Genomic DNA, 71,911 nt, shown 5'->3' with positions numbered 1-71,911 from the left:
ACGAATTGAGAAAACTACGATCAACTGAGTGTCTTACCGGTACGGACGAGTACGTCTGTTACGTGCGAGCCCTACGGATAGATTCCGTTCGGTCGTAGACGCCTTTGTCGCTCTGACGAGGTTCGAGAGGCCACCGTCGCCGTCACCCGGCGACCCTGTCCAAGCTTGGAGCTCGGTGCCTCCTTCAAGTCGGAGCCTGCACGTATGACACGTAGGGCATTCAACGCATCGTAGTTACATCGACCCGTTAGGGTTTTGATCCGTCCGATGATGACACTGCCGTAGTCCGATACCATCATCATTTATTAGTACCGAGCCATCATACTCGGTGTCGACCGGACGACATCCTAGATGACGTCCGACATCACTTAGACAACCATTAGTTGGAGGGAGAAGCAATACCTAAAGATCTTAGACAACCATTGGTTGGAGGGAGAAGCAATACCCAAAGATCTTAGACAACCGTTGGTTGGGGGGAGAAGCAATACCCAAAGAGCTTACACAACCATTTGTTGTACTCGCCTTAGACCTTGCACTGTTCCAAAAAGTGCTTCAGGCTCTTCAATTATATTGCTAATGATGAAAGGCTGGAAGCGGAGGTAGTAGAGTCACTTGTGTATGGTGAGTATGATGATCATTAGTTCATCCTCGAGCCAACATTTTTATGAGGATCTTGAACTATCCATGTACATGGAGGAGCATGAGGAGAAACTAAATGATCACTACCCGGTCCCCAAGGACCAAGATGATCAAATTATGGATGCGGTTGATGAGTCTATGCGCCAATCTACATTCCTTACTTTTGCAGATCATGACACTAAAAATCTCACTTCTACTCTTGATTCTTATGAAGAAAGTGAGGAACAAGAATATCAAGTGGATAAAAAAGAAGATGGTGATGAAGGGGATTATGCATTATGCATACTCAGCCACTTGACTATGAAGAGCATAATGTACTTGAATACCCTTCACTAGAAGAAGTTGAGCTGAAATATGTGAATCATGTTGCATATCATTTTAGGAAGTTGACTTGGGAGTCTATTCATGGATATTTATAGTGGACACATGCCGCTTAGTTCCTCACATTTAGTCAATGTACTTTTCATGGGGTTAAAGACCTTGACAAAGTCAACTTTGAAATATAAATATATTCACATGGGGATAGAATTTCTTTATATGAAATTCTATGAAGTCTGGCTGAAGACTCTAAATTCAGTGCTTAATGGGAGACAACCCAGTCTTATCATTGAATTTGATTTTCCTAGTTAGGTTTTATTATTTTCTTAGATATAGCTGATTGCATTCTAATAAGTGAATGAAGAGTTGCAGGAAGATACGTACACAATGGGGATGCAATGATCGACTTCAAATATTGGTTTGGTATCACCACTAGATACTTAATTACTCATATATATGAGTATCCAATAAATAGTCGAAAGCGAAGTCAATCATAACTAAATATTCATTTCACTCTAGCACTATGCATCATAGCCCATCATGTCTTATGCAAAAAATTTATGCATGATCACAACGCATATAAGAACATATCTCACAAGATTGAGAATGCTTTAGTAAATTGTGAAGGGAGCAGCCTAAGTGATGAAGGTTAAGGTGGAATAGGGGTCGAGTTTAAGGAGTTAGGGTTTAGATATTTCCCTAGGGTGAGTTAAGATACCTAGTTTTCTATTCAGACATCTCGTGATCCTAGACCATTATTTCCCCTTTCTCTACTCCTCACCTAATTTGTTCATGACATCTTAAGCTCTCGTCACGGAAACGTTCCATGAAAATCTTTTTAGCAAGGTGTAGAATTGATGTCAGTCCTCAAGCGCTCCTACTATTCACAGAGTGAAGCTCCTTGAATTATTGGGGGATACAAAACCTCATCGTGGGAATAAATAAGGCAACACATGGGTTGGATAAAGGATGCAGTCATTGCAAATAAGGCAGAGCCATAAATCCGAAATAAGGCACAACAGCCACTTGAATAAGGCAAATACCATAGTGTACACCAAGTGCACATATTTCAAAAAAAAATCCTGCCACCCATGTGTTATAGCCACTGTATCTATAGCTATTAAATAGAGGACTGACACCACGCCCCATCCTCAGTAGTGGACGGTGGATAGTGACTTGAGTTTGAGATGAAGTGAACTTACTCTCTTTACTTGTACAATATATTTACTTATAAGTAAACGGAATAATGAGATGTCTGTTTAGGATCAAGGAGTGAATGGAAGTATATACTTCGTGATGGGGGACCATCTCACTAGCTGAACCACATGATGCCAACAACCTCACTGTGCAGCCCAAGCCGACGCCCATGACCCCGACTTCAAGTACTCACGGTCGTGACCGTTGATTTATTTTCTTGTATTTTCATGTATTTTGATTTTTGAACTATCAGATGGACCATTGTGTTCGGGCCTCATCCGTTGTTTTTCATTTTATTTGTTTTGATGTACATTTTAGGGAAAATCACGTCACAAGATGGTTTTCCCCTATTTTTGGCCCCACTTGGGCATTTCCCTCCCCTACATAAAGGGACGGCATGCCCAAGGAAGCCTTGGAGTTTAATTGAAAATTGAAAAAGTCTTCTTCAATTGGGCTCCCGCCTTCTCTCTTTGGGAGTTTATCTTTACTGTTTTCTTGATAGAAACCGTGGGAGCTTTGTCCACATGTCACCAGATTCAACACGTGGAGATCACTCCATGGAAGAACCACTCATCGCTGACCTCTTCTCCCCTTACCGTCGTTGTTGCCACGTCTTCTTGGAGCAATTTCAAGAAAGTCACCTCGCCCCGACCGCCAGACTGCAAGAAGTATGCTCTCTGCTTCCACCCTGCACGCCCGCGCTGCGCTTCCATCCTGAGCAGCTGTTGTCCGCCTCATTTCCCCAAGAATAACTTTCTTGTGTGGATGACCTTCCAAGAACGCCGTTCTTGGACATTTCTTGGAGCTTCTTGGAGTTTTCTTGGATCTTCTTGGAGCAGATTCAAGAAGAAGCCCTCTCTTGGAGCTTTCTTGGATAATCTTGGAGTAGATTCAAGATAAAGGCCCTCTCTTGAAGCTTTCTTGGACTTTTCTTGGAGTTTCTTGGAGTAGATTCAAGAAAAGGCCTCCTCTTGGAGCTCTCTTGGAGCAGATTCAAGAAAAGGCCCTATCTTGGAGTTTTCTTGGAGCAGATTCAAGAAAAGGCCTTATCTTGGAGCTTTCTTGGAGCTTCTTTGAGCATATTCAAAAAAGTGCCATCTCTTGGAGCTTTCTTGGAGCTTCTTGGAGCTTTCTTGGAGATTATTGGAGCAGATTCAAGAAAACACACTCTCTTTGATTTTCTTGGAGCTTTATTGGGCTTCTTGGAGAAGATTCAAGAAAATGCCCTCTTCAAAAACACACGGCCTATAACAAGCAAGCCAGTCTCTTGCTCGCCATCATCCTGGTCCATTTCGGGCAATCGCCTCTCCGCCTCGCCGCCAAGAACACTTTGGTTCAGCAACCCAGCCAGGTTATATCGTTTCCCCACTTTAAATTTGTGGTATTATTACTTCTTTCAGTGTCATCTTCCGCTATGTGCTCCTCTGCCTAGTATTAACATTGAAACATAGGACTAGCCACCTGCTTGTCGAGAGGTAGGGATTTCTTGAGGTAACGATTGAGTTCACAATCAACGGAGGTTGTGGACGCCGTTGGACATCACGTGTCCCTCACCACTTAGTATGTCTAGTTGGTCATTCTGGGTCAATGGGAGTCTAACCATGACTAGTTCACTCTCGATCCTTGAATTGATCATCACCTTAGTCAGCAATTGTTGCACATTTCTCATTAAACTTCACCGTACTATGCGTTCATCTTGCTAGTTACATATTATCTCGCCCTCTCATTGTGTTGTAACACGAGCTGTCCAATCCCTGCACTCATCGTGTTACATCACTTAGGGGAATTTCTAAATTTCTTGATGCAGGACACTAGAGGGATGGATGTTGACGACTAAAGGAGACGGGATTGATGAAAATGATATGGGTGCAGGAATTGGTGGAGGGTAGGGAGGATAAAACAGACCACAAACCCACACGATCGATTTCGAAAACTTAAATCCGATGAAATAATGGTGGTGCAGCCCCGTACCTCGTCAAGGGCGGGAGTACTGTCTTCAACCACCGCTATGATGCTGACGCACCAAATCCAATACCTTCGAATTCACGTTCGCGGGAAAACTCACGAGAAGAACTAATCCACTAATTTGTTGAAATTCCAAGAAATCCAAAACAGATCCGACGGCGGTCGAAGAATTGCCGTGGAATAATGGACGAAGAACACAAGACACCAAAGGGTTCAGGCGTACTCGGCACTGGAGTGCGTGATGAGGCTGCGGGAAATTCTGGTCGTAATTTTGCTTGGCGTTCCGGGCGTTGCGCGGCCCACTGGACGAGATAGCTAGGCGTTCTGGGCGTTGAGCGGCCCTGGCAATGACTTGATCGGGCTAACCCGGGCTGCTTGGTGACCAGGATGCTTGGGCGTGGCATATGAGCTGTGATGTCGTTGTGGAAGATTCAGGTGTAGGCGATTTCCCCCGCGCGCGGAGCGCTCGTAGGGTGTGCGGAGCAGACGGAGCGCGCGCGGAGCACGCGGAGCGTGCGTAGGGTGTGCGGAGCACACAGAGCGTGCGTGGCTCGAAGCTTTGGACGGCGTCGACGATGTCCGGTGTCGGTGGCACGGGCGTGCACGAGCGCCGGTAGGCGTTGGCGTGCGCTGGCGCCGGCGAGCGCGGGCGTGCACGAGCACCCGTCAGGCGGTGGCGTGCGCTGGCACCGTCGGGTGCTGGCGTGCGCCGGCTGCTTGCGCGGGCGTAGCCCTGGCGTGGGCAGCCAGTTGGCTGCCTGTGCAGGCATAACCCTAGCGTAGCGGCCGGCTGGCTGCCTGCATGAGCGGCCAATGCGCGGGCGGCCAGGGATGGCAGCCTGCACTGGCGGTCTTAGCGGGGCGGCTTGGGCGGCGATCTACGGGGCTCTGAGGGTGGCCTGCGCGCGCGACCGGAACGGCGGCTTGCACCGGCGAGGAGGGCAACGAAGGGGATGAAGGCGAGGATCGGCGGCAGTGGCAACGACGATCCGTCAAGAAGGGGATGGGGCTAGGGCAAGTCCTTCAAGAAGAGAAAACTCAATTCTTGAATATAACTTTGCCAACTGTTTCTTACAACATTGGCCTTCATATAGGCGTTGGAGGAAATAGAAAATATGGGAAATGACGTAAAAATAAAACGTGGGAGACGTGTAATCATGTCACATCAAAGGGCAGTTATGCATTTGTCATTGACGACGTGTCATGACGCGGGATGCCTCGAGAGGTGGTGGTGGCACGTCCAAAGTCTGGCGGTTAGTCGGTTGATGTTGATGACGAGTCTGCATGCCCGGCATGTTGGATGACGTTGGTGGCTCGTCCGGTGTCGATGCGTTGACGTCGTCGCCACCATGTCTAGCCTCAGAGACACTAGACTCCATTTCCACACATCTTAGACTCACTTTTGGTGAAGTTACTTCCAGAGTGCTATCTTGCATCTGATAAAACATGAATGATCTTGTTCATCCCTACGTATACCATTGCTAAGGGTCTAGGTAAGGGGCTGTTTGACGAGTCATCAATCATGCTTGTAAACCGACATTTATTAAGGGTTTATGAAGTTATATAATGAAATGAACATGCATCTTTATGCTAAATTCCATTTTTATGCAATTTTTCATCCATTATGTAAAATGTCATATTTTAATGGGTTTTTGTATCTATTAAAAAATAGTATAAAATTTGTTGATTAAGTAGAAAGGAAATAAACAAATAAAAATTAATAAAATAAAATAGAATAATAATAATAATATAGATATAGTAAATAAAAAATGGACTCCTAAGAGCCGCCAAGGCACAGCCATAGCAGGCGCTCCATAGGCGCCACCCGCAGCCACAGCCAGGGCCGCAGCCGCAGGCGGCATACCCGAAGTGCAAGCACAGCCGAGGCCGGCTCCTCAAAGCGACCCAAAGGTAATACTCAGATAGCGCTCAAGGTAAGAAGGAGTTTATTTCGATTCACTATATACTGAATAACGGAATTCATATACTATTCTTATTTTTCAAAACCGACAATATGGGATTGGTAACATATCGATTTTCAAAAGCTATCAGATTGGGCCAAGGATGGGCCAGAGTATGATCACGGCCCATCGGGCCACGATCTTTAGAAAAATAGTATAAAATCAGACTAGGCTTCGAGCCAACCCAGCCTGAAGCCGGTATTGGTTTGGGCTTTCATTAAAACAGCAATATAATCTTGACCGTCGATCTTCTCTTTGAAGATTAAACGGTCAAGATCAGTTAATCTTTTTCTTTTCTTTATTTCCAGGCAGCAACTCAGAGTGGAGCTCCATCGTGGACAAATCAGAAATAACCAAGCAGACACTCAGAGCTGATGTAGTGCCGCTAACAAAGCACGATCCACAGTAAATAAAGAGGGTCCATGGCTACAACTTAATCGTAGCCGTTGATCCCTCTCAAATAGGAACAGACGGTCGAGAATAATCTCGACCGAATTCCTCTTCTTGCCACCGTCGTCTCTCTTGCCGGCAACGTCAATCCGGCGACGAGAAGGCGGATTTCCACCAATTCGTCGCCGGAGACGGCGCCGGAGTTATCCCATACCGGTATTGAAGGTCAGTGGACCATTCCTGACCTATAAAATGGCTGTAAGTCACCGGAAAACTGTTTTTTACCCGCGGAACTCAAACGCTTCTTTTGAAATAAAATTACGGGGGAAGATCCTCCTACTTTTTTCATTTTCTTCTAATTCTCTCGGTTGACGGCAGTGACAGAACCGCGACCTGAAGGGAGAACGTGAAGAAAGTGATAGAAGAAGAGAGAATTAAGAAAATTTACCTAGAGGGAATACTTTGACCGGGAACGGAGTCTGAAGCCAATGACGACTCCAAGATAGCTAGGAATTCCCGATCCTCCATCTTCTTCTCGTCTCTCTTGGGTCTCTCGGTCAAGGGCCATGACAGAGCCATGACTTGAAGGGAGATTGACGAGGGAGAAGAGCGAAAGACGGAAACATTCAAGAGAAGCTTACCAGAAGGATGATGTGGCCGGAGCAAGGTCAGGAGCCGACGGCGACCTCCATCCACCGTTAAATCTGGTAAGTAATTTGATTTTACTTTAGTTTTAATTCATGATTCATTTAGTATAACGAAAGGATTGAGGAATCATCCTCAAGCCATTTATCAAAATTGAAGTAATTCGATCTCGAGATAAAGAACAAAAAAACTCTTTAAAGCATTTCCACAAACACCTTTCGTGCAAACTTTTAAACAATTTTTTTTAAAAACCATTTTAAATACTATTAACCAAATTAAAAATACCTAAAAACATACAATAAAATTTAGGAAAATATACTTCCTAATCTATATACTTACTCTAATAAAATATCTTAAAAAATTGCTCTTGTTCTTTATAAAAAATCATAGAAGTCCAAAAATCCTCTTCTATTCATTTTAACAAACACTTTGACTGCAATATTTTAACCTCAAATTTTGCCTACCAAATGACCTCTAACAATTTTATAACAATTTCTTAAAATCACAAATATATCTCTACTATCTATGTATGAAATTTGAGGTGTAAATAAAATCTTTAGGGAGGACTTCCTTTATAAATTTCTATTAAATTCTTCCTTATCCTCTCTTAGAGATTACAACAAACACCTAGTGGTGCTTGTTAATCCTCCTACTCATTAGCTGAATTCTACCTTTAAGTGCCAATCCCTGTGGAGACGACCTTACTGACAACTATACATTCCTGAGTAAGTTTACAAGTTATAAAAAATTTATTTGATCGAAGCGAAAATAACGACAACGACAAAATTACACCCATTTTCACCTTTGTCAGGTACAGACCAGATTAGACACTAGCTGGAGAGTATGCATAGATGATCAAAAATTAAATCTAGTAACTAAGAAAGATCACTACCCCCTACCATTCATTGATCAAATCTCAGAAAAACTCGCCAGACAAAAGTATTTTTGTTTTCTTGATGGTTATTCAGGGTACAATCAGATTAGTATTCATAGGGATAATCAAGAAAAAACAACCTTCACATGTCCTGTAGGTATCTTCGCTTTTCAGTGCATGCCCTTCGGACTCTGTAATGTCCCTACTACTTTCCACAGATGCATGAATGCCTTATTTTCAGACTTAGTAGGTAATGGACTGGAGATTTTTATGGATGTTTTTTCTGTCTTTAATTCCACTTTCAAAGATTGCTTGAAAAAATTGACTAAAATTCTTAAAATCTGTATAAAAAATAATATTGTACTATGTTGGGAAAAATCACATTATATGGTGCAGGAAGGAATAGTCTGGGGGCATCGGATGAGCAAGCATGGGCTGGAGGTAGACAAGGCCAAAATCAAAGTGATCAAGCATCTACCTCTTCCCAGCAGCTTAAAGAAAATTGGAGGATTCCTCGGCCACGTGGGCTTCCACAGAAGATTCATAAAGGACTTTGCAAAAATTTCTAAACCCGTAACCAATCTCCAATCAAAAGACATTGATTGTATTTTTGTGGATGAAGCGATTAGAGCCTTTAATGTCATTAAGGGTGCACTTGTGCAAGCTCCTATTTTGCAGGCACCGAACTGGAGCTCTCCCTTCGATCTTATGTGCGATGCGTCCGACAGTGCAGTAGGAGAGTGTGTGTGTGTGTGTGTGCGAGAGAACGAGAACGAGAGATAGAGAAGACAGTGTGCGAGAGAGGGAGAACGGGAGAGAGAGAGCGTGTGAGAGAGCGAGAACGGGAGATAGAGAAGAGAGTGTGCGAGAGAGGGAGAACGGGAGGGAGAGAGTCAGCAAGAGAGTGAGAATGGGAGATAGAGAAGAGAGCGTGCGAGAGAGGGAGAACGTGAGAGAGAGAGCATGCGAGAGCGAGAATGGGATATAGAGAAGAAGAGCATGGTAAAATCTTACAGTCATGTCCTTCCTCTTCGTATGGGGGTCATTATTCATCAAGGATCACAACATTTAAGATACTCCAATGTGGATTTTATTGGCCGACAGTGTTTAAAGACTCACATAATTTTTATTTGAAGTGCCTTACGTGTCAAGGAGCCTGTAATTTAGATAAGAAACATAGCATGCCCTCAAACCAATCTTAGAGGTAGAGATTTTTTATCTATGGGGAATTGACTTTATGGGACCCTTCCCTAATTCTGACGGATATGAGTATATTCTGATGGCTGTAGATTGTGTGTCTTGTTGGGTGGAAGCCATACCTAGGAGAACAAATGATGTAAAAGTGGTTCTTAAATTTATAGAACAACATATATTTTTGAGGTTTGGCGGTCCTAGAGCCATTATGAGCGATGGGGGATTTCATTTCAATAATCATGTATTTAAGACCTTATTAAAACGCTATGGAGTCCAACATAGAGTGACTACCCCCTACCACCCACAGGCTAATGGGAAAATAGAAAACTGTAATAGAGAAATTAAGAAAATTCTTCAAAAAATTTGTAAGCTTGATGGGAGAGACTATTCCAGAAAAATCTATGACGCTTTGCGCGCAAATGGAACAGCATATAAAAATCCTCTAGGATGTCACCCTACAGATTAGTTTTTGGGAAAGCATGCCACCTCCCTGTCGAGATAGAGCATCAAGCTTATTGGGCCATTAGGAACCTGAACCTAGCGATGGATGAAGCGGGAAGAAAGAGCCTTCTTGATTTGAAGGAGCTAAATGAAATAAGAAATGAGGCTTATGAGAACTCTAAAATCTATAAATCCAAGATGAAGGCCTTTTATGACAAAAACCTATGGAGAAGAGAGTTCCACATAAACCAAAAAGTTTGGCTCTACAACTCCAGACTTGAACTTTTTATGGGGAAATTTAAGTCTAGGTGGGATGGTCCATTTATCATTCTGGAAATTTTTGATTGTGGTGCTGTGATAATTATTAATCCCAAGACAGGACAGAAGCTGAAAGTGAACGGGCAAAGGTTGAAGCCCTATGTGGATGATGACTCACTCTCTCCAACGGGCTCACTTAACCTTAAGGAGATGGGGAGTAAAGGGCGTGATCCCACCGACTTCACCTCTTAAACCTTCAGTTGTGTTGTTTTTTTAATTCTTTCTGTGTACTACTTTTATCATTTTTATACTTCTTATTGTTTTGTCTTCTCGTCTATCTTCAGGAACTGGGCCGTTAATCCTTAACATTGATAAAGCTACTACAAGTGGGAGAAATTCCATGATGACACCCCCAAGAGGCGCATCGTTGTGGACATGACTTTAACGCCTAACTCAAGGTATGTTTTAATTACTCTCCATGCATCGAGGACTATGCATTAGTAGGTGGGGGGGTCAAAACCATTTAAATATGCCATATTTTGATATTTTTAAACCTATATTACATTCTAAAAAAAACAAAGGGGAATACATGCTCTGAAATGAAATCCATGTTTACTACCCAACTTTAGATATGCGTTTCACTGTCAAGCTGTGGAGCGAGGATGTATGGGTCATTATTCGCGGAAATTGAGGGCATCCAAGGTGAAGGAAACAATGATTTCAAGGTGAGAAGAGGTCCAACTGTTGGGGTAGGTACCTCGAACACGCGTAGGTGGGATCGAGTAACTATCTGTATGAAATGGAGAGTGATGATCGAAGTAGTTTAGGATTTCCTTCTCCTACCTACCGCTAGCCGATCCTGCTTGATGTAAGAGTCAACCTTCATTAAATCTCCCCTGGCTGAGTGAGACATTCATGGCATAGAATCATCACCACTTCTTAGTCCACTTTCATTTTGTTCCCTGTTCATCGCCGTACACCTTCTTGTATGAAGGTTCTATGCTCGAAATTCTTCATCAACCATCTGATTCCACATCTATCTCACAATCCGCTTACACTTCGTATCGCGCCACCACCTTGGATCAATTTACCCACATCTATCTTCCATATCCATAACTTTCCGATTAAGGACACTCGTGTCATCCACCACATCTATCACATTCTACTCCATCTCACCTATCTTTATGTGTGTTTTTTATGTCCCTTTCTCCTGCCCCAGTTCAAAAAAAAGAGGAAGAAGGAATCTGTGGGTAAACACTTCAACCTCTACGCTAATCTTTTCTCATCCTATCATGGATTTTCTACATTAGTCATATTCTCTTTTATGCACCACACTAGTCCTCGTCTTTCATAATTCAAAGTTTTAAGTTTTCTCTTTTTGTAAAAAAACAGAAGAAGAAGAAAAGTAAAGAGAGAGAGAGGATCATCTATGTCCTTGGGGAGGGTGAAAAATGAGGCGAAGCACACAATAGTTACTCGTGCGTCATGTTTCCTTCACTTGTTTTCACAACCACTAAGGGGTTTAAATTATCATCGAGGCTCAAAGTTTTTCTTCTTCCATTATCTCCCGCTCTCTTTTTCTCATTTATCTTCAGTGGTAATGTTGATTGAACTGTTCTCCACGTTTCCAGAAAAAAGAAAAAAAAAGGGGAAAAAGAAACAGGAAGTATTCATATTTTTATTGATTCTAAGGAGTGTTGTTCTTTGTAGTGCACTTCTCCATCTTCTCCCTCTATCATCACACCATCATTATCTTTCTACATTTTCATCAGTACCATTTGTGCAATATCTTCAAATCAGATTGCACACTATCTGTTTCCTTTCATGCTTCTACCATGTATTCGAGATGATCTGCTCCCTAATTGGAGTTTATCCTTGTTCCATACATCAATCACTCATTCTCCCATTTAGTGCACTAAGTTCTATGCCACATCTTTTTCACATCACTCGTCCAGGGGAGAGTAGTAAAGGGCGATTCAAGCACCAAGTGGCCACCAAAGAGAGAGAAGCACTGAAAAGGAGCCACACCTTTTGGGAGTGGGTGAGGAATACATCCACAGATTTGAAGTGAGAATTTTCACATCCATAGCATTAGACCCCTCCTTGCTCGTTGTTCTGAGCAATGCCACCACACCTTGGGAGATTTGACCTAAAGATGAGTTGACTTCATCTGACATGGTGCACTCAAGATTTGAAAAGCTTACGCATGCCTATCTTCAAGGAGAGACGGTGAAAACATCTATCTAAGTGAACATACGGGGTGATGCCAAGGGACTAACATTAAGTAAAGTGGGGGGTGTTTGATAAGCATGAATTTGTCATTGCATACATGCATTAAAATTGCTGATTTTGGATGATAAATTATGATGGAAGCATCCAATTATGCGTTGATTAACATGAAACACCAAACTTATGGAATGAAGTGTTCTAATCCAGAAGTACATCATTTTATACATATTAATCGGGTGATTTTGGTAAACTAACCCCATTTGACTTCTCTGAAGTCAAATGGCTCATTCTCACTCTTTCAATGAGAAGTTGGTTGCAAAGGATAAGGAAATTGCCGCGGTACGGGCGCAGGAACGATGCCGACAAAGAACCGGATGCACCTCGTACTTCAGAGTACAACCAATTAGGGTGCTTGGTATCCAAGATATATCCCAAATCAGTGTGGATCATCCACACTGATTTAAAAAGTTAGCTAGTCTATTATTTCTCGACAAGGAATTGACTTGGGGAAAAGCCATGTCTATTCCATGTCTAGGTTCAAGTTGGCTAAAAATGAAGCATGAATGACTGCAAAATGTTCTACGATTGAGGGTGTAGAGAGATAAGAATGTGGGTTAAAATGATACAACAACTCTAGTATAATGGGTGAAATTCAATCACCTGATCAAATACCTAGAGAGTGTTGTGCTGAAGACTTGGGGACCATTCAATCGCGATCGGACAGTCCACCTACAGACCGATTAGCAAGGGAAGAAGGGATACAGGCGCGCCACTTAGAGTGCGACCCGTTTTCCATTCTCGATGGATCAAGAGGTCCATCGATCAATGGCTGAATTAACCCTACTAGGCATCTTAAGTATCGATTGGCGTTTCTCTTTTGTGTTGCCTTTGTTTTTCTCTTCTAATCAGTAGGCGACCAGAAGGTGGAGGAGATTCTAGGCCCGCCCTCTCCATTGATAGATGCGTTGGGAGCATTGTGGAAGCGAGAGCAGCAGAGGATTGCAATCGGAGCAAACAAAGCATCACCCAGCCTAGGATTGGCAGTAAACGGTGTTTGTGTTGAGGTTTGGATTGGAATCTGTCTGCTGAATTTCATTCCATGAGAATACAGGATCTTTAGTGCAGATCCATTAAGTAGTAGACTTGTTCTCTTCTGTGTTTTACTCACTTGATTCGTAGCCAATTACGTACTGTCATCTTCACTTGTGCAACCTATCAACATTCTTTCTCCTTTGAATTTTCATTAAATCTGAAGATAACTACTAGATAAATATACTTGCTTCATCTAACATCATTCGTCACCTTTCTGTTCTCTACCTCTCCCATCTTCCTTCTCTCTCAGCAACCGTGCGGTCTAATAGCTAGTACTAATCTCCCTCCAATATCTCACTCTATTAACCAAACCTTTCTAAACATCTATAACATTACATAATACATCTGATTGTACATTAAAATAATCTCGTACCCTATCCTCATCCATTATGTGTTCAAGTTTTCCTTCTCCCTAATAATTATTCTTATAAAACTCTTCTCATTCCTTCTCACTATATTCTTCTATATTAATTAATCCTTTAGGATCACACTCTAATAGTTATATCTACATCGATATTTTATGAATTGAAATCATCTAATCTCATGACCGAGGCTCCCTGAGGACCGACCCTTGCTTATTAGCTATACTAAGTAAGGTTTATAAAATTATTGCTTGACACTCAAAACACAACAACGTCCGAATTAAAAGACGTAAAAATCAAGTTCAACATTGTTCCAAAAGATATAACAGAGTGTGTATTTACTCACTCATGAAACCTGTTCATCAGAAATTAATATGTACATATAGTCCCTCATCCATTTGACACACCTAGGATCACTTAGGATATGATTAACTGTCAAACCCTAATCAGTCATCTGAGTTAGATTTGATGCGTCTAGAAATCATTGGAGAATTCTTCTATGATTTTTCACTATTTTGGCCAAGGGCTGCACTTGAGATGTCTCATCTTATACCGAGGGGATATAATCTCATCTTGCTCACTCGATCGTCTTCATGAACTTCTTGCTACACCCAACTAAGATTGTTTAGAATCTCATGTTTAGGAATTCGTAGGTCCTAGTCAAAGTACATTTATCCATCTACAAGATATCTTTGGTGTCTCAGGTCAAAGGACCATTTACACTACCTTGGTGTGAATCAACATGATTAGCAGTTTAATATAATACCATTCAGGAATTAGTGCACATCAATTCAGTGAACTCTTTCCACGAAAGAGTACCCACTGTTTATTCTTAATGTTTCTACATTAATGGCTAGAAGACCGGCCATACTAATCATATGAGTGACGTTAGATAGTAATATTCTATTTGTTTACTTTGATATCCTTCTCATGTATCCTGGAAATAGGAATATTTATAATACATTATTAATGACTAGTGATCTCTGTACTATGACATCATCATAATTCCCTAAGTCTGATAATAACCATCACACATGCACTATTTTTTATTATTACATTGTATTTAGTAACATGGAATTGAATATGGAATGTGTGATTGGCTTGCCAGCCACATATATTTACATCACATCTTTAGGTATGACTGTAGATCAAGATATCATTGAAGAACACCAAAATAAACTTATAAAGCACGGATTGGAAGACAAGATTCATTTATATCTGGAAGGTTGTTAGTGTGCTGGAAAACCCAAACATTATGAAGACATACTCATAGTGTGCTAGGTGGCTATGGAATGTTGTCTTATCAATGTCACTATCGTGCATCCAAATCAAAGGGCAGCTCAATTTCAGATACACCTTGGAGAAATAAGACATGCCATGTTTCTTTGAGAAGCTCGTCATCCATTGGAATCTAAAATCACTTAGTACCATGATCTTTCTAGAGCAAGTTAATTGATGCAAACTGCAAATTGTTGTCCTTCTTACAAACCAAGAGAGTTAGGTTCAAGTAAGGGTTGTGTGACGACCAAATAATACATGTGTTGAGTTGCTCATGCATCAACAATTTGAGCTCATTCTTTTGGAAATGAGAATAACAATATGGATGTGAGTTTACCAGCCCTATAACTAAGAGGAGAGTAATCTAATGTTCGAGCACACAATGTGGAGGGAATCCCTAGGTGGTATAAAACACACATGAACTAGTGTTCTTGGAATGCATGCACTTTGGTTGACGTGGAAGAACTGCCTTGTCAAGCTGGTGATGTGTAATGCCGATGTTGCTGATGTCTGGGTTGCCCAGCAATTGTTTCACACTCGATCGACATGAAACTTCAGGAGGAAGAAATCCCAAGGTGCATATGTCTAATCGCGGGTGCGAACCCAAGGGTAATAATCATGAGGACATTAGTACTAAGTTCATGGACCAGTAGAAAGGTGACCACTACTGCATAACCCTAAAGACCCACCAGAGGGTTCGATACTTGTGGAGTGACCGTGATGTTTCTGTAATGAATTTGGTATAGGGGAGCATGACTAAATGAGAACCTAACCTTGATAGGGAGGTAGTGGAAGTTGAAATTAGTTTGTTCCCATGTATCAATGAGCACCCAAACAACCCGCCCCTAGATGTCCCGTTGGATTTGTAGGCAATGAGGTGAGTTAAGGCCAATGGAGGTCAACGACTCCACTTGTATTGTGTTCAATTGAGTATCATCGGTTGGGTCATCATCCTCAGCTAGTTCAGCCCTGTGGTCCTTCGACTGAAAGGTGACTATGGGAATGTGGAGGTGCTTCATGTAGCAGTGCCCTGGCATGAACTGATCATTGCAATAAAAACCAAGACCTTGTGCTCGACAATGAAGAACTTTGTCCTCCACTAGGTTCAAACAACCTCCTAGTGGGGGATGGTCCCTCCTTGGCCTGAGGGCATTGGGCATGGGCTGCGGGATCCGAGGGGGTTCTCCTTTGAAGGGGCATAACAACCACCATATATGTTGGCCCCCTTGATCTTGTAGTCAACAAGGATTGAATTTGCTTGGAGGGCACAATCAATCAATTTGTTATTATTTCATAGTCGGAGACAATTAACCTTGGCTGGTAGGGAAGGCAGAGGTGGCGTATTAGGCATGCGTCATGATAACACCTTACATTTGCGGTCTAATTCAAGTAATTAGCACATTTTTATCCATTTCAAGATATTAACATAGGATTTTTATTATATATTTACATGTCAAATACTATTCCAAGTGAATTATGATTTTACCCTAATTTTCTGTTAATTTATGGATTTTATGGAATTTATTTACGCTTGGAATAACTATATTTAAATGGAAATGACATGTTTAAAAACTAAATTCAATGTTAAGTAATTTGAGGATGAATTTATGAATTTTCTAGATGTTTCTAGCATTTTATTGATTTTTTTGGGAATTTATTTGAGAAATAAATGAATTTTTAAATACTAAAAGGGTATAATTATAAGGAAAATAGGAGTTTTAAGCAATTTCTAAAGTCGAAGGGACCTTCTTATATAATTTGGTTGCAAATATGCCCTTAAAACAGCACTCGATAAGCGTTGTAGGCGTAACAAACAAACAATAATATTTAAGTTTTATTGAATTACTATGGATCTTTCTTCGGTTTTTTTTTTGCAATTTTTGGGGAAATATGGAGGAGGGAGAGAGCAGAAGGACATATTGACAATTATTTTAGTGTAGAGTCTGTTTGCGCACGTGAATAAAAGCAGGGACTTTTGTGCCAAATTTCAAAAAAGTGAGATCGTTGCGCCGCGTGACAAGATCTAGTCCGCCAGAAGAGAATCCAATGGGTCTAATGCAGTAAGTGCACCACCCGTGATGTGCATACAAATGTGCACGCATTTGAGGTGACGTGGCAACGCCTTACTGGGCATCCTTGGTAAAAAAATACAGCTAAGTGCAAATTTAAATGTATTTTTTTATCCTCTTATTTCCTGGAAGAGGGTATGTGGGATGCCAAGAGAGAAGCCACCAGACTTCTATAGAAATGGCACCGGCCAATCAGAAATTGACACATCAATTGAGTAAATTAAAATTTAGTTAAATAAATGAAATATTGATTCAATGGCTAGGATTGATCAATATTCATTTATTAATTACTCTTTATCTTGAAGTCAGATAGAGCTCAAATTTTATGGCCCTGTTCATCTTGACCTCCTCTTACTATCTATATGGTTGGATCAATCTGATCAAGCCTATATCAATGGATAAAAATTAATTAAGTATTGGGGGTAAAATGGTAATTCAAGTTGAGGAGGTCATTCTGGAGGGAGCTCTTTCACAGCTGCAAGATAGAGAGGAGAACCAGCCTAGATCAACTCTATTTGGTATTTTCACTAAATTGTATTTGAATTATAGTGTATTTTTTTAGGATTATTTCTTCATTGTTCTTCCTGGTCTTTGTCTGAAATTCTAAATCGCTTGGCTTGAGCGGCATGTACAAGCCCTTACTATGATTAATAGGAATGATAATTGAATTGAGTTAATAGTTCCAATTGCACATTAAGAAAAAAAAATAACAAAAAAAGAGTTTCATTTCTAGGCAAGAATAGATTATGTTTATGAGATAGTAGTGAGCTAGTTTCCATACCTAGTTCCCCCAAAAACAAATTAACACTAAATTATCTTCTTTACCTCTCTACTTGACTCCTTTGATCATTTTTATTATATCAAAGAAGTCAATTTGGAGAATCCTCAATTCTTCTATTCTTCCCATCTCCTATACCCTCCTTTCAAAATTCTTCATATAATTAGTGTAAATTGATTTTCATTAAAGATTAAATTAACCCTAATTAGGGCCAGATCACTCAATTATATCAATAAATAAATTTTCCTAATAGCCTCCCTTGGACAACCCCTATACTCATCATCATACATATTAAGCTTAGGGTTTTACAAATTTTATTGCATAAGCTGAAACTGACATCGATAAGGGATTAAAGTTGGATAATTCACCCCTTATTTTTGGTTTATCACATCACAATATCATTGGCTAGATTGGGAAAGTATCCCATGAGCTCCATGAAAGAGGCTACCAACTCAGCCATGAACCCAGTCTACTATAAGTAGATGAGGCGACTATACGCCTCCCAAGGTTTGAGGCTGAAATACCACTTGTGCTTCTCTTTGAAATCAACACAGTCCTAAAATCTGGTCTGATGAATGATGTAGTAGAACCAGGCCAACACCTTCATGTTCATGTATGAAGATGCAATGTAGACATGTTGAACATTGTCGACAGGTATGCGGGAAAGTATTGTTTGATGTGGCGCAACCAGCCATCATGGCCCCATTCAGAGAAGATGGGATGCTCAGTTGTGCAATGACAAGGGTGACCTCGATTGTGGTAGGCTCGAGGGCAATAGTGATGACCCCTCGGAAGTCTCACAATGGTGGTGATCATGTAGGGTTGGAAAAGGCATCAAGGTCATCGTCAGCCTGAGCCCACCCAGGCTCGGCCTCACGATCATGGAGCAGAATAGGGAACAACAAGTTTCAGACATGATGACTCAGATGTGACGGGACAGATGATGAGTGGTGATGAACGAAAATGTGACGAGGAGTTTTTCAAGTCTCCTATCTTGTCATGCAAACTAGTATTTTTTAAAACTCCATCACATTTTTTCACTTGTTGCTAGAGGGCTCGTCTTGTCATCTTCCCATCACCAAATGATGACTCGTCACAGGCCACATTTAAAATTTTATGTAAATTTTTTTTTAATTTGGCTTGAAATTTTCAATTGTCACCTTATAGTCACGCTTTAAAAATTAAACTTACGGTCATAGAACTCTTGTCTTCTCGTCATCACACTGCTTCATCTTCCTCTATTGCTGCTCTTTCTACAACTCTTTGTAACTCCACATGTGACTGTGTGACTGTGAGTAACAAACATGCTTCTAGACTTCTCTCCTCTTCTTCTCTCTATCATTCTCTCGCTCTCACTCTCATTCTATCATTTTGTATGTCTCTCTTTATTTTCCTCCTTCTTTCTTAGTCTCTGCATTTGACTCTCCCTCTCAGTCTCTCTCCCTCTATGTTGAGGGCTCTCTAACTCTTTCTAATTACATCTCTTTCTCTCAGTTTCTCTCCCTCTCTCTAACCCTCTCCCCTCATAATCTCTCTCTTAGTCTTCCTCTCTCTCTCATACTCCCTCTCTTACTCTCTCAGAATCCTCTCTCGGTATTTTCCTCTCTTTGGTTGTCCCTTCTCCCTCTCTCTTTCTCTCTCTCTCTCCCACTCTCTCTCTCACTCGGTTGTCTCCTCTCTCTTTTGGCCTCCCTCTCTCTCTCTCTCTCTCTCTCTCTCTCTTTCAGAGTCTCTCTCTCTCGGCCTTCATCTCTCTATTTCAATCTCCATACTCTTTTGAAGTCCTCTCTATTTTGGTCTCCCTACTCTTTTGAACTCCCTTTCTCTCTTTCGGTCTCCCTATCATTGCAAACCCCTCTCTCTGCCTCTCTGTCTTCCGCTCTCTCTTTGATTCCCTCTCTCAAACTCGTTCTCTCTTTTCATAATTATGCGTTTAATGTCTACCTTTAGTTTTTTATGTGTTGATGTAATCAACTGCCCTCCATAATTAAAATGACAACGTGGAGGGGGGTTGTTGAAAAGAAGTGTGTTGGAGTCAGGCGTTGAAAATGGGGTGAGGTGACAGGTCATGTTGTCACAAGGTTGATGGGGTTGGTGTGTCGTAGTGTAGTTGATGAGTATGGAGGACTATGGGTATTGGTTACAAGGATAAGGTGATTGGTCACTTTGTGATGGAGGGGACTGTCATGCCGTGACATGGTTGGGTTCTCCGAGTGTCGGGGATGGGGGGGGGGTGTCGAAGTCAAATGATGGGGGTTGGTTAAATACTTTTTAGATGAATGAGACACATGACAAATACTTTGTGTGGCAGTCATATCGTGATGTCTTCGCTCTAAAAAAGTGAGATGAGTGATGGGGTTCTTATATGAGTCCCATCATTTTATTCTACATAAATACTTTCTATTTATATTGGCAGTTTTATTAGTAATCAATCATTCTTTATTTTTTCCTCTATTTACACATATTTTAATGTATTTATAATATGTTAATAATTATTTTTAAAAATTAATTACACTCACAATATCCATCCTTTTATTCTAAACATAAAAAAATAATTTTCCTTTTTTCCTCTTTTTTCATCATTTAAAATTCCATCACCATTGTTACCTATGATAGCCGTCCCATTACTTCACCCATTTGAGAGTTTATGTCCCCATCACATCACCCATCACAGGTATTATTTCCTGTCATGTGTCATTGTCGCAGGGATAAAAAATCTCATCCATCATCTTCACAGATCTATCACCATGATCAATGGACCATCACCCTGTCTTCTAGCGCTATAGGAGGGGAGCAAGCCAATAAGGGGCATCTCATTAGGCCCACCATCATTAAGGCATGATCGACCACCAGCCCCATCCCATTACGGGGTGTCTGGTGGGTCCATCTAGTGGCCTTCCCTTATGGGAGGCCCATCTGATCTCATGGAGGGAATGCCAGGCTGGGTGAAAAACTCCTTCGGGTGAAGAGGCCTGACCCACCCGCAAATGTCAAGCCAGCCCCATCACAGGTTAGATGCAATTTCAGATGGGCCTCCCTCACTAGGGTCGAGGGGACCCAAGTCAAGAGCCCTAGGGGTGGGTTGGGTTGAAAACCCCCTTTTCATGTTGGCGTTCTATTAGGGTCCACTAGTGTAGGGTGCTTTAACCCAAAGAATTGTCCAAATGTTGCACAAAGGAGCAAGGGAGGGAGAGAAAGATATATAGATAGAGAGAGAGGGAAGGAGATTCTCAAGATGAAGAGGATAGAACTGGAATGGTCAGAAGAATATGGAGGAATGCCAATAAACGATTGCTACTCAATAGGGGTAAGATGTCCAGCTTGCAAGAACAAAGAGAAAAAATGACAACTAGGAGAAAGAAAGAGGAAAATACTCTAAAGAGACTCACAATGTGATTTCCTACCCCAACCTCCATGGAACTGGGCCTTAAGTGTTGGGTTCTATGCCTTGGTTCATCCATGGAAAATATGATATCATGGATGTAGAAGCATGTTGATCGATTCATAATCAATATTTAAAATTAAACATCTAACGTACCTCATGGGGAACTTGTTCCATCCTTGATTTTGCCGATTTGAGATCATTTTGAAGCTATTCATGAGTCCGACCTTTAGAAGTATCGACGTGATCACTTGGCGCTTGGATCTCCATGTTGTCTTCTGCAACTCTTCTTAAATATCTAGAAGATATTCTCACCATGAAGACACTCTCCTTGAATGAGTGGAGAAAGGGTGGGGCTCTAAAACTCGGCAAGCCTGGGTGCTTGAAATGAGTGCCCCTTCCCTAGTTATATTTTACTTAGGTTTTTCTCAGAAAACCCTACAAAGTAAAATATATCCACCAATACCCTTATGACATTGTGCGTGTGACCCTCTAGGCCCATGTATCATTCTAGTTAATAACTTTAGTGGCCCAATAATAATTATTAGCCAACCTTATTAATTGACTATATCAACATATAGATTAATTAAAAAATGATCTATTTAACCCAATCGATAGGTTAAGTTTCTAGCCCGTGGGGTGCCCAACTACACCTCGTGCTCTACAAGATACCGAGTAGTTTTGAACTATCTCATGGAATCTTTACCATCATCAGTTACCGTGTATGTATAATCCATCATCCGCGTGAGACTCTCGAAAGACTTAGTGTACAGTTTATCGTCAAACCCTAATCCGTCATTCGATTAGTACTGATGCGTAATGGGGATAATTGGAGAACACATTCTCCAATATCCTCACTACCTTGGCCAAGGATTTTCTGCATCATCTTCCTTGAGCCGATCTCCTCTTATACCGAGGTTGGATGATCCCGTCTTGGCTGCTCAATCATCTCTGTGAGCTTCATACTACATCATAACTATGACTCGTTTGAATCCCATGATTAGAGGCTCGTAGTTAAAATGTAGTCGTTCATTCACGAGATGTCCTTAGTGTCTCAGGTCAGTGGATCACTTATACAACCATGACATGAATCAATATAATTAACATTTATGTATAATTGAAGTTTAGGTATAATACAAATCAATTCAGTGAACTCTTTCTCCAAAGAACACCAACTATATGTCCTTAGTGTCGCCACACTAATAGCCACAAGATCAGCTATACTTATCATATAAGTAGGATCAGCTAGTGTTATTCTATCCGAATAATTCAATGTCAGTCTCGATCATAATTCACTGTGTCATTACATGTATCATGTACTTCATTATAAACATCACACTACAATAATATGAACGTAATAATGAACTTAAACAAACATAATGTTATGATTGGCTTGACGGTCACATAATATCCATCATTAAGTAGGTGCCAATGTTGATTAGGGCTGGGCTTTTAGGTTGGGTTGGTGGCAGATCTTCTTCCTTGCATTAACTCCCTAACACATCATATCACATGTTAGGATTTATTGATGTCAAATGAGGTGTTGAGGCTAGTCCCATGTAAAGGAAAAACATCATTAGGGTTTCTTACATTAAGAATGAGCTGCTTACTTCGTCCTCAAACCAAACAATGAGTTTGTTGTCTTGATGGAGCTGTTACACAACCATTAGATATGATCCAAGTAGCGACGTCAACTTTTCTGTAGTTACGACACATTAAAGTACACTCCTATTCATAAATAAAACATAAATTATTGTATTTTCATTATAAATTTACATATTTTTATGCTTAGAATAGACATATATTTGTGTTATCAAGCTTAAGATGGTTAAATATATTTTTAGATTGATATTATGATTTTTTTGGATTTAATCAAGAATTGAAGGATTTTTCTGACATCATCTCCCTAAAGAAATTAATTTAATGATTCATAATATATTTTTAACATTTTTTTTGAACTTATATTCACATAGATATGAATTTCCTAAGTCGAAATATGTATTTATTATATTTTATGACTAAGTATTTATTTTATAATGGTTTAGTAACCTATTTTCGGATTTAATTTGCCCTATCATGTGTCACCATTCGATTTGTCGAATTCACACTCCCACAATGATTAGCTGGCTAATCATTTAGAAAAGGCACAATTATGGCATTGTGGATCACGATGACATAATGCGCAAATCATTTGCAGACACACCGACACATTTTTGCAAGAGGAAGCATGGACCAATAAAGCAATTTAAATCATAAAAAGTGTGATTTTAGAAGCAAGGGAGAAAATAATAAAACAGGAAATGGCAGTCAACAATTGCGCGGTGCATGTGTACCCCCATAATTGGTTAAAAAGTAGAAATGTTGCTGACGTGGCATGCAAAAACACATGCTACGTCAGATAGTAATCATGGAATATTCACCCTTTTTCTAATGTGAATGGATTAGTGTGGAAGTTGTAGAAAATGGAGAATATTGTAATGTGGTGCATGACAACACTTTGCCACATCATAATATTCAATACAAAAATAAAGTGTTTTTTTACCTTTTTCTCTTGTAGGTACATGTGGCCATCTTAAACTGCATATTCATAGAAGACAAGGCGATCATAGAATCATTAAAGAATTTGGCGACTAAACAACTGATGCGAAACGCCGACGGCCGGGATCGAGCGGCGCGTTTCGCGTCACAGGAATAATGATGATATGATGCAAACACAATGAGATTTTATGATCGAGCAGTTAAGACACAAGGAGATAACGCGATGGACGGTGACGATCACCAAATAGATTGATCCGAAAGTCAGACTCCCAATGACCCTCAAGACCACTAGACGTCTAGACGAGAGGGGCGTCTAACGGCCTTGATAAGTTCGGAATTTAAAGATCAAGTGACAGACCGTTTACCTCAAGAAAGTCCTGCTCCCACAATAGTGGCTGTTCCTAATCCGTCGTCGAGTGATGAGTGGCGGCAGAGGATGCGATAGCGGAGGACGGCACTGGAACAGGTAATAATACTGGTTAAGGATGGAGAGGAGACGAGCTGACCTTAAAATATGTAGTCCACGGCGTATCGAAGACGGGCGAGATAGCGCCCGGGACGGATTCGTCTTGTCGTAGGCCGGAATGCCGGGAGGGATCAACGTGGCTTGGCGCAAGTGACGGGGCGGCACCGGTCGCGACTGGCAGTGGCGGTGGCGCAGAGCCACGGTACAGGGCAGAACGGCGGCGCAGGGCGGGTTGATGACGCGGGGCGAAGCCTCGGCGCGGCGTGGAGCCACAGAGTGCGGCAGAACCGTGGCAATTGGCGGACCCTCGGCGGGGCGCGAACTCGCGGCACGCGGTCGGATCACGGCTGGGCGCGAGTCCGCGGCGCTGGCGGAGCCGCGGCGCGGCGTGGGGTCACGGCACGGAGCGGGTCCCCGACGCGGGCGGTGATGCGGGGTGGTCGGGAATCGGGGTTCGGGGCGGGGCGGCAATGGGAGAAGTGGCGGTCGAATCAAGAAGGGGGGGGGAACCAAAGGGTGATGCAAGAATGGGGTGGTTATGGTCAAGAACGATGGAAGATGGTGGGGAGTGGTCAAGAACGATGAGGGTGAAGAGGAAGATTCAAGAAACGATGGAAAGTGGTGGAGGATGGTCAAGAACGATGAGGGTGAAGAGGACGATTCAAGAAACGATGGGAGGAGAAGGGGAATGGTCAAGAACGATGAGGGTGAAGAGGAAGATTCAAGAAACGATGGAGGGATGAAGGATGGGGAGATGGACGGGTAGAGCCAAGAACCTGGCGTGGTGAGTTCTTGGTGGGTCGCGGGTGGTTCTCCTCGTTGGAGATGATTTCCCGAATGCAGCGCGGCGCCGTAGTCGTCGCGAACCTTCGAGGACGCCCAGAGTGATCTCGATGGGTGCTCTCTCGATTCTTGATTTCAACAGCTTCTTGAAAATCTTTAACGTACCGGAGTGATCTCGACGGTACGGTTGAACACGTCACGCCCGGAGTGATCTCGACGGACAGGACGTGGGCTCTACTCCTCGGAGTGGTCTCGACGAAGAGGTGGGGCTAGCCAAACCCCCTACGCTACGACTACGATAGGGGGAAGATTCTTGAAACAATTTCAATTCAAAAACTTCCAAATGTTCCTTGGGCATGCCCTCCCCTTATATAGGGAGGAGGGGTGCCAAGAGAACGTGGGGAGAGATCGAACCGTCGTGAAACGTGGTTCGGTCTCTCCTTACAAATTCAAATACAATTCTAAAATATAAAATCAAAGACGAGGACGGGCCCTACGATAATGGCCCAATCCATAATTCGGAAAGAAATACAACATGATGATGAAAATAATAAAATGGTAAAGCCTTGCTTACCCGGAGTACTTAAACCCCGGATGACGGACGTCGACTCGAGCGCCTCGGCGTGGCTGGTGGCGCGTCATCGTGGCATCCTTGGGTGGCGTCGTCGTCGCTGAGCCGCCATCTGCTGGATGGTCCTCCATCAACAACTCGACCAAATATAAAAAAAGAGGAAGCATCTGCACTAATTAGGAGGAGAGAGATAATAAATGGTTAGGATTTCTCCCCATTCAAAACACGAAATCAGACAATATAGAAGTTGGATTGAGCTGAAATTTTTGAGATTGCTTTGCCTCCCCTTCCTCTTTCCATCAATACTATTTGATCCATAAATAGAGGTGTGAATCACTATCAAAATCATCATTACACTTGCTTCCTACTCATTTGGGCTGATTAAAAGATAGTAGATTTTTGAGATCTATCAAATGTGTTCTTGGTGCCTTAGGTGTATGGGAAGAAGCGACAAAAAAGAGAGGGATCTTACTTGCACTCGCATATTCCCATGATTTTGGCAAAACATAATGAATCACAGTAAGCGTCCTCGCCTTACATTGCTCTCTCTCGACACTATTAATAGGGTAATTAGATTCTACAATCATATCTCACCATGACACTACTTCCTACATCTTCAATATCACGTATTACCATCATCGTAGAGTTAACTTACTTGCTAATCATCATATTTAACTCGTTCTCTACTCTACCCTGTCACACCTGTGTCATCATTATTTAAAATATTATACTCACTTGCTCAGCTCAAACTTGGATTATCATTGTCTACTAAATACTCTCCTCGACTCGATATTACTGTCTTGCCTAGTATTTCTTGATCACTTAACTTTGTATTTAGAATTAACTCTTATCATCTTAATAATAATCATGATAATAATATTAAATCCTTAATCATCATTCCCTGTGGAGACAAACCATACTCATCACTAGCGAAAAATTAGTAAGTACAAATTTATATTTTTATTGAATAATCTCAAATACCAACAATGAATTAAAACCCTAACATTGAGAGTATCATCCATCACAAAATAGCATTTTGTACAAGTTAAGGTACAAACTTGCATTAGGCCTTCATGATGACATAGTGCCTAGTTTTGTCCTCTTAAGCAACACACTAGTAACTTCTCTAAAGCAAATAATGGAGAGTCTGAAAAAATAACCTAGTGTTTAAGACTCTTAAGACAGATAACAATCCGTCAGCTGTTGTCCCTTACCATCATTAGTCACCCATGCCTTGAGTCAAGTTCCATCTTTGGGTGCCGATGATTTACTCTAGGTTTCCACATGTCCCCCCACCATCAGACAGAAACATATATTAACTCTAGACACTGTGATGGACAATAAATTATCTTAAACACTACAATATTGTCCAAATTGCTCCAGAATTTGCTCTTAGGCAACTACCTTGAAACATCAGTCTACCTTGATCTTTACTAGTAAAATGACAACTTACCGGTTAGTCTCTTAAGAGAACAAAATCAGGCGATATGCCTTATTCTGGTGAATTAAGTTTAAGCTTCAAAATATTTCAATAACCATATAAAACATCAAGTAACATTATATTAACTCATTCAGGACGCTTCATAAATGTATAAACAATAAACAAAAAATTTTAAATAAATATAAATCGCCGGTGAGTCGTCAGGAGCAATTGCAGAAAGGCCCTCAACAAAATGCACAATGACGGATAAGAACAAGAGGGGAAGAGGCTAGAGTGGCCACTAAGGTTCTCCCAAAAATTCAATAACCATAGAAAACATCATGTAATATTATATTAATACTTTCATTACGCTTCATAAATGTATAAACAATAAACAAACAATTTTAAATATTTATAGATCGCCGGTGAGCCGTCGGGAGACAATTGCAGAAAAGCCCTAAATAAAATGCACAATGACGGATCGGACAACACGGGAAGAGGCGAGAGTGGCCACCCTACTCCAATCTGTCGGTTATCTTCCGTCTTCACAGATCTAAAAGCACACTCTTGTTTCGCGTCCAGCGCCACTACGAGCGAGGAAGCAGAAGGAAAACTCAACCTCGACCGTCTATCTCATTCCCCGCTAACCGGTTCGTCCTCCTCTCTCATTTCATCTTCTCCTCGGCAAGAACGCCAGATCTCAGATCTGCCGTTCTCGCCATTATTCATTCCTTACTGCTATCAACCAAGTTTAAAATCTAGGGTTGAAGTCGAAATGAGGCAGTCGTTCGGGAGAAATCAGAGGAACGGAGGATGGAAACTGAAGCACGGGATCCAGATCTTGGTCTTGATCGCCGTTTGCGCTTGGTTGGTTTTCCAAGTGAAGCACACGCGTGACAAGAGGGGGCCTGACGAAGAACAGTCTCTAAGGATGATTATCAGATCGGGAAGGAAAGATCTGCCGGAGAGGAATCCGGTTATCGATCGGGATTCCAAGGAAGAAGCTGAAGAAGAGGAGGAGTCTCAAGCCGATCCGACGACGGAAGGCGAGGGCAAGGAGAAATCCGACGGTCAGGATCAAGCGGATGCGTCCGAGGACGCGACGGAGGAGAGGGAGGCCATGGAAGAGGAGAATTCTGAGACCGGTGAGCAGGAAGATGGATCTGAGGAGAAATCCGGGGAGAGATTTACGTCCAAGGAAGTTTCGGAAGAGACGGATAAGATCTCGGATGCCGAAAAGACGGAAAGTGATGAAGAAGAGTCTGAGAAGCAAGAGAATGAACAAAAAGACGAGGAGTCGAAACAGGACGATGAACGGCGTGACTTTTCTTCGGAAGAAAGTGGATCCGATGATGAAATTAAGAAGATTGATTCCTCTGATTCGGTCGAACAAGAGGAAGAGCAGGTACGAGGTGACAAAACTGGTTCTGGTTCTGCAGGTCAGGTCGAGGTAGAATCGGAAATTCAGCCGGGCGATTTCAAATCGGACGAGAAGACGAGCGAAGCCGTAGAAGATTCTGGATCGGAGAAGACGACGAATTCCAGCGGCACCGACGAAGACATGAAAATTCAGCCTAACGAACTCAGATCTGAAGGGAGGAAAGAAGAAGAAGATGATGCCGCGACGCCGACGACGGAAATCCGCGAAGGAGATTCTGGATCGGAGGTCATTACAAGGGAGCAGACGAGCGTCTCCGACGAAGAGACGAAAATTCAGTCGAGCGAACTCATATCTACAGAGAAGAAAGAGGCGGAAGAAGATACCACAGCGGCGACGAACACTGCAAGAGAAGATTCTGGATCGGAGACAATGTCCGAGGAGCAGACGACGAGTTCAAGCGGATCCGACGAAGAGACGAAAATTCAGCCGAGCGAACTCAAATCTGAGGAGCAGAAAGAAACGGAAGAAGATACCACGACAGCGAGCACTGACGGAGAAGATTCTGTAACGAAAATTCAGCTTAGCGAACTCAGATCTGAAGGGAAGAAAGAAAGGGAAGAAGATACCACGACGGCGAGCACTGAGGGAGAAGATTCTGGATCGAAAACTCAGCCGACCGAACTCAGATCTGAAGAGAAGAAAGAAACGGAAGAAGATAGCACACCGGCAAGCACTGGCGGAGAAGATTCTGGGACCAAAATTCAGCCGGCCGAACTCAGATCTGAAGAGAAGAAAGAAACGGAAGAAGATACCACGACGGCGAGCACTGACGGAGAAGATTCTGGATCGGAGATCACGGAGAAGACGACTAATTCCAGCGGCACCGACGAAGAGACAAAAATTGAGCCGAGCGAAATCAAATCTGAGGTGAAGAAAGAAGAGGAAGAAGACACCGCGAAGACGACGTCGAACGATGCCGGAGAAGATTCTGGATCGGAGATCGTTTCGGCGGAGCAGACGACGAACTCCGGCGACACCGACGGCGAGAAAGCATCATCAAGCTCCGACGGAGACGGTAAAGAGAAGGAGATCGATGAAGAGAAGGACGCTCTGGCGGAGCTCTCCGCTCTCCACGATCACTCCGAGGAGACGAAGACCGCCGAGGAAATTGCCGCCGAATGATCATCTGTTTGAGACTTTTATAGCACGAGTCGAATCATAAGTAAATTTTCAAAATCTCGATTTTCCCGCGCTTTTTCTAGTTTGACTTTGTCAACGGTCAATGATCCCATGATTAATAAAAAAAGAATTTCACAGAAGATTTAATCCAGAACAGAAAAAAAAATTTTAAATTTAAAATTTGTGCCTTATTCTCTTTTGGAGCCTCTCCGAGAGCCGTTCCACTGCAGCAGCATCCAAACGATCGACGTTCCTGCCCCCAAAAAAAAAAAAAATCGAATCCGATTTTAAAAAATAGTATTTAAATCGAATCCGATTTCCGGTGAGCACCTGCGAAGAATCCGACGGTGGATAGATTGGCGGCGGTCATCGTACGGTAGATAAGATGTTCAGTTAGAAAATGGCCCAAGGCGTAGATGAAGGAGAGGAAGGTGGCGGCGTAGAGCGGCTTGTTCTCGAGGTTGAATGCGCAAAGAAAGCAGAGCGTGCAAGTCAACAGCGTCCACACTCCAAATGTTCTTCCGTGAACTTCATTCACTGCAAAAAAAAGCTAAGTTTAATTATTTCGCTGGTCAGATCTGCTCTTGTTCTTGCGTTCGATTGTGGTCAAATGCGACAATGGAGAGCCGATGCAGGACATATCGTCAAAAACGACGTAAGTAGTCCAGAAATTGAAGAAATTCTTGGCGATATCAAGAAAAACAGCGCAACTAATCCAGAAATTGAAGAAATTCCTACACATATCATTATAAACAACGTAACTAGTCTAGCAATTGAAGAAATTCTTAGAATTACCATGGAAAACAAAGTAACTAGTCCAGAAATTGAAGAAATTCCTAGACACATCATGAAAAACAACATAAGTAGTACATAAATTGAAGAAATTACTCGTCATATCATGGAAAACAAGGTAACTAGTTCAGAAATTGAAGGAATTCCCGGACATATCATTAAAAACAAGGTAACTAGTCTAGAAATTGAAGAAATTCCTCGGCATCTCATAAAAACAGCGTATCTAGTGTAGAAATTGAAGAAATTCCTCGACATAGTTTGAAAAAAAAACATAATTAGTCCAGAAATAGAATAAATTCAAAGACATATCATCAAAAGCAACGTAACTAGTTCAGAAATTCTAACAAGGGACGTCGAGACGAAGTCAGATCTACGTGATTTTCATCAACTTCCTCCGGTTGCTGATTTTTCCCGAAATAGAGCTGAAAGCATGCCCTAACAGCATGAAATCAAACGAAAAACACGAAATGTCCAGAGAAATACAGCAGGAAATTTCCAATCGGAAATGTCCGTGGGAAGCTCTGCAATTTGCGCGGTCCGATTCGATTCAGACGCAGACTTGAGATATGAGAAAGAAGAGGAAACGTACTGCTGGCATTGGAGAAGACGGCGAGACGCAGCGCCCAAATGTCGAAGAATCCGAACCAGACGGCTGCAAGGCGAAGAAATCCCACCAGCATCAGCCACCATCCCAGCGCCTTCATCTCTCTCTCTCTCTCTCTCTCTCTCTCTCTCTCTCTCTCTCTCTCTCTCTCTCTCTCTCTCTCTCTCGATCTCTCGATCTCTCGATCCAAACACTTCAAATTCCAGTAAACTATTTATACTACCACCGTATTAAATATCACGAGAGAGAGAGAGAGATAGACGGAGAGGTAGAGATAGAGGGAGAGTTAGAGATAGATAGGTATATAGTCATATAGAGAAAGAGAGATAGAAAGATAGATAGATATAGAGATGATATAGAGAAAGTTATATATAGTGAGAGAGAAAGAGAGATATATTTAGAGAAAGAGAGATGGAGAGATAATAGAGAGAGATAGACAAAGAGGCAACAGAGAGAGATAGAAATATATATATAGAGAGAAAGAAGTATAGAGAGATAGAGATATAGAGATAATAGAGATACTAGAGAAATAATTGAGAGAGATAGAAATGTATATAGAGAGATAATAGAGAGAGATAGAAAGATAGAGAGATATAGAGGGAGAGATGGAGAGATAGAGAAAATGGAGAGAGAGATATCGGAGAAAGATAGAAAGATAGAAAGAGATACTTAAAGAAAGAAATAGAGATAGAGTTAGAGAGATAGATGAAGAGAGAGAGAGAGATAGAAAGAGTTAAAGAGATAGATAAAAAGAGAGAGTTTGAGAGATAGATAGAAAGATATAGAGGGAGATAGAGAGAGAGAGAGAGTTAGAGAGATACTTAGATAAAGAGAGAGAGTTTGAGAGATAGATAGAAAGATATAGAGGGAGATAGAGAGAGTTAGAGAGGTACTTAGATAAAGAGAGATAAATGGATAGATAGATAAATATGGAGAGAGATTGAGAGAGAGAGTTAGAGAGATATAGATAGATAAAAGATAGAGTGATAGATAGATAGATAGATAGATAGATATATAGATTGGTAGAGTAGATAGACAAAGATAGATAGACAGATGTATACATAGATAGAGAAAGAGAGAGTGAGTGATGGAGTGAGAGAGAGAGAAGTCTGTTGTTGCTTCGCCCTTGCCACGATCCTGAATCGTCCAGTCGGAATTCGCCGCTCCTCCAGTTTAGAATCCGAACTTGGCTGTTCGTAGAAGGCGTGACTGAATTTCCACCAGTAATGGCGTCGTCCGCGCAGCTCTGGCTCATGGCCGATCTCAAAAGCATCCGCAACGAGCCGCCAGAGGTCGAATTTCTCGGAGTTTTTTCTCTATAACTCTTCTTAACAGATCTTGTTATCGAAATCCGAAGTTAAGATGTCTGAATTGTTCATCTCGTTGCGTTTATTGCATTTGATCCGGAGGAATTAGGGATGCAGCGCTAGCCCCTTGTCGGATGAGAACTTGTTCGCTGGGAAGGTAATCGGGCTTCGGCTTCAACCTATTTTGGTCGATTCCGTCGTGATATTCCATTTTCTGCATCGTTTTGTTCGTGAATTTGATAATCTCGCAAAGTTTAGGTGGCGTTTTTGGTCTGAGATTGACGTTCGGCGATAAATACCCGGAGAAACCCCCTCGTGTTCGTTTCACTCCCGAGATGTTCCACCCAAATGGTACCCTGGACTTATAATTCAAGTTCTTTGATCTGAATTTACACATTTTATCTGCCAATAATCAACATTCTTCTTTCAAGTTGTTTGTCGATCACACAAGCGATAAAATCTTGTTATCTTCTAGCCGTCTGCATAGAATGTCAGGTTCACGATCGACAATACACTTAAAATAAACGTATTGTTTATGGCAATCGAATTCTCAGACTCATTCTCATCATAATTTAAATTCAGACTGGGCGTCAACTGTTAGTCTGGTATTTATTTGAACAACAGACCCATTTTTAAGAGATTGATAGTTGTTGGTGAATAAAAAGAAATCATAAGAATATGTTGAAGAAATCATTTTTTTCTCACATGAAGTCGAATAATGCTGGGTGCTAACTTTCATCAGATCAAACTATGATCAACCTTTTGATTTAGGAGTGATATTTGCAGTTTTCAGTGATGGAGCTCTGTGCATGGATATCATTCAAGGCGTTGGTCCCCTTGCCACGATGTCTGTACGATATTGACATCGGTCCAGGTCCATTTCATCTCTCTCTCTGCTTAATTTTTCCATAATTTTTTAAAACTTTTTTCCTTAAACTTGAATTTATTTTATTCTGGGAAAATTGTTTCAGTTCCTTCTCACCTATCCAAATCCAACAAGCCCAGCAAATCCCGAGGCGGCCCACCTTTTTAAACAAGATCTCCCAGCCTATGACAGGTCCTCTCTTCATCAATATCTTTGTGTTTTATCATTATGTTCTCCAAATTTTTGATCTCAGGAGAGTGTGGCAGTGCGCCCGAAGATCAATAGAAAAATGACATCATCATTTCCGAAAGACATCACATGTCACCAACAAGCCCCACATTGAGCTTACCTGAAAGTCTTGGCATGTTGTTAGTTTGGTGTTGGTCCTGGTCCGGCCAGGTTTTAGTGTGGACCTAAATCTTATCAAAAGTTAGATTTGGTTCTGGTCCAGTCTTATCTAGTCCCAGTCCAGTCATCTTGACTAGTCAATTGTCAATGTCAAAGAAGAAAAGTAAAAAAATTGACTTGAACTTTTTGCAAAAGAATAATGCATCATAAGCTAATTTATAAAGTCCATCTTGGAAAATAAAAACTCTTTTCCTAGCTCCTAGGGCGCTTCAATTTAATTGTTGCACCACATCCAACATAGCATCGTTTTGCCGCTACCTTGCTGCTACAACCTAAAAGACGCATAGACATACATCCCCATTAAAGAACACACAACTAGAAAAGATATTCCAAAATTTTAGCTGATGATGCATCTCCTTATCCTAGGTGGTGACTCATGCAAAGTCAATGCTGCTTTTTGGGTAAAGCATTAGCTGATTAAGGGTGGTGCTGACAAGGAAGGGGGGGGGGGGGGGTTGATTTTTGTGTGCTTGGAAGTTGATTTTTGTGCATATGGTGTCATAACTAGAGGATGCATAGGAACATATCATTTATCAAAGACTCATAGACACACAATGCGCTAGGCAGGACCAATCACTGACGAGCATGCGTTACAAGGGTGGAGCGGTGGAACCGACATTCTAGAAGCAAGTTTGAGGAGACAATCAGGTAGGTTACACGAAGTACCTTCTGCTCATCAACGATATAATAGTTGATGGAAGTATATGTCGCCGACAAGCCAATCACACATTCATATCTCACTCCATGTTCATTAATAGACCACATTCATTATATTGCATGTATGATGCTTATAATGAAGTCTAAGAATGCATGATTGGACTCGGCGAATTATGATAAAATCTTAATATGTAGATCACTAGTCTTTAAGCATGTGTTCTAAGTATTCATATGCAAAGGATATTTGAGATGGACATCGAAGTATTCTGATAGAATAATACTATCTAGGCTCAGTCATATGATGAGTATGGCCGGTCCCATATCCATTAGTGTGGGAAAACTAAGGATAAACAGTGTGTGATCTTTAGTGGAAAGTGTACATTGAATTGATCCACACGAATCCATGAATGGTATTATATCAAACTGTCAATTAGGTTGATCCACGTCATGGTTGTGTAAGCGGTCATTACACTTGAGACACCAAAGATGTCTCGTGGATGCACAATTATACTTTGACTATTACTTACGTGCCCCTAATCATCGAACTCTAAATAATCTTAGTTCGAGTACATCACTAAATTCACAAAGATGATTGAGTCGTCAATGCGGGATCATCCACCCTCGAAATAAGAGGTGACAGCTCAAGGAAGATGATGTGATCAAGTCCTTGGCCAATGTAGTGAAATACCTAAATAAGAGTTCTTCGATAATTTCCAAATGCATTCGTACTAACTCGAATGAATGATTAGGGTTTTACAGTTGACCATGCCCTAAGTCATCCTAGAAGCGTCAAGTGGATGAGAGACTATACATACATGATAACCGATGATGAACATCTTCCATGAGTGAATCGATACACATTCCTTTGTATCTTCTAGAGCACAAGGTTTAGCTTAGCACTCCATGTGTTAGAGAGTCAACGTATTGATTGGTTAAATCGATCTGACGTTAATTAATCTATATGATGATATAGTTAATTAATTTTAAAGACAAAAAAAAGTTATCAGACCACTAGAGTCGTTAACTAGACTAATACATGAGCCTAGAGGGTCATACGCAAATGGTTTTTTGGACGTCGTATGATATACTTAAGTTTTTGAAGTTTTTATGAAAAATATCCACTTAATATAAATCAGGGAAGTACTTGAAAAGAAATTTATGACATGCTAGAATTGTTCAAGGGCCTTCCCCTTCTTCTCCTTTCTTCCCACACTTCCTCTCGACTCTATATGTAATTGAGACGACATAACGACAGCTAAGGAGATTGAATGGGACTCGTCAACGAGGAGGAGATCTGACATGTCAAGGATGTCATGGATACTTCTTGAGGCTACACACATGAGCCGCTCCATGCGAATCATTTGAGGATCAAAGGAATCATAGATGCGATTTGTGTCGAGGTACTTTGTTTTAATGATTTTAATGATATTGTTTGATTCCATTTAAGTCTTCCGCTGCGGATTATTTGATTTGTTCATCCATGTCAAGGCCTATAAAACTCAACGATAACCAAATGTTAGACTATCCAAGCCTCAATAGCGCATAGCGAGGTGCAACGACTCTATAAATTCTCTTTGTAATTTAGTACACAATGTTCTCTCTCATGGGGCTGACCCCACTACGCCTTCCTCAAAGTATGATACACTCAAAGGCCCCACTACTGCTAGACTTGCTGCACAAGATCAAGTTTGAAAAGTTGCAAACTATGAAACCAGTTTCCACAAGTTTTTTCATGTGACAAATGGTCTCGGTTTGATCCATCGTCCAATGTGGCAAACCCTAGTTATGGTCATGTCCATGTTTTCCTCTTAACAGGGTTTTTTGAATAAATTAAAAAATATATTTTATCAATAAACACAATGTTGGATATGACTGACTTAGAGTTGTGCTCATGAGCCAATCTAGTCGTGCTTGATATTATTTTTTTTCATCTAACTTTCCTATTCGATGTAACACGACAAACACCAGGATCGAGTGACTCGTGTCACATCATAGGGAACATACGAGACTGTGTGATGCAATGAGATCAACTAATGCGAACATGTAATAAATTCAACAAGAAATACGGTGGAAGCCAGGTGATTTGGAGACGTAAACAAATAACTCAACATGAGGGATCTGGGAGCGGACAGGCTCCCAATAATCTGAGTGTTCGGCTGAAATGCGTATGGTGTGGGGAACATTCATCGTCTGTGAGCATCCACGACTGTCACTGCAAGCAACATTGTTTAGACACCAATTAAAGAAAATTGCTACGCTAATTCGGTGGCGAATCCTATATTCACCGTTGAATTCTCTCGTGGTAGTGGAGCAGTCAAAGAAATCAGCACTAAAAAATATAATTAACTGCACTGTAAGAGGGACAATAGTCATAACCTTTGGGTCGATGAAAAGGGCACGACGATGATGATCCATAGGGTTGGAGTCGCGAGTTGACTGGGTTGTGCTCGACGACTTCTGGTAGCATAGTTGCGCCGCGGAGTTGACTGGAGGCTATATTTCTGCATACTCGGGCGTGCTGACCGTCTTGGGACTGACATGGTGTAGGATTCCGTGTTCTCGCCTCAGGCTTAAACCTCAAGGGTGAACAACTCCATCACAGATGAAGGCATGGTGACAATCAATTCTAGAGAAGAGGTTATGGAGCGTGCTGTCCCAATACAATTGTACTGACTGAGGGGCATGTGCCCTTTTGGAAAGAATGATGAAATCTTGCCGGATCAAGGCAGATCGATCCGTGATCGACAGTGTGGGAATCTTTGCAGAATGTGACAGAACTCCGCTAAAGAATGGAGCTGGGGTTGCCAGTACAACAAGCGAGGATGAATGAAAAGAAAACAAGGTGTTTGTTTCACCTCGCCACTCCCCTTTCCCACACAATACAAGTGTTTCATCGGGCATATTAGGGGCATCAAGCGGTACCGAGAAAAGATCGAAATGCACGACATCGCTAGAGAATGATCAAAACGAAGAGATACCCAAGCAATTGAACAAGGTGGGAACATTCGAGGAACATTCGCGGTGAGAATTCTCCGGGTCGATGACATCAAGAATGAGATGCTTTAGTGTGGAATTTCATGCACCGAAATGCCACGACACAAGTAAATTCGACGAAGAGAATGCCCGGTGTCCCTATTTGAACTATAGTGGTCAAACCGTTGATGAAGGCACGCCGGATTGCTACAGGGTCATGAGGGAGAACACAAGCATCTAATCAATGGTCGAGAAACAAGAAGAAAACACTTCTCATGAAAAACAATGTAGACCATTGCTCTTTCAAAACAACAACTTCCAACTATCAGTTTTGATCTGGATCTTCAACAAAGAATAACAAGCATTGCCTCCATGTCCCCCCCTCTTCTTATAGGAAGGAGACATCAGTTATGGGGTCTTAATGGGCCTCTTTTGGCTTATTGGGCGAACCCTAGGGGAAAGTCAAACATGGATGCCCCCCTCCCTAAAGAGGCAAATTAAAACATCAAGCAAACAAACACATACAAGGGGGAGGCATGTACTCACTCAGGAGGGGCCTCCTTACAGTCCAAAGACGACGAGAAGAAACTAAAAACAACCAAGGATGGGACTGTACACTAGAGTGAGCCGTCAAAATAAAAAAATACAAAGGGACACGACATGTACCAAGACAACGTGAATGGAACTTCTCAAACCTGGCAGTGAAAATGTGGATTCTTCACGTCGGCTTGGGCTCCACGAAGTGTCTGGTGACGAGTGTGAACGCGTTCGCCTAGATGATCCTCCCTCACTATTTCCCCGATGTGGGGATGCATACTCTCCCCACAAATACCATCCATTCGTCGTCAACTATAAAAATATTTATCATTGCTTTTTATTGGAAAAAACACATCTTTATGCGATGGACAAGGTCATCTACTACTCACAAACCAATCCAACTATGCATGCTATTGTTTTTTATTTGAAGCTTTTTATTTTTCCTTATTTGGGGACCACACACTTGGCCCTCAAGACATCAGCCTTTTGTAATAAATAGTTAAATATTGTATGTTATTGGTTATTCAGAAGTACGTATTTCTCCTAGTTTGTTGTAGGTTTGTTGGATGGATGACAAATTGTCATCCGTTCCATTCATCTTCTGTTGGGCTATGGGGCTATTGTTTGGTGCATGAAAAATAACTTTTTAGTGGAATAGAAGCTAAATATTTTAAAAGTTCTTCAAGTTCTTTACTTATCTGGCCTGTAGAAACATCCACGTAGCTAGACGATTGTAGGATTTTTTCTCCTCCTTTACCTATTCTTGAAGAAATTATTGATCTTTTCACCATGAAGAGGTACTTGTGGAATGAGAGAAGAAAAAAGGTGCAAGAAGCCTTATTAGTTAAGCATATATTACAACATCTTTTAATTTTCTGCGTGTCACTCCTCATCCCCATATATCAATCTAGTTAATAACTTTAAAGGCCTAATACAATTTATTATCCAACCTCAGTAATTAATAATACCTACATGTAGGTTAATTAATCAAGAATCCATTAAACCAAATTGATAGGTTAAGTTTCTAGTGCGTAGGGTGCGAAGCTACACCTTGTGATCTAGAAGATACAACATAATCTTTGAAGTCTCTTGTGTAACCTTGTTCATCATCGGTTACCAAATATGTATAATCTTTAATCTAGGTGAGACTTTGAAATGGCTTAGGGTATCGCTAATCGTCGAACCCTAATCTGTCATTCGATTAGTACTAATGCAGAATAGAGATATTAGGAGAATGCCTTCTCTAATATTATCATGACCCATGCCATAGATTTACTTGCATTATCTTCCTTGAGTTAATCTCTTGTTATACCAAAGGTTGATGACCCTATCTTGCCACTCAGTAACCTGTGTATACTTCTTACTAAAATTGAGTTAAGATTTATTTGAATCCCATAGTTAAAGACTAGTAAGTTGTCGTCAAAACTTAATCCTTTATCCACGATACATCTTTGGTGTCTCAGGTCAACATATCATTTATATAACCGTGAAATAAATCCACTTGCTCGATGTTTAGGTATTGAAGGATCCATACAAATCAATTGAATGAATTATTTATCAAAAAAACACCTACCATATGTCCTTAGAGTCTCTATATTAATGGTCATTCGATCAATCTTTCTTATCATGTAAATAGGATAAAGTAGTTCTATTATATCTAGATAATTTGATTCCCAACTCAATTACCAATCAACCATGAATATTTAAAATACATATTGAAACACTAGTGATCACTGTACTTTGATCACATCATAATTCACCAGGGCACATTGCAGGTATTCATGGACTTCATTATACTAATGAATACATATTTCTTTCAATAAACTTATGGAAAACTATAGTTTTAGATTGTCAGGACATGGGTGATGGATAGAACGGGACGAAGATCGTCTCGTCCAACTTCCAGAATCAGAGCAGGAACACGGACGGGACGGTTTTTTCCTCTGGGACCTTTGGACGGGACAGTTTTTTCGTCTAAGTGGGCGAAAACTGTCCCGTTCGAAGGTCTTGGGACGATTTTCGTCCAACCTTGCAGAGGGGATTATTTGTTTGTCCTGGGATGAAAAAACCATCCCGTCCGCATCCCTGCATTGTATGTAAAACATGGCCGAATGACTGGGTTGACGAGTATATAATATCCATCATATTCATCACATGTCATCGTCCAGAGTGGCCCTAAAGAATAAAATATCATTTATTATTGGTTATTTAGATGGATCCACAATTCATCATCTCGCAAAAACATCAAAATATTTCCCGCATCACGTCATCCAAACAGAGATGACAAACAGAGATGAGAGATAGATGGATGGATATATGTAGAGAGACAGAGAGAGAGATAGATAGATTTAGGAATGTGGAGAGAGAGATGTCATCTCTTACTTTGAAATTTGAATGTAACACTGGGGGAATCTGAAAAAAGAGAAAGAAGATTTCTTCAGAAGGTCTCTCGTCGCTTCTCGTAGGTAAAATCCTTCTCCATCTCGCAAATTCCTTGTTCTTTACTTGATAATCTTGTTCTAAATATGACGATGTCGTAGATTTTGAGTTGTCGCGGTCGGCATTGAATGCCAAAGATTCAATAGTAATTATTCCAGCCTGGATCTCACTTTCATTGACCGTCGGTGTTTCCTTGAGGCGCAGTCGCGTCCGGCAAGATTGGGAATTCTCAAAGAAAATTTCCTGCGTCGCGCCGCGGAAGACGCGGGAAGAGCTCGGGAAAGGTGAGCCGTGAACTGGAGGATTTCGTTTTCATTGTTTTTTGCGGATAGATTTCGTCGATCTTTGTTGCCAGCTGCTTGAGATTCTGAGCGGCGAATCGAGAAGATTTGTCAGGAAATTGACTTTTATATCTCTAACGAGTCAAAAGTTTGAACGTGTAATTGTTGATGCGAGATTGTCTGAGGTCAAAGAATACTTGAAATGTCGGTAAACCACGATTTTTGATCATATGATGCTGGAATACTAGTCTATTTCTAGCTTAATCAGCCGTTTTAATTGGGGGGGGGGGTTGGAACCAGATTGTCCAATCATCCGCTTCCGGTGATTCTGGAGGAAGGTCCCCATTCCTCTTCGATTTGATTTGCACATGGTTTTCTCTCAGTTTTTCTTCCCTTCTCGTTGACCTCTGGTTTGTATGAGGCCTGAAGATCCTACTTTTAATGATTGCATATTGAATTGAATACTTATTATCTGGTAATCTTATAATTAAATGATAAGTACTTCAGCGCCGGTGCATGTACAAACTGCTGAACTTTTGAATAATTAGCCAGAGATTATTACTTCTGAATCGTCTATGAATTTATTCTAAACGTTCTTTCGTGTTATTGAATCATTAGCATCACCTTGGAACGTTTGCTTTTGTTCTTTTATTGTAGGGAACATAAAATCTCCGGTGGAACATTCACATTTTCTTGATTTCTGAAAACATTCCATCCATAAGTATTCTTCTTAGTCCCGATCTCTACTTCCACATTGAATAACATTCTTTGTCTTTACATTTAAATAAATATTTAAAGTTCTTGATCTCACAAGTTCCAATAGTTGAAAAGTTCTTACTTCCTATGTTTCCTGACAGATGAGCCAGGAGGAGAATTTTGAGGGCAATATAATTCAGAATTATGATTTCACCAACGAATTATGTTCATGGCATTTTAATTGCTGTGATGCATATGTGGTAGGACAGACATCTGGAGAACCGATCAGAGTCACTGCAAAGTCAGGTTCTTCTTACGCCGTAGTCACAAATAGGACAGAAACCTGGCATGGACTGGAACAAGATCTAAGTGACAGGGTCTCTCCAGGTTGCATTTATCTTGTTTCTGCGTGTGTCAGAGTTGGGAGATGTAGTGGTGCTTCTTGTTCTGTTCAAGCTACACTTAGACTGGAGAATAATTCTACGACAGACTATGTATTCATTGGAAGGTAGGATATCCAGATTTTCTCTGTGTCTTGTTCTGTACTACATACTATTTTTACTTATTGATTTTTTTCATTTCTTCTGGATCCAGAATTGAGGCTTCAGAAGAGAAGTGGGAGCAGTTGGAAGGCGAGTTTGTTTTAAATACCAAGCCAGATCGTGTGGTTCTTTACTTTGAGGGACCTCCCCCCGGCGTAGACCTATTAATCGATTCAGTTTTGGCCATTCCTTCGAGTCATAAGCAGTTAGAGGTATGCCTTTTTACTTATCATGTGTAATGAGATCTTTGTAGTCTGGTGAAAAGAAACAAAAAATACCCTGTCCTTTTAATATTTATGACTTTTCCATTTCAATCATGCAGGTCGATTATGATCTTGTCTGTTATAGGATCATACCCTTGGTATCCCAAGAAAATCACATAGATATCTGATCAAACTAATCACCATGACATTGCCAATGATGTCATTGACAAAATGAGATTAGGTCTGTAAAACATTCATGTCGTTTTATTTTAATGTTGCTTCAACCGAAAGGTTTTTGTAATATTTATACGTTTCAAATGCGATCTATTAAATCCATCGAAACATATAGTTTAATCATTGATCATATCAAAAGATTGTTTGAACAGATTGATTGGATTTGGATCTGATCATTTAGATCGGTAAATGTTAATATGTTTTCATTCATTTTGGTTAACTGTCCGAATATATCTTGAAACCCCAATTGTCAAAGATATGGTTCTGAGTTCCTATCTAATGCTGATATGAAAGTTACGTATTTTTTAACATTCCTGATTACCACTGATGTTCTTCCATCTCTGCCATTGGAAGCAAAGGCTTCTCTGGTTCCTAAACTAGAGAAGAACATTATTGAAGACCACAATTTTGTTGGCACAACTTCCAGCGTTACCACTACTGCCGGTGAAAGCATCTTAAAGAACCCTCGGTTTGATGATGGCCTCAAGAACTGGTCTGGACGAGGATGCAAAATCTTTTTGCGTGGATCGGAGGGTGATGAAACAATACATCCTTATAAAGGAAAAAGAGTCTTCGCATGTACTGGAGACCGCTGCCATACTTGGAATGGAATTGAGCAAGAAATCACTGAGCAAGTTCAAAGGAAACTCGCCTATGAAATGACTTGCGTCGTTCGACTATGCGAAGCTTCTTCAGATTCTGATGTTCAGGCCACTCTGTGGGTTCAATATCCCAGTGGGCGAGAGGATTATATTTCCATTGCCAAGTCAGTCTTCTTCTTTATTATATCATAATATTTAGATTTCTTTAGTATATTGTTTATTATTATTTAGATTTCTGTTGATATATTTGCAAATAGGATAGTCTGATCACGGGTGTTGCTTGGTGCGGTTTGAATTCTTGAGCAGCCCTTTGCACAGCCACCTTTCACTCCGCCTACTGTTCAGGGCCTGGGCTGAAGCAAATGGGCTATTTGGTTGGTTATTTATAAAAAAAATTGTAAATTAAATAAATGGCTCGTTTAGGTGATAGTTTAGAGGTTCGGTCAGTGCGTGTTCAACTTCTGTTTAAAACATAAAATTTGGCTGAATTTTTTGGTCATAAGTGGGCGTTCTGATGTCGGACACCCGCATCAGACTTTAGTTCTGCGGTTCGGTTGTTATGGGCGGTGCACAGTTCATTTTTTCACACTGAAAGCTCCCTGCTTACTTCCCAAGCCATTTGGGGCAGTTGAAAATTTCACCCTGTTGGGGCGAATTCCCGCACAGCACCATGTGACTTTCCCTATTTGTAAATACCCGTATTTTAAATCAAAGTTTTAATATTTCAGAGAGCGGGCTTCTTCAGTGGAATGGACTCGTCTTCGGGGAAAGTTTCTCATCAATGGGAGGCCGTCGCGGGTTGTGATCTTTCTAGAGGGCCCACCCTCAGGCACTGATTTCCTGATCGCCCGTTTCAAAGTGAAACGTGCAAAAAAGCTACAGAGTTTGCGGCCCCATGCTTTAGAGGTGATCCGCTGTTTTCTTTAACTTCAAATTTAAATAAACCACTGTTTTCATTTTACATAAAACTCATTTGTTATCTTTTGAAGAGGGTGGTGTTTGGGGAGAACATCATCAAGAACAGTTCTCTAGAGGACGAGCTCTTTGGGTGGCATGTGATGGGATCCTGCACTCTGAGGCTCTGCCACGGATCGCCAATGTTGCTTCCTCATCTGGCCAAAGACTCGCTGGGCCACCATCTTAGGCTCAGTGGCCGTTACATTCTTGCCACGGACCGCTCTCAGAATTGGATGGGCCCTGCCCAGACCATCACCGGCCGAGTGCTGCCCCACACAACCTACCAAGTATCCGCTTGGGTCCGCGTTGGACCCGTGTCTAGTGGACCCCAGGATGTGAACGTGGCACTTTGTGTGGGTGGGTCCCGCTGGGTCAACGGCGGCCGCATCCAAGTCAATGACTCTCAGTGGCATGAGATTGCGGGGTCCTTCAGACTGGAGACCTCGGCCGAGGTGGCAGTTTTTCTCCAGGGACCGGCTCCTGGCGTTGACCTCATGGTCGCTGGTCTCAATATCTTTGCCGTTGACCGGGTCAGCCGGTTTGCATTTCTCCAAAGGCAGACTGACATGGTAATAGTTACTCTGTTTTGATTTTTGACTCTCTCTGGGGTAATTATATTAACTAATTATTTACTTAGGTGCGGAAGCGAGATGTGGTAGTGAGTCTGCAAGGGGGTGCTAATCAGCATATGTGGGTCAAAGTCCGGCAGGTAAAGAACAGCTTTCCATTTGGGGCCTGCCTCAGCCGGTCAGCCCTGGACAACGAGGACTTGGTGGACTTCTTCCTTGAGAATTTCAACTGGGCCGTATTCGCCAATGAGCTGAAGTGGGCTCACACAGAGCCCGAGCGCGGGGCACAAAACTACGACGATGCAGACGAGATGCTCGCTTTCTGCGAGCGTCATGGCATCCCCGCACGAGCCCATTGCCTATTCTGGGAGGTTGAGGAGACGCTTCCTGTCTGGGTCCGGTCCCTGTCCCAGCCCGACCTTTCTGCGGCGGTCCGAGACCGGGTTGACTCACTCCTGGCTAAATACCGTGGCCGATTCCGCCACCTGGACGTGAACAACGAGATGCTCCACGGATCCTTCTTCAAGGATCGGCTGGGGGGACCTGCTGCATGGGCCCACATGTTTGACCTGGCCCACAAGGCGGATCCCAGCCTGGCCCTCTTCGTCAACGACTACAACGTGGAGGATGGTAATGACCCGGCATCTTCTCCTGAGGCCTATGCACGCCACGTGGTGGAGCTGCAGGAGAATGGTGCACAAGTGGGGGGCGTGGGGATCCAATGCCACATAGATAGTCCTGTGGGGCCCACCATTGCGGCGGCTCTGGATAGGCTGGGGGAGCTAGGACTGCCCGTGTGGCTGACCGAGGTTGACGTGGCCGCTGCAGAAGAGCACGTGCGGGCCGAGGATCTGGAGGTGGTGCTGCGGGAGGCATATGCGCATCCGGCCGTCGGCGGCATCATGTTGTGGGGCTTCTGGGAGACCGCCGTGTGGAGGGAGAATTCACACTTGGTCAACGCTGAGGGAGAGGTCAATGCAGCCGGGCAGAGGCTCCTCGACTTAAAAAAAGAGTGGATGACGGTGGTAGAGGGTGCTGCGGACGCGGATGGCGAGTTTAGATTTCGTGGTTTCCACGGGTCTTACGTCATCGAGGTTGATGGAACCACCCACTCTTTTGACGTTGACCATGGAGACTCCCCCTTGACTGTTGAAATATCCCTGTGAATGAGACCTTTCATTCCTATCCATAGTTGCATGTTTTTCCATCTGATTATAAGGATCATGTAAACATGGGACTGGTCATTGGCCTTCAGGTCCAAGTTTGCAATAAGAGGAATAAAATCGTCTTCGTTTTTAAAACCTATCCAAAAAATAAAGAATACTCTGTATTGACCAGTGGTAGATATCATTGAACAGTGGATTGATCAATTCCTCGTTATTTGATTCACATTTATTAAAAAATTCACCGCAACCTCTACAGCATATTCGTATATACTCTAATAAAAAAAGTTCTACTTGGCATATCTGGGTAAACAATGGACTTGACATAAGAAACTGGTTTTCCTATTGGGAGGTAGATGTAAAGGGAGGGATATGCTGGTAGTAAGATGGTCGCTGAGATGAGAGACTATTGGGTGGATGGATTTCACTGTGTGAAGGGATAACAATGTTGCAAACTTGACTAAGGGAATGGATAATTTTTGGAATGGACTTGGCTAAATGAGTGAACCAGGGCAACCAACTCCACTTATAGTTTCTTATTTTCTGATCTCTCTGCTTAATATGGAAACTATATCTTATTCAATCTTTGATATTTGTATTCCCTTGATTATTATTTATTTTGATTCAAAATTTTATTTGAAATGCAATTAAAAATGAATAAATTCAAATGACGTCATTGAGAGCAGTAATGTATGTTTTGATGAATTTTTATTTAGGGCCTTTTTAAAATTTGAAGATATACTTTCCATATTAGGATCAGTAAATGTATAAATTCAAAGACTGAACTAATATATTGAAGAAGTCATTTTTCTCATAAGTCAATCAATCTTGGGTTCTAACTTTCATCAAATCAAACTATGATCAAAATTTTTATTTATGATTGGCTTTTGAAGTTTTTAGTGATGGAGCTCCGTGCATTGAATTACAGTCTCTCAATTTTAACTATACATAAATATTTTAAGTTCTTGATCTTACTAGTTCCACTAATTGAAAATTTCTTATTTCCAATGCCTCCCTTCAGATGAGCCCACAAAAGAATCTTCAGGGCAATATACTTCAGAATCATGATTTCACTAGCGAGTTATGTTCATGGCGTAGAAATCACTGTGACTCTCATGTGATAGGACAGACTTTCGGAAAGCCAAGCGGAGTCACAACAATGCCAGGTTCCTCTTACATTGTAGTCACGAAGAGGACAACAACCTGGCAAGGACTGGAACAAGATATAACCCAAAGGGTCTCTCCAGGTTGTAGTTATTTTGTTTCTGCATGGGTCAGAGTTGGGAGATGTAGTGGTAATGATTGAAAATTCGTCAAAGAAAGTGTACCGGAGTCCAGCTTGGATGGCTTGGAGTGGATCTTCTAGACCAACGTAGGGGAGACTGAATCCTCTTCTGCAAATGGGGGCTGGAGGGTCTCACACCCTTATATGATCCAGGGACCACAACCATCCTTTTATAGGCCTTTATGGGCATATCAGTTTACAAAACCACCCATTAGGGTTATGTAACTGACCCGGTTTCTACACATTTGTGCAACCATAGCAATATGAACGATGCCTTAATCACGTTCTTATAAAATTACTTTAGATGAGATAAACATTTGCACCGATAACCATAGAATTACAACACATTGCGTGTAAGCCCACATTGAGATCCAACAATCTCCCACTTGGGCAATACACACATGATCCTCTCGATGACTGTTTATCACAACCTTATGAGCTCAAAATTGATTATTATATGGCGAAGCATATTCCAACAGTCTCGTTCATTATCAATCGAACATAGGACTGTAACAGCTTTACTACTATTTTATGCAGCTAAGCCAAAACAATCACGTACATTCTTTTGATAAATAACATAGATCAACTATGGATGTGTAGAATGGAAATTTCACAAAATGTGATTTAAAGTGAACATATCTACTGGTCCTTCTTTATGGAGATCAGTGCTCAAAATGGATAGACTTAAAACAACCTTCATTTCTGCAGAAATATTTACATGACTACATTCAAAAACATCAAAAGCAAACTCCCACTTAAATTCACAGTTCTTCACAAGGGAGAACTCCCATATGAGCAGTATGCTCTAGAAATACCTTAGGCAGTAAGCCTTTGGTAAGCGAATCTAGAATCATGGAGTTTATCCCAATATGCTCTGTATACATCTCCATTTTAAATTCTCTCCTTAACTACTAGGTTCTTGATGTCTATATGCTTAGACTTGGTCAAGCTCCTATTGTTATTGGAGAATAACACAGATGGCTTATTGTCACAATATATCTTAAGAGGTCTTTCAATCCCACTCAGAATTCTAAGACCAGTGAAAAATTCTTCAGCCATAATCCTTGATTGGATGCCTTGTACATGGCATGTATTCTGTTACCATGGTAGCAGATGTTTTTAATGATTATTTAGCCCTCCTCCATGATATGTCTCCTCTTGCATGCAAAAATATGTATCCTTTGGGCCAACAAGTATTCGCATAAATAACACCACATCTGCATCTTAGTATTATGAATAGACACACTTTCATAATCAGATATTGTCAATTCAACATCTCAATTAAAAGTCTACTTACATGAATAAATACCAGACCAATACCACCATTTTAATTAGCCATATGTGCACTCGATTCGGGCAAACACCTATTTTCCTTTTGGCCGATAAGTGTCCGCATAAATATAGGGCACATTATAATCTTAAAGTAGATTATATACATCAAAATGGGTATCACGCACACAATAATTCTCATTCACCAATTTCAACGTTTCCAATTCATCAATCAGATAATGTAAATAGAAATCACATAATTGAATTGAATTCATAATCAAAATTGGTTCTTTTGCATAAATAAAGAATTAAAATTGATGAGAATATCATGATTTATGCATATTGAGCTACCCATTTATAATCTTTCCCCATTCCTTAATGGGCCATTCGCTCGTTCAAGTATTGGCGGTCATACTGGCATTTCACAGTATTGGGCTCTCAAAAGCATGAAAATACAACCCATATTCCTTTTTTTTAAAAACAAAACTGGTCAATTCGACTGCTCACCCCATCCCTTTGGTCAATTTGACCTGGGTGAGCGGTTCCTTAAAGTGTCTGCCCTTTCCTTTTCCCTTTATTTAATTTTGTGGCAGTCACTTTAAGCGACCACTCACCCCGACGGTTGGTCAATTTGACCTGGGTGGACAATTGCTTAAAATGACCATTCACCACCCTTTTTTATTATTTCTTCTTTGGGCGACGGTTTTAAAAAACCATGGCCCTCTCATGCAACTTGGCGGTAGACTTTCGCCACCGTCCTGTAGCCGCCGGCCTTAGGCCATTTGCCATAGCCATACCGGATGGAATGCCATCTTTATGGCATGCATAAAAAAACATAATACATTATTTTATACCAAAGAGTTTCCAGAACACGAAAAGTCAATGACAATTGATGTTCTGAATGTTTAAACAGCATGTGGTAGAAGAAAAAAAAAGCATCCAAAAGACATTTTCCAATGTCAATTGTTGACAAAAACATAAGACACTTGGATTAACTCACAGTGAATTCTATCAATGAATGCCATAATACCACTTGATAGAAAATTCGTCAATAGAAGCGTACCGGAGTCCATCTTCTTGGATGGCTTGGAGTGGATCTTTTGGACCAATGTAGGGGAGACTGAATCCTCTTCGGCAAATGGGGGCTGGAAGGTCTCTTGTCCTTACATGATCCAGAGACCACAACCACTCTTTTGTATGCCTTTATGGGCATATCGGTTTACAAAACAACCCATTACAGTTATGTAACTGACCCAATTTCTACACATTTGTGCAACCATAGCAATATGAATGATGTGATGGAGCGCGTCCAGACGACGTCAACGAATCATCACTGGAGCTGTCATCATCATCATCACCGCCGGTCCGTGTCCAGCCCGACTAGTAAGCCAAAGCATCTGTGAGGACACCCAGGTTTAAATACTCCAGGTAGAGCACGTCCGCGCATGTGTTCGCATTTTAATTATCTGTTTTCAGTCATTTTAAATTCTGTGTTGTGTTCGTCACGACGAGTGCACCATACTCGTCATGACACGTCCGTAACATCACGTTTTCGTATGGTTCGTATCGTTTTATTTTCACGTCTTTTGATTTCCTAATTTATTTATTTATGTTGTAAATGGGGGGGATCCCTTATTGGACTCCCCCTTCTTGGACTCCTTGTGAGGGGCCCATCATGGACCTATATAAGGCTATGATGGGACCACATTTTATTTAGATATGGAATTCAAGTTGTTTGCAGTTACTCCACATTTTCAGATCTCAATTTGGGAGAAGAAGAGGAAGAAGAGGAAGAAGAGGAAGAAGAGGAAGAAGAGGAAGAAGAGGAAGAGGAGGAAGAGGTTTCTGCGACCCCTTGGCCAAACCCGTCTGACGTCGTCGTGGGGTGTTTCCCAGTCGAAGACCATCAGACATGGATTGAGGCCAACCTTTCTTGGCCGCGCCCTACCAAACTGTGCATTTGGCGTCAATGGACAAGTCAAAACAGCCGACGCTGAGCCTGTTTAGCCGCAAGTAATCTATCTGGTTGATGCCAAGCGCAATCCAGTGTTCCTCTGGTGTGTGTGGCTTGGCATTAACTGCAGTTACCGTCTTCCCGCCGCCGTTCAATTTGCACAGCCGGCGACACCTAGATCGCTCCATCAGTTGGTCCCCACCAAAGACCAATCTTTGAATCACCGTTTGAGCCAGTTCTCCGCGGTAACCTTGGACGGCGCAACCATCTCATATTTGGTCCCCCTTGGGGTCCTTTCGTGTGATCTTTCATGCATTCGTGACTGCATGCCACCAAGTGAAGTCCCATAGGCCCAATCTTTTCTACTGAATCACGACATGGACGATCGGTTGACCTCACGGTGATTTGTCATCAATAGAGATCCCACACGGCGCTGACCTTTAGGCCAGTAGTTTGTGCATGTTCTTCCTTGGGCATTGATCAGGCACTGACCACAGTCTGATCACTGCACCGCCCACGGTCCGACGGTGCCACACCCTTGGTAAGACCTTGTATTTGCCTGCGCCACGGGTTGCACTGTCCTCGGTCCAGTTTGCACCACCCTGACTGGTCTTTGCAACATCCTTGGTGTGGTCTTGTACCGCCCGTGGACCAGCTTTTCACGGACCTCACTCCATCCCTTGCACTACCTGCAGTCTGGCCCACGGTCTGGCCTAGTGTTGCTCGTGGTGGTCACTACATCTGTTGCTGGCTTTCGCCAAACCCTGGCCACCACACCTGTGAGCTGCCACCCATCCTCTCCTCTCTGGACTCCTTTGACTGCAGCTCCAGCCCCACCATCATTGCCCTGTTGAGCACCCCGAGCTTGCCTCCAGCACACCTCCATCGACCTGCCCACACCGGCCCCTTTTGCACTTGAGAAGACCCGGATGACGAATGTCGCTACCAACGAGGTACATCGTTCCCTTGCTCGCCAGTTACATTACGTCTTTCAGTATATTTTTGACTGTGCTCCACCGCGCCGGGTTAGATTAGGTAAGAGAAAATTGTCGAGAAAACTACAATTTGAGTGTCTTCCTAGGTACGGGCCGAGCTCGCCTGTTACGTGCGAGCCCCTACGGAATTATTCCGTTCGGCGCCATAGTCACCATCATTGCTCCGACGAGGGTCAGAAGGTCACCGTCATCGTCATCGGTCGCCCGCTTCGGAGCTCGGAACTCGGCAAATCCCCACTCGTTGGCCCTGCACGTACACTCCACCTAGGTCATTTGCATCATGTAGTTGCATTCACTTAGTGAATTACCCGTCAGATGACGCCATCGACGACGTCCGACATCATGATGCCTTAATCCCGTTCGTATAAAATCACTTCAAATGGGATAAAAATTTTCACTGATAACCATAGATATACGACACATTGCGTGTAAGCCCACATTGAGATCCAACAGGTACATCTTGTTCCTGCGTGTGTCAGAGTTGGGAGATGCGTGTGCCTGTTCAAGCTACACTTAGACTAGAGAATAATTCTACCTTAGACTATGTATTCATTGGAAGGTAGGATATCCATATTTTTGTTGTGTCTTATACTTAATGATTTTTGTCATTTCTCTTGGATCCAGAATTGAGGCTTCCGAAGCAAAGTGGGTGCAGTTGGCAGGGGAGTTTGTTCTAAATACCAAGCCAAATCAGGTGATTCTTTACTTGGATGGACCTCCCGCTGGCGTAGACTTGGTAATCGATTCAGTTTTGGCCATTTCTAGGATAAGATCTAGGTATGCCTTTCTATCTTATCCTAGGCAATGGCATCTTTGTTCTTTGGCAAAAGGAAACAAAGAAACCCGTCTTTATAAAAGTCATATGATGCTGGAATACTGGTCAAGTCCAGTGATTCATGAGTAAGGTCCTCACACTTCTTTGATTTGATATTTGTATGGTTTTCTCTAAGTTTTTCTTCCCTCATTGACCTCTAGTTCGTATGAGGCCTGAAGATCCTTCTTCTAATGATCTTGTAGTGAAGATAACGCTGATTATTTAGTAACCTTTTAATTAAATAAAAACTACTTCAGTGTCGATGCATGCATGAAAAGCTGAACTCTTGAATGCTTAGCGAATATTGTTACCTTGGAATTGTCTTTGAATTTATTAAAATGTTATTTCAGGTTACTAAGTTATTAGCATCACTTTTTCCTGAAAGAAGAGTGGATGACCTTTGTAGAGGGTGCTGTTGATGTGTTGGCAAGTTCAGATTTTGCGGTTTCAACAGGGCTTACGTCATCTAGGTCGCTCTTTTAATGTTGATCCTGGAGACTCAACCTTGACTGTTGATCTCTATCTAATTAGGTTAAGATATATTTATTCTAATTTGTAAACTTACCCTTCAGAAAAAGTCCCAGAATGTCCCTTGTGGGCCACAATGACAAAATATGACCACCGAATAGTATTTTTTTATTTTAATCTGCAAGGAAAATTCTGGGTCCTTCACCTTAGGTTTAATATAAATGGTTTTTTTAATAATGTAAGAGAAGATATGTCTTATGAAGTTTTTGATATTTGTGTGCCCTTTTTTTACTATTTATCTTGATACAAATGCAAGTGCAATTTTATAAATTCAGATCATGTCATTCCAGAATTAATTATTGTAGGTGTTGATAAAGTTTTATTTTAGAGTTGAGATTTATTTGGGCATATATACATATTGAATTCGTTCATTATTCAAACTATCATAAATTATTTCTTATTGAACTTTATTACCTTAATGCATGTTTTGATGATCTATACTGCATCAAGTTTGTGATTTATGTTTCTGCACCACCATAAACTTGATAATTGAATTTAAATATTTAGAAATCCAATAAATGTTGTTTGCTAATTGAATTTATATATAACCAATAGAGTAATTGCAAAGGTCTCCCTCAGTCGATTTATTTATGTCTAATCTCTGGAAAAGGTTATAAAAGCTTGGAAAGAATAGGGTGATTCTTATGGTTTTCTTGATGTCAAACACACTGTCTGCAATAAATTTCTCCCTTCATAATGGGGATATTGATTCAGAACACAAATTTTTGAAGAAATGAGACCAAGTGTATTTTAATTAAGGTAGGAAACTGGAAGATGTCAGCAAGATGCATTTCATTTGAGTGAGTCTTTGTTTGAGGCAAACTATTTGACTTGAAGATTCTTTTTCCGGTGTCTGCTTTCAAATCCAAGATTTTTACAAAGATATTTTGAGATTTGTTTAAAAGTTGAAGAATTTGAGATCTGTATCTATTTGATCTGGTGTCCTTTTCCAGCTAAAAAAAGGAACTTAATCTTATTCAGTTATACATGTTCAAATCTGATCCACTTAATCTGGATTCTTTCTTTTCTTGCTAGTTTAACACCTAACTGTACCTGATCTATGTTTACTAATTGAAATAAAAATGGTTTACCTTTTACATATTTACTATTTACACTAAAAAAATATTTATTTTATTATCAGTCATCAAATTAAAAGCTGATTTTACTCTCATTTTTTCAAGTTGTGTATTACTATATTGTAAGTGTATGAGATATAAACTTAAAATTATATCTGTTATGATTTACCAGTCCAAAGAAACCTCCATAATATTAAAAATTAAAATCATAATGTGAAAGAGTACTGATAGGCATATATGATTATCAAGTTAATCTCAATTATATGTAATGCTTAATATAATGTAACTAATTAATTTATTTATCATTATTTGCATATGCCATAATAAAATGGGCACGATTCTTTAATTATGTATTGTAAATATTTCTACTCAAAGAGTAATTGAGATGTACATTGAACTATTGAAAGTTATAGCACTATCTGATCCTAGTTATATGACAAGTATTGGTGATCATGGGTCCATGTAGAGACACTAAGAATGGATGGTAAGTGTTCTTTAGAGAATGAGTTCACTGAACTGATCTCTATAAATCCTTGAATGGTGTTATACCGAAGTGTCAATCCAGTTGATTCAGGTCTCAATGGTGTAAGTGGTCCTAAGACATGAGACACCAAAGATATCTTGCCAATTTATGTTTAAGTTTTGATAATGACTTAAAAATCTCTGATCATATGATTATAATTAGTCTTATCTTAGATACATCAATAATCCCATGAAGGAAATCAGATGGTCATGATGAGATTGTTCACCCTCAGCATAAGAGGAGATTGACTCAAGGAAGAAGATGCATTAAATTCCTGCTTTGGGTAGTAGAGATATGGGGAAGACATTCTCAAATCATCTCTTTTATCCATCAGTACTAACTAAAATGACATATAACGATTGGAGACTTAACTATAAGTTACATGTAGATGAATGATTGTACATTTACAAGGAATCATGATGGCAAGTGTTTAATGATGGAGTGCATTTACTACTTTGTTTCTTATAGAATGCGAGGTATACTGTTCTTAATAAATCAATACACTGAACAGTTAATTGGTGAGGTTGGCCAATAAATATTATTATTTCATTAAATTTATTAACTAGATATGAGTGGTTATCAAGATACATGGGCCTTTAGGGTCACACTCACAAGATATGAGTGGTTATCAAGTCTCTCAATGTTTAATGGTTATTCATTTTTAGTCTTTTGTTGGGAGAAGCTTCAATGTTTCAGGTGCCCATAAAAACCACTGTTTGCATGGACACCTGAAAATGGGTGCCCCTATTTTGGATACTGTATATTAATCAAATTTCTAAAACGTTTATAATTTGAATAAATCCACCAAGATCCACAGTTCTTGTGTGAGTAACCCTTTAGGCCCATGAACCAGTCTAGTTAATACTTTTAATGGTCCAATAATATTTATTAGCCAACCTTATTAATTAACTATATCAGAAAATGGTCCAATAATATTTATTAGCCGTCCTTTTAGTTAACTATATCAGAATATAGATTTATTACTCAAGGATCAACTTGTGCTAAAGAATATACATATGACTATATGTACATGATAACCATCACTAGTTATGATGTACATATAGTCTGTCATCTGCGTGAAACTCTTGAATCACTTTTAAATATTACTAAGTTTTCAAGTTATTACTGATGTATAATGGAAAACATTATAGAACCTTGTATCCAATATTTACATACCCTGGTTAGGGAATCAAATGCATATTCTTCCTTGAGTCAATCTCCTCTTATATCAAGGATGAGTAACCCCACCTTGACCAATCAATCTTAAATGTCTTCCTGTCTCCAACTAAGACTAATTCTAATCCCATCATTAAATATTCATAACTCATAGTTAAAACATAGTCGTCTATCCATAAGGTATATTTGGTTTCTCAGGTCTTAGGACCAATTACATGGCTATGACATGATTAATACTGATAAATTCAATGAGCTATTTCCCTAAAAGAGCACCAAACATTCATCCTTAGTGTTACCACAATAATATATATGGGATCATCCATAATTATTCTAATACTAGGAATTGATAATGATATTATATGTAGATAATTTGATGTCCATGTCAAGTATCCTCTGAATATGAATATTTAGAATGCATATTTAAAAATATAGTAATCATTATATCATGATGTCATTATAAATCACTTAGTCAATGCATATATTTGAGGGCTTCTTATTAAAAATTAAACAAGAATAATACTTACTAAATATTTACTTCATTAATAATAAAAGTGTAGAAGTATGAATGGCTTGAAGCTCACATATTATCCCCTATAAGTTTATACAAATAATGGATATAAAATAGGTATGCAAGTTTGGTAATGCTGGAAGGATGAGTAGATATGATAATGAAGCGCTTAGGAAATAGAAAGTATTTTAATGAAGGATGAAACAAACCTTAGGTACTTATGTTCCGTCAGGGCCACAATGATTTTCCAGTGTAGGGTGAGCATCTCCTCTCATCTTTTTTATTTCTTTAGTCAGCCAAGATTATCAAGAACAGCTCTATGAATCTCTCACCCAATCTATTTTACTAAGATTACAAATTAAGGAAGAAAATTAAAAGATTATTTTTATATTTTTCAGTCCCTCCACTTAGAGATCCTAGAGCACAAATGTTAATAGCAGAGAAAGAAAAATCTGATCGCAAAATTTTAGGTTGATCAGCCTTCAGATCATCAAATATCAATGTTTTAAGTTCATGTACTCCGCGATGTTTGATTTTATTTATGTTCTCTCTCTCATCATCAGTGGTCCTTGCATCAGTTTAGGATTACACATCCTGCTTTCAAAATATTCTTGACGATGATTTGTCTTCATTTTATGTGTCATCCTCGATCCTCATTTGTCTCTAAGATACATTTCCCAATGTAACATAAGAAAATCAAATAAAATTCATCGTGCATTTAATGCATGAGGTAGAGACATGAGTTGTGATTCCACTTTAATGGATTTTTTGTTTTCCTTCCAATGAGATAAGGCTATGTGTCCCTGAGATTTTAGGGATTTAAATCAATTATTGAAAAATGAATCTACAAATAATTTAACACCCATGTCTATGTCCTTTAAAATGGTTTAGCGTGTTTTCAATTCTTTTTTTCATTGGGCCACAATGTCACTTCATGATTGGACATTATGGCATGGGAGTTTGTGTCATAATTCCACCTTAAAATAATTGGCATAAATAATATTGGTAATCATTGTCCAAAAAATGGGATAGCAACATGAGGTAAATAAAACTAGATTGGGAAAATCCTTAAGTAATTGTAATAAAATATAATGTAATTTAAAAAATGTAATATTAAGATTATTTTACCTCATGTTGTCTGACACCTAGTTTTTACTCTACACACTTAAGATGAATTTAAAAATTATGGCAAAATAAAGATGAAAAATTAAAAGGATTAATGTTTCATATTGTCTAAAAAAATCAATAATATGACAGTTGGATTTTTGATAAATTACCATTATGCATTTTCATATTTCTAAGTAAATATATATAGTTTTAAGCCCTAATTTGAAAATCTCCTAGCTCTTTCAAAATTGCAGCACAAAAGCTAGAGATCTTTCACTCCCTGAAGCAATTTTAGCATTTCTTCAAGATGATATTTTTTGTTAACTAAAATCTGAGTCCATAGAACTTGGAATCATGATATTGGGTGCAGGGTGATTCAAAATTCAAAGGAAAGAAGGCCAGTCTCCGAATGTCATACATTGACCCTTGTGACAAGTTTGACATCTTTAACATACATTTTATATTGATTTTGTGTTTTGTTCAACATGTGACTAGTTTCTGACAGTCATACAAATCCATAGAACTTAGAATCACGTATTTTGGTATTTCTTTGAAAGAGTAATTGGGGTTTGAACTTGGACGAAAAAGGAATCAGATGGTTGACTAAGAATGTGGAAAGATCAACTTCTTGAGATTGATTCGATTCGATTTTAAATATTTTTTCTAAGATGACAGTTAGTCGTAATCTTGTTGAAAAACAATAAAATTTTGAATTGTAACATTTGGTGGAGGAATAAAAAAGATATTTTAGTTTTAAGAACCGAAGGTCAAACACAAATCAACAAATTTCATCCAAAGAAAAATGTGGAGGAGAAGAAGACTAGCGGAAAGAGCATCATGTAACACGACTATCAAGATCGGACGTTTCGTGTTACACCACAGGGGAAGATGGTAGAAAAATATGCAACAGATACAAATGGATGTAGAAGCTTTTCAAGGAGAAATACACAATAACCGCTGATTAGACGTTGATCTATTAAAGTGACGAAGGGATCTAGGCAATGATCAAGCTCCCAATGATCCGTTTGACAGACTCATCAACCTACGTGGTGGGGGACAGTGGAGTTTTCAAAAACGTCCTCAGCCTTCATTGATAATGATCGTAGTTGATACCCCAAGGAAATTCTACCTCTCGACAAGATGGTGGCTAGTCCTATAATTTGATGATATTCTAGGTAGAGGAGCAAATAGTAGGATGGCACTAAAAGAATTAATAAAGCTGGTAGTGTAAGAGAAACCATTCAACCTGGAACAGTCTTAATCCAGAAATATGTGGCGAGGAATTGGTGAGTTGGCAATGTGTCGGTTGACGACGTTCCCTGGTTGAGCGATGGTGGCTCGGCTTGTAGACACTAGAGGATTGATGGCGGGCATTCAGGCATGCAAGTGTGCTAATGGTTAGGTGCGGTGAGATGAGGCGCACGCGGCGATGGTTGGCATCGCGGGCATGGGACTCGAGCATTGGGCGCGACACCGCGCATGCGACAGAACGCTGTGCATAGGCGGGATGGCGCCCAGCAATGAGTGCTGGGCACGCACGGTGCTGCATGTGAAACAGGATGTTGGCGCGTGCAGCGTTCAGTCTGTGGCACTAGGCGCACGGGGCTGGTGCCAGGCGTCACACTCGCGTGATGGGCGCTGGGCGCTGGTGGCATAGCGCAGGTGCGTGGGGCTAAGCATTAGACGCCGGGGCAAGTGCGTGGCAGGACACAAGTGCACAGGTGCGGAGAAATGTGGGCACTATTGTGGGCACGGAAGAGGGAGACTAAGATGATGGTAGGCTGGGTCAAAGGTCCACCCAAGAAGGTGGTTCTTGGGGTGCAAGAACCGTGGCCCGGTGAAGCGGCTCAACGGATGGCAATGCAGGCCGGAGAGGCTGCAAATGGCAATCAAGAACTGATGAGTTCTTGGAGGATGTCTCCAAGAATCTCAAGAAAATAATGACAGCAATAAAGAAGCGGGTGTGGCGACAAAGTCATTCTTCCAACACAGGCGTGGCTTGACGTGGTAAAATTGACGCCATGGTGATGTGCGGCTTCCTTGCGATCTATTCTAGAAAATAGTAAAGGGGTCATTCCCAAAGGAAGGATGGGCGGGACTCCAGATTAAGAAATCTTCAAATCTTGAACTTTCAAATGAACTCCAAATGGCTCCTTGGGAATGCCTCCTTTATATTGGGTAAGAAGGATGCCCAAGTGGGCCGAGTTAGGGAAAAACCATCTCGTGATGAGGTCTTCGCCCTAAAAGTCCAACAATACATCCAAAAATAAAATGATAACGGAGGAGGCCCGAAACATGATGGCCCATTCGACAATTCAGAAAAACAAAATACAGAAAATAAAGATAACCATGGTGACCCGGTTCTAGGCAGTATACTTGAAACTCGGTTCCTGGGCATTGACTTGAGCTTTGCACCGCGGTTGTTCACGAGCAGTCACCTTGCTGGTTGGATGGTCCCCCATCAGAGCAAGTACAAATAGGGATGTATTTCTCGAAGTCATAATTACATTTGCAATTTTTTATCTCTGAATAATAAATTTCTGATCTAAAAATATTTCTACTGAAAAATATGAAATAGGCCTTGTCTTAAATACTATTGTAGGATTGATTATATAGTAAGTGTTGCTGAGGGGAAATAAAAATTGTTCAGAAATGTATTGCTCTTGTTAAATCTTCATGGTTAGTCAGGTTAAAGCTTTAGGGGACATAAGAAGAAGGCTTTGGGACGATAAGACGGAGGCTTTGGGGGCCAAACTAGAAAAGTTCTTAGGGACTAATTTGAAGTAGGTCAAGTGCCGTTGCTCCATGGAAGACTTTGGGGGTCGAGGAAAATTGAGCTTCACCACCTTTTTCATTTTTTGGCATTCTTATTCACACAAACACTATTAGGACACATCATCACCTCGACATGGATACCCCCAAACAACATTAAGGATTAACCTAAGCTGTCTAAAAAAATTGTTGCGTCTCCCATTTCCTCTTCCCCATTTCCTAGATAGAAAACTTCTAGGTTAATGAAGAAGAAAAATATAATGTTGCTAGAGAATCTAATTCATCCCCCATTCTGCGGTTATTCCTTAGCCACTTCAACTAAAAGCTGCCTACCTTTTCCCTCTAATCATAATTGAGCCATTCAGCATGTGAGCTACTAGACATGTTGCTATCACTGACCTATGTCAAGTTTTTTTCATTATTTTTGGTTTAAAATTTATTTAATAGTGTACATATAGTTGGTTTATTCATATATCAACAGCAAAATAATTCTTATAAATTACTAAAAATATATAAAACTCTAAAAAATCCCCATAAATTATACTTCTCCCTCTAAATATACTCTGCTTTTTAAAAGTCTATTTTTTTAAAAAATCAAATATCAGCCACCATACGCATGGATCTGTTTCTCACATTGGACAATTTTTTTCAAGGATAAAAAGGGAAATTTAAATGTTCCTTGGATACATCTAGAGTGTAAAAAAAACCAAATTAACAATAAAGGTTGGTATATATATATTAGAGCTCATTTTTTTAATCAAATAGTTCACATGCAACCATACTTATTTTAAGATTTTTCTTGGCATAATTAATTTTTATGTTTTATCCATTTTAATACAAAGCTACTTTCATTTATTGATTGGTCCACTATATTATTTTTGAATTCTTTACTATGAATTCTACATGATTTACATATAAAATATCTGAAAGATAGTCATTTTAATTTTGATATCAGGGTGTTAACAGTTATAAGGAGTTTTAGGCCTAGCCAGTTTTTTATGTGAATCAGATTTCATGTATCAATTAAGACACAAAGGAAACAAAAGAAAGAAAGGCTGGCTAGCGAACTCAGCATCACTCATGCTATCCATGAGTATGCTGATGCTATTGTGGCCAGAAAGTAATGGTGCTCAAACAGGCACACGTTCTAGGGACTGAACTTTTTATTTCTATTTTTAAGTTTAGTGTACGCGAGGCTGAGAAAAGACATGATAGCAATCCAACAGGCCACAATCATAGTAGAAGCTATTATAAGCAACGAGGGGGTTCGAGTCAACTAGACATGAAGCTTGTGTTGTAACATACCATTCTTTAATATGGGATATAATTTCAGACTTTCTGAGATGCTTGAAGAGGATCACACAGTGTGATTAAAAGTCATAACTTTATTGCTTTTTTCTTTCAATGCAGGCACGTGATTGGTTGATGGCCATTGGCGAGGGCACATGAGTAGCAATCTGATTGGGGGATTGCAGTAACAAGGATGGCAGCTGTTGATGGGCCAAGATGAGGTGGAGAGGGGAAGAGTGATCATAAAGGGGTCCATGGCTGTAGTTTACTCACAGCCATCACTCCCTATTTTTGGAAAGATTGGGTGAATCATCAATCTTCACCATTAACCATGTCCTCGTCACCAAGACACTAGATTCTGACGATGGGAAGGTTGTCAAACAATCCGAAGCTGGACAGAAGAAGCCCTCTATGGCAGACCATGGCATCGAAAGCCAGTGTAGGCCGTTCCTAACCATATAAATTATATTTTTATCATTCTTGAGTTGTTTCTCATTGTATTTTTTTATAATTGCAGAAGACCCTTTCGAGGCAACAAGATGCATTTGGTGGTGTTGATAGCTATGTAGCAGCTCATGAAAACCAGGATGACATAGAAGAAGCTCTATAAAATGATGCAACGTCAATTAGGTGATGACATGTCGTAATCAAGCGACTGTTCCAACGTCAATTAGGTGATGAATGTGACAAGGATGAGTATGCAAATGCAACATGAAATAATGAGAAGTAAAGACCACGCATTGACGGGCACCTATTACCAGTAGGTCACAGTAAGGGGAACCTTGAGAATGCCACTAAACTCCCAATGACCTGGACGTCGGGTTGAAAACCAACGGTGTGGGCACAGCTACTGCCGCTAGTGCGTGTGCCCTTGACAAGTACAACCATGGACGTACTAACATAATTAAAAAGTAAGAGGGCTTTCAAAGGGGGAATTGCAAGTGTACCTATGGGGCCAAAACCCGATTGGTTGTGACAATAGCAACGAGAATCTGGCGTGCATCCCGTCAATGTTGGCTGCATTGTTGGACTGTGGTGGGACGACGAAGATCAGGCAGCTGTGCTCAGCAAGTCCCAACTGACAGGGACATGAGCTGTTCATGGTAAGCCGAGTGAACATGCAGCATGCAGGAGGCATAGTCAACCCAATTGTCGCATCGGGCACGCGGGACATGGGAGGGATTAATGGGAAGGCGCTAGGCTGCGCATGCCAGTTGGCAGGTTGGCTGCGGCTATGGTGGGGTGTGCGCCAGTGCGATCAGCCTCATGTATGGGAGGCCGTGGCAGTCCGGTGGCGCAAGCTACTCTGCGGTAGCGTGGCGGCGGTGGTTGGGCTTTTGGCAATGTGACTGCCTCTTGTCAGGATGGCGGCGACACCACATTCTGTCTATAGCACAGTCGTCTACACAACAGGGTGGCGACGATGGCATTTTTTTCTCCGGTGGTGCATTCATCGGCCTCACGAATAGTGGCGGAGGCAGCGGTGGCTGCGCGATGACCTTGTGTTGGGGTGTAGTGGCACTGATGTAACACGACAGATGCCAGGATTGAACGCCTCGTGTTACACACAAGGAGGGCAAGGGAAATCATGTCAAGTCGTGGAGATGACTAATGTGGATGCAATGGAAGTGATGATGCAATGATGAAATCAGTGAGAAGTATAAGTCCGACGTTGACAAACACCAACGACCACTAGGCTACGGTAAGTGTGACCTGGGAATGCCACTAGGCTCTCGATGACCCGGATGATGGGTTGAGGGCGAATAGTGGGAGTGTGACTCTTGTCGCTCGTGCGAGCACCGTTCGAAGTGCCAACCAAGATCGTACACATAGAAACCTATTCCCACTAATGTTTTCCTATCTATCACTAACCTAACCCTAGTAGTGGAGACACGCTCAGGAGGCACTAAAAGAAATAATTGAATGCGTAAGAGGGAAGAAGTGTGGGCATACCTAATTCGAGACAGCTGGCCTGACGTTTGTATCTGGTGGCGACGACATCACCTCATCAACACCGGACGCGCCACCAACGTCATCCGACACGCCGGGCACGCAGAATCGTCAACGACATCAACCAAATAACCGCCAGACTTCGGACGTGCCACCACCACCTCTCAAGACGTCCCGCATCATGACACGTCGTCAACGACAGATTCAAAACTGCCCATTGACGTGACATGGTTACACGTCTCCCATGATTTCCCATGTTTTCTCTTTCCTCCAAGGCCTCTATGAAGGCCAAAGCTATAAGAAACCTTTAGGCAAGTCATAATTTAAGAATTGAGTTCCTTTACTCTTCTTGGAGGACTTGCCCTAGCCTTTCCCCTCCCTATCTCAGATCGCCGCCGCTGCCGCCGTCTTCACCGCCACACGTCATCGGCCGTCGTTCCCTCCCTTCTTCCTCTCTCTCTCTCCCTCTCTTCCTCTCTCTCTTTCTCCCGCCCCTCATCCACGGTCTGCTCGCCCAGCATCTAGCTCCAAGGCTGCCCGCACCCGGTGCCCTAGCAAGGTCGTCCACGCCAGGACCAACCGCGTAAGCCGCCCGCACAGGCAGCCAACTGGCCGCACGTGCCAGGCCTACCTGCGTAGGCTGCCAACGCAGCTGCCCGTTTAAACGCTCGGCAGCCACCTGGCCGCCCACGTCAGGTCTGCCCGCGCAGGTTGCCTATCCGGCTGCCCACGTAGGCACCAGCGCCACCCGCGCAAGCAACTGGCCGACTGCCCGCACCAGGCCGCCCCGCAGGCTGCCAGCCCGGTTGCCCGCGCAAGCAGCCACCCGGCCGCCCGTGCCAGGCTTGACCACGTAGGCCGCCCATCTGGCCGCCCATCTGGCCGCCCGTGAAGGTGCCAGTGCTGCCCGCATGAAGGCAAGCAGCCACTCGGCCGCCGCGCCAGGCCTTCCCACGCAGGCCGCCTATCTGGCTGCTCGCTCAAGCGCCAGCACTGCCCGCGCAAGCAATTGGCCGGTCGCCCGCACCAGGTCAGCCCTCCGGCCGCCAGCCCGGCCGCCCCTGCAGGCAGCCACCCGGCCGCCAGCGCCAGGCTTGCCCGCGCAGGCCGCCTAACCGGCCGCTCGCGCAGGCGCTAGCGCAGCCCGCACGCAGGCAGCTAACTAACCACCCGCGCCTGGGTTGGCCGCGCATGCTGCCAAATCGGCCACCCGCGCAGACTCCAGCGCTGCCCACACAGGCAGTCAGTTAGCCATCCGCGTCGACAACGCTCGGACAGGCCGCCACCGGCCGGCCGCACCGGTAGCAACGCCGACCGTTAGTCTATATCCACTGCTCGTCAGCCAGGGCCGTTCAACGCGTGGAACGCGTGGATCGTGTGGATTTGTGGTCTGATTTATCCCTCCCTTCCTACACCTAGCTAGCATCCAGAGTCTATCGTCATCCATCCCCGGTCCTCAGTCGTTTGCATCCAATTCCCTAGTTGTCCTGCATTAGTATCAATAATAATGAGTTCGACAGGCGATCTGGCGAGCGGTCAGGCAATGATGAGCGATGACGGGGGCATTGACGAATGATGGCAGCTATGTGAGCAGCAACGATGGTGACGTGCGTGGTGGCAGCATCGATGAGCGTGCCAGCGGCAATGACATTGCGATAGTAAAGTGGCTGGTGGGGCGGGGGAGAGATCAGAGCACCGATGGGCATGGCAGTGAGAAGTGGCGATGGGTACCGCAGAACACGCGGAGGCGGAGCACCAAAGGGTGTTATGGTAGGAGCGGCGTTAGGCGTGGCGGCGTAAGCGGTAGTGGGGCTCGACGGCGTAAGCAGTTGTGGGCGCATCAACAGGCACAATGGCGGTAGGGTGCGGCATTGCAGAGATGGCGGAGTGAGGTGGCACAGAGACATGAAAGAAAGTAGCGGGTGACGGCTAGGCGATAGCAGGGTACTGCGACGTAGATGTTGCAGGGCAGAAAGGCATGGCGACGGCTGGGGGAGGTGGCAATGACAGGTGACGAGTCATCAATCATGCTTGTAAATCGACATTTCTTAAGGGTTTATGAGGTCATATAATGAAACAAACACACATTTTTATGTTAAATTCCATTTTTATGCAATTATTCATTCATTATATAAAATGTCATATTTTTAATGGGTTTTGTATCTCTAAAAAATAGCATAAACTTCATTGATTAAGTAGAAAGAAAATAAACAAAAAATCATAAAATAAAATTAATAATAAAATATAAATATAATAAATAAAAAAAAGTAGCTCTAAAGGAGCCGCCAAGGCCCAGCCAAGGCAGGCACACCGCAAGCGCAGCCGCAGCCGCAGCCGTAGCCGCAGCCGAGCCGGCAGCCACAGCCGAGGTAGCAACCGCAGGTAGCACAAGCAGCACAAGCGCAGCTAAGGCCGGGGCCTTAGAGCAGCCCTAGAGGAAATCCCAGTCAGCCCCGAAGGTAAGTGGTTTTTTTAAAACTTTGTTTAGTGCATGGAGAAATTTTATACTGATCCAGCTTTTTATAATCAATAATATGTGATTGTTGAAATCTCATATCCCAAACGCTATTGGGTCTTGCCATTTATGGCAAGATAATGATCGCGCCCATCGGGCTGTGATCTAATAAAATTTTTGAACAAAACCCGGCCGGGCTTCGAGCCAACCTGGCCCGAAGCCCATGTCTGTTCAGGCTTTATCAAAGAGGATGTTATAATCTTGACCATCGATCTTCCTTCGGAAGATGGAACAGTCAAGATTGTCTTTTAGTTTATTTTCATTTCTTCTCTTTTATTCTAAGTGACATCTCATCACGGAACACCGATGTGAACGAATCATTAACAGATATGCCGAGACTAGAAGTAGATGTAGCGCCGCTGATGGAACAGGGTCCACCAGATCTTAAGAGGGTTCACGACTATGATTTAATCGTAGCCGTTGAACCCTCCAATAGAAGATCCAATGATCGTGGATCACTGGCGATCTGTTGCCTCCTTTGGTCACCCTCATCGTCGCTGGCGACCGAATTCCGGCGACGAGGAGGCAAATCGCCGTTGTCTCGCCGCCAAAAAGTGGAGAGAAATGATCCCACATCACTAGAGGGAAACTTTAGAGAAGCTTGATGATGCCGGACGTCGTCTCAACGGCGTCCGACCGTCACCGAAGGAAGGAACTCAGTGTCGTATCGCTAACTAATCGGGTTACGTCCACGACGTCAACCGATGGATATGCGGAGAACAGAAATACATGTATGACGATAACGAGGACGATGGTTCTACAACGGTACGTGCAATGCGCCGACAAGCTATGAGAGCCAACCCGGAGCGGGGACGGGGTCTCCAAGCTGGGTCGGACCAGCCCTCCAAGTCGTCCGAGGTGGGTCGAGGGCGCGCACGCCGTCGAATGGGGTAACTCCCACTGGAATGCTCACACGCGTCGGGGCGTCCCGACTCGTACCGGACAGGTAAGACGCTCGTCTTTGTTTCGTCGTTCTCTCAATCTGTCCCACTCACCTATCTAACCCGAGCGCGGTGGAGGCAATACGAAAGAATACTGACGGAAATAAATGACGTAAAGAGGCTAGGGAAAGCAGGGTACCTTCGTCGCGCTAGCGGCAGGATTTCGCACCAACTGGTTCGGAGGAAGGGAGTTGTCGGGTGCGCCGGGGTTGACTGGTGCGGAAGAGTGGTTGTGCGATCAGCGCGGGCGATGCAGAGGCGTGGTCGCGGCGCGGTGGGCGCGCGATCGCGCGCGGCGGCGGCGGCGTGATCGGTGCGGCGGCAAGCGCGGCGCGCGGCGCGGTACGCGTCAGCGGCAGCGGCGGCGGCGGCGGCGGCAGCGGCGCGCGGCAGCAGCCTTGGCGGTGGCGCGGCGCAGCGGGCGGTGGCGCCAGCGGCGCCATGCCTTGATGCGGCGCGCGGCGCAGGCGCGGCCTTGTGGCGCGGCGGCGGTGGCGGCGGCGCCGTGGCAGCGGCGGCGCAGCGCGCAGCGCGCGGCGCGGCCCAGCGCCGGCGCGCGCGGCCTTGGCCAGCGGCGCGCGCGCGGCGCGGCGGCAGCGGCGTAGCGCGCGTGGGCGGCGGCCTTGGCCCGGCAGCGGCGGCGGCCAGCGCTTGCGCGGCGCTGCGGTGGCGGGCGGCTTTCCTTCCTCTTTCTCCCCCTTCCTCCTCCTCCTTCTTCTTCTTCCTTCTCCTCTTCTTCTTCTTTCTTCTATTCTTCTCCACGACCTGACCCTTCTTCTCAAAATACCATTCTTCAAAAATTTAGGTCAAGTGAGCGCCCACCTCTTCCCCTTATATATGGGTGAAGATAGGCCCTTCCTTAAGTCCAAAAACAACAAAACAAAACAAGGAAAGGAAAGGAAATAATGAAAACGGGCTTGTCAGGCCCAACATAAAAAGGGGGGGGGGGAAAGAGTTCCTCATATGGATCCTTCCCCGCTACACGACAACACGATAAAACCGAAAAGCTATAGAATAAGGTAACCGAAGGTGTCGGTGTGCTCCGGTGGTCGGCGTCCGCGTCATGCCGAGAAATGCGGAATGCGGGATCCGTGTTGCGGCGGCTCGTCGTGGTGGCTGGACTCGTCTCGGTGGCGAGCTGGGTAGTGCCGGCTCCTCGGGTGCTGGGTCGGGGAAGTCCTGCTGCTCCTCTGCTGCTGGCTCGATGACGTCCGGTGGTGACGCGCCATCAACCCTCCCGGGGTGGGAAGGACTCGACTCCGGCGAGTCAGGGTGGAGGATCGGCGACGGTGGAAGGAGGTCGGGACGGAGGCGTCGGAGCTCCTGTTCTGTAACCCACGTGTCGTCCGCGCAGGTGTGGCCCGCCCAACGTACTAGGAATCTCCTCGATGTTTCCCCACCTGCATGGTCAATTACCTCCTGCAGTACACAATCGATTGCCTCGTGCCTATCGGGTGAAACAATTGGGGGAGTGGTGTCGGCAAACTCACTCACGCTGAAGGGGTCTAGAGAGGCTGGGAGTGGGGAGGAAGAAGGGGCCCGGTACTGAGCTAGGTCCGCCACATTGAATGTAGAGCCTATTCCCCACGTAGGAGGAATTTCGACGACATACGCGTTGTCGCCCACTCTACGGAGGATCCGGAACGGGCCGGCGCTGCGAGCATGCAGCTTCGTTGCCGTCCCGGGAGAGTATCTCTCCGGCCTGAGTCTGACCATCACTATGTCTCCCCGTCAAATGCTCTGGGTCGGCGATGCAAGTCGGCGGCTTGCTACAATGCATTTTGCTGCGTGATCCTATCATGAATGCGATGATGTAATGCAGAGACATGCTGGGCAAATGCAAGTGCGTCCTCGGAAACCCTAACATGAGGATCTATGGGAGCTAGGTCTAGGGGTCGACGGGGTGCCTGGCCGTAGGCGATCTCAAAGGGGCTCAACCCGGTGGTTCTGTTCGAGGAGTTGTATGCGAACTTAGCGCGTGGTATGACAAGATCCCAAGGCGAGGTGTTAGCCTCACGAGGAGTAGTAGGTTGCCCAAGCTACGATTGACCACCTCCGTCTGACCGTCGGTCTGCGGATGGTAGGCAGTCGAGAACTTGAGCCGTGCCCAAGAGGCTCCACAGGTCCTCGAAGTAACTCGTGAAGCGCCGCGTCACGATCGGACACGATCGAGGATGGCGAGCCATGGAGGTGCACGATCTCTCGGAAGAAGATCTGGGCGACCTTCACGGCGTCGACGTCGTCGCGCAGGAGCGCAGTGGGCCATCTTGAAAACCTATCCACGACTACCATGATGGAGTCGTGGTGCCTCGCGGATGCGGGCAGTCCCAAGCGAAGTCCATGCTCATGTCGTCCGAGGCGCCTCGGCGTCGGCAATGGGGTATAAAGTCCGGCGCTCTTCTTGACCTGCTTGGCCAAGGCACATACACGGCACTGGGCAACTATGTTGCCAACATCGCGCTTTAGGAAGGCCAGTAGAATTGGCCTTCCATGGCGGCGATCGTCTTGTCGCGCCAAAATGACCGCTAAGGCCTCGGCGTGACATTCCCAAGTGAGGAAGTCACGTAGTGATGTGCGAGTACGCACAATCTGTTCTTAAGAACAGGTATCCGTCGAGGACATAGTCCTTGTAATCCTGGGATGGTCCTCGTCGGACTTCCGGCGTTGATGGGGCGAAATCAGGGCAGTTATCGTACCCATCTCGGATGGTCTCGAACCCCAAGACTGTCACCTTCATGGCGTTGAGCACGTGAGTTCTCCGGCTGAGGCGTCGGCTCTGACGTTGTCCTTGCCCTTCTTGTGCTTGATGGCGAAGGTGTAGTCCTGTAGGTACTCGACCCACCTGGCGTGCGATCGCTCGATTTCTGCTGTGAGTGCAGGTACTTGAGCGCCTCGTGATCCGAGAAGAGCACGAACTCCGATGATAGGAGGTAGTGTCTCCAATGCCGTAAGGCTTGGATGACAGCGTAGAACTCCTTGTCGTGCGTGGAGTATCGGCTTTGCATCATTCAGCTTCTCTGAAGAACTCCGCGGGGTGGCCCTCCTGGCTGAGGGCGCCTCCGATGCGATACCTGAGGCATCGCATGTAACCTCGAACACTTTCCCAAAGTCGGAAGCCGTAGTACCGGCGCCTGTGTCATCATGAGCTTTATCTGCTGGAAAGCTCTCTCTGCTGCGGTGTCGGCGACGACTCCTCCTTGAGGCGATCGGTGATGAGGGCCGTAACGGAACTGAAATTCCGTATGAATCGTCTATAGAAAGTCGCCAGATCCTATGAAACTCCTAACGTCGTGCATGTTTGCGGGTCGGCCACGGCGTGATGGCGGACCTTCTCCGGGTGGCGGCTACATACTGGCGGACACGATGAACCCTAAGAAGGCAACCTCGGGCGCTGGAAGCTACACTTCTTGGGGTGGGCGTAGAGCTGCTCCTGCCGGAGGATGGTGCAGACCTGCGAAGGTGGTCTGCATGCTCGTCTCTGGATCTGCTGTAGGCGAGGATGTCGTCGAAGTGAGCGACCACGAACTTCCCTATGAAGGCGCGCAGTACCTCGTTCATGAGACGTTGGAAGGTACTGGGCGCGTTGGAGAGGCCGAAAGGCATAACCCTCCACTCATATAAACCGTCCTTTATCTTAAAGGCGGTCTTCCATTCGTCGCCGGGACGGATCCGTACTTGATGGTACCCACTCCTCAAGTCTATCTTGGAGAAGATAGTGGATCCCTCCATCATGTCGAATAGATCCTGCACACGCGGAATGGGAAGCGGTGCCGACCGTTATCTTGTTGATGGCACGGCTATCGCAACACATGCGCCACGTGCCATCCTTCTTCGGCGCTAGGAGAGCGGGTACTGCGCAGGGGCTCATGCTCTCTTGAATGAGGCCCTTCCCCAAAAGCTCCCTCACTTGCCGTAGCAACTCCTCGTACTTCGGCGGCTCCATGCGGTAATGCGGTAGGTTCGGAAGCGACGCGCCGGGCACCAAGTCGATGGCATGTTGTATGTTCCTCATCGGGGGTAATCCGGCAGTAGCTCTTCCGGAAGACATCTCCGAACTCCGATAGGAGAGCCTCAACCTCTGGGGTGCGAGGGGTCACTGCACTGTCGGCAGGGGCGTCAAGGGTGACGACCAGACACATAGGTGTATCGTCACCCTCGCGGCCAAGGTCGCGAGTGAATAAGGGTCCTCGGACTATCACTAACCCTACTGGTGGTCGCGGCCGGCTTGCTGGCCGGCCGTGGTGTCTGGTGCCACGTAACTCGTCGCCCCTGGTGCATAAAGGAGCAGGTGTTCACGCGCCCTGCTAAGGTGACGTCGTGATCATATAACCATGGCGGCCAGGGATGATGCTACCCACCTTCATGGGTAGTACATCACAATGCGTCCTCGGCGTATGTGTTCACCTTCAGGGGGCCAGCGGCGGCGCTTCACGAGATAGTGATGAAGCGTCGATCCATGAAACGTCGTACGGCGTGGGGTGCTCTATCGAAGTCAACCCTAAGCCGCTGACCATAGTATCTGAGATCGCGTTGATGCAACTACCGCTATCCACGATCACCTTACACGCCTTGCCGTTGATCTTGATGTACGTGTAGAAGATCGATGCGGATGGCGCATCATCGAGCGGTGTCGGCTGTTGGCGGCCCGTGGAAGTCTAGCGGAGTTGTCACCCCGCGGTGATATCCTATCTCTACTGCTGCCGGGTGTGTCGACAGCGATGTTGGCTAACGGCCGGACGGACGCACGGCCTGTCACGGGTGGGGCTCCTCGCGCCTCGATGATCTGGATGAATCCTATCTGACCATTCGGCTCCTCGTACTCGAGGGCGCATTCCTCGTTCCCGTGATAGTGGTCCTCCTGGGTCGTCGGCTCCATCGCAATAATCCTGTTGGTCTCCCGACATCAATCAAAAGTGTAGATGGGCATTGGTGTGCCCGGTGCCTCGTCCTTGGCATTTGTAGCACGTGATGTGTGCTTGACTTGGTGCAGCGCTACGGGCGGGGCATCGCGGTCGAGGCCCGGGCTTGCGGTAGACCCCACTGAGGTGGTTGGGGTCGTTCCTTGGCCTCGGTGACCGGTGCGACCGGTGGTCGCGGGTAGGGTGGAGCAGCGGGTGCAAGCGAACCGTAGGAACTCGCGGCGTGGTGTGCGCGTTGGGCGCGGGGTGTCTTCGACGGCGGATCCATGTGTTCCACTAGGTGGTATGCCTCGTCGACCTCTGCGGTTGGCAGTCAAGGATCTTGCTGCGCAAAGGCGGGCGAAGGCCGTGGCGAAGGCGATGATGGCGGGGTCCTCCACGAAACGGCAACGCATCCGGCATTCCTCGAAAGCCTCGATGTACTCCGACACCGGGAGTCGACCTTGCTTAAGGTCGAGCCACGAGAGGAAGAGTGTCATCTGGTACTGACGAGGAACGTACTTGTTCCTTAGCTTCGCGCCATTTCTGCCCATGACATGATGGGCTGTCCTCGTCGTTCGGCGAGAATTGCTCATTCTCCCAGAAGATCTTGGCTTGTCCGTCAAGCCGTGTCTCTGCGTACTCGACGCAAAGGTCGTCATCCATCCTGTACCACCTGAAATACGAGTTCATTTTTGATTCCCAGTCAATGAACTCCTTGGGCTTCCTTTAGCCCTCGTAGACGGGTACGTCGGCGCGCACGCTCCTCTGGATGCGTGCACGATGCTCTTCGCGCCGGCGCTGCGTGCGTCATCATAGTGCCGCTCGGGCGCGGATGTCCCCTCGTCGGCGGGTCCATGGGGCGGCGGGCGGGAATGGGTCGTGTCGCGGTCGTCCCGTGGTAGGCGACCATCCGCGGTGCTCGGTCCCAAGGCACCGGGTGATGTGGTGGTGGGCATGCACCGTCAGCCCGTAATATGGGGTGGCGGCGTGGGTAGTCCTCGCGTCGTGCTGGTGGCTCGTCGAACCGCGGACCACGGGGGAGAGCGGTCGAACCGGCGGGCGGATAGT

General features: G+C 43.3%; 3 protein-coding genes, 1 long non-coding RNA gene and 1 pseudogene across 8 annotated transcripts in view; 4 read left to right on the top strand and 1 right to left on the bottom strand.

Annotated features, from left to right (window-relative positions):
• LOC144707966 (uncharacterized) overlaps positions 1–8,614 on the top strand; it is a 9,999-nt gene extending 1,385 nt beyond the window's left edge. Inside the window, exons 2-3 of the long non-coding RNA XR_013582606.1 lie at positions 2,221–7,177; positions 8,386–8,614. This is a non-coding gene — a long non-coding RNA (uncharacterized LOC144707966). The remainder of the gene's footprint in view (positions 1–2,220; positions 7,178–8,385) is intronic.
• Positions 8,615–27,356: 18,742 nt separating this feature from the next.
• Positions 27,357–29,492, top strand: LOC144707508 (uncharacterized). Its single transcript, XM_078580646.1, has 2 exons — positions 27,357–27,500; positions 27,613–29,492. The coding sequence occupies exon 2, from the start codon at positions 27,626–27,628 to the stop codon at positions 29,411–29,413; it is 1,788 nt and encodes a 595-aa protein (XP_078436772.1). The 5' UTR covers positions 27,357–27,500; positions 27,613–27,625; the 3' UTR covers positions 29,414–29,492.
• Positions 29,493–29,499: 7 nt separating this feature from the next.
• On the bottom strand, positions 29,500–30,987 carry ERG28 (ergosterol biosynthesis protein). Its single transcript, XM_078580647.1, has 3 exons — positions 30,792–30,987; positions 29,741–29,947; positions 29,500–29,663 (listed from the first exon to the last, which is right to left on the bottom strand). Exons 1-3 carry the CDS (start codon positions 30,904–30,906, stop codon positions 29,599–29,601), a joined length of 387 nt encoding a protein of 128 aa, XP_078436773.1. The 5' UTR covers positions 30,907–30,987; the 3' UTR covers positions 29,500–29,598.
• A 691-nt stretch (positions 30,988–31,678) lies between these two features.
• Positions 31,679–33,428, top strand: LOC144708029 (ubiquitin-conjugating enzyme E2 2-like; annotated as a pseudogene). The gene is made up of 6 exons (XR_013582622.1): positions 31,679–32,098; positions 32,223–32,270; positions 32,372–32,464; positions 32,900–32,987; positions 33,085–33,170; positions 33,232–33,428. The product of XR_013582622.1 is annotated as a ubiquitin-conjugating enzyme E2 2-like (transcript).
• A 6,538-nt stretch (positions 33,429–39,966) lies between these two features.
• On the top strand, positions 39,967–45,377 carry LOC144707344 (endo-1,4-beta-xylanase 1-like). 4 transcript variants are annotated; one of them, XM_078580445.1, is made up of 8 exons: positions 39,967–40,018; positions 40,197–40,276; positions 41,131–41,477; positions 41,564–41,723; positions 42,308–42,714; positions 43,279–43,456; positions 43,540–44,076; positions 44,145–45,377. In XM_078580445.1, the coding sequence occupies exons 3-8, from the start codon at positions 41,131–41,133 to the stop codon at positions 45,240–45,242; spliced, it is 2,727 nt and encodes a 908-aa protein (XP_078436571.1). In that variant the 5' UTR covers positions 39,967–40,018; positions 40,197–40,276; the 3' UTR covers positions 45,243–45,377. The 4 variants fall into 4 exon arrangements, with proteins under 4 accessions (XP_078436571.1, XP_078436572.1, XP_078436574.1 ...); XM_078580446.1 differs by lacking the exon at positions 39,967–40,018 and adding an exon at positions 40,931–40,994 and having other exon boundaries at positions 40,196–40,276; XM_078580448.1 differs by lacking the exons at positions 39,967–40,018; positions 40,197–40,276 and adding an exon at positions 40,350–40,477.
• Positions 45,378–71,911: the final 26,534 nt, after the last annotated feature.

Source organism: Wolffia australiana, chromosome 9, assembly GCF_029677425.1.
Source record: "Wolffia australiana isolate 7733 chromosome 9, ASM2967742v1".
NCBI lineage: Eukaryota > Viridiplantae > Streptophyta > Magnoliopsida > Alismatales > Araceae > Wolffia > Wolffia australiana.
The sequence above is the reverse complement of the archived record's forward strand: the minus strand, read 5'-3'. Positions and strand labels throughout refer to the sequence as shown.

Coding starts and splice junctions, on each gene's coding strand:
- LOC144707508 (XM_078580646.1), top strand. CDS start 27,626: ATGAGGCAGTCGTTCGGGAGAAATCAGAGGAACGGAGGATGGAAACTG.
- ERG28 (XM_078580647.1), bottom strand. CDS start 30,906: ATGAAGGCGCTGGGATGGTGGCTGATGCTGGTGGGATTTCTTCGCCTT. Junction 29,948..30,791: donor CGTCTTCTCCAATGCCAGCA/GTACGTTTCCTC, acceptor TTTTTTTTGCAG/TGAATGAAGTTCACGGAAGA. Junction 29,664..29,740: donor CACCGTCGGATTCTTCGCAG/GTGCTCACCGGA, acceptor TTTTGGGGGCAG/GAACGTCGATCGTTTGGATG.
- LOC144707344 (XM_078580445.1), top strand. CDS start 41,131: ATGAGCCAGGAGGAGAATTTTGAGGGCAATATAATTCAGAATTATGAT. Junction 41,478..41,563: donor GACTATGTATTCATTGGAAG/GTAGGATATCCA, acceptor TTCTGGATCCAG/AATTGAGGCTTCAGAAGAGA. Junction 41,724..42,307: donor CGAGTCATAAGCAGTTAGAG/GTATGCCTTTTT, acceptor TTGGAAGCAAAG/GCTTCTCTGGTTCCTAAACT.